Here is a 72089-nt window from a genome sequence, read left to right on the forward strand (position 1 = left end):
AAATATTGGGTTTGCAGAAGCTAATATCCCTAGATAGCATAACAATGAAAAACTGCTTGATTGTGACAGAACACAAAATCCTCACAGATTTAAAACCCGCCTCAGGCGTCTTATTTCCATTCTAATCAATTCCTTTGTGATGCTTAGGAGAGATAAGATAAGATCATACTTTATTGTCTGTTAGCACAGAAATGTGGTTTACATCCAAAATGCCCTCCCCCTTGCAACATACAACATTGTAACTCCTGTACATAATATTCACACAATCTGTGTGACAGCTTTCAAAATAGGATCTCAATTGCCATCTAATCTGTCACTTCTCTCTCCCTCCCTCTCTCTCTCTCGTAAGCCTGGACTTGAAATCCCCGGGTCTCTGAATCTCAGAAATACAGTATTTTCCTCATAAAATACTGTATGTCCATTTGCCGAAAAAATAACAGTGGCAGTATGAAGTTTGAAGCTGTTTTTCAGAATAATTTCCACTGGCCTTTAAAAAAAGCAGTGTTTTCTGCTAAAAAAAGAGCTGCTAGCTCTTTCATTGTGAAATAACCCTGAGCCACTCAACACCTGAGAGGCAGCAGGCCCACAGAGCTGTCTTCAGCCAAACACTGGTAAATTATTCACCGCAGAGCGAGTCTGCTGACTCTGTCCCTCTTTGTCCTCTTCAGCGGGAGCGGGATCAGTTGACTCAGAGGCTTTCCGCATCAGAAGAAAAGGGTCCGCTCAAATATCCGTGCGGCTCTCCCTTCCCGGGTCACCTTTTCACCACCAGTCTTTAAGATCTCAACACCCCCATGAAGGTTGCTTAACACCGTGCTCTGAAGGAAGATATTGTTATTTGCTGAAGTAAGGCAATCAGAAGAATTTGGCCGCACAATTTTGTAAAAAAGAATCTGTGAATTTCTCATTGAAATTCAAAGCGTGTTTGCCTGGAGCGTGACTTGTTTCGAATGCAGGGGGAAAGGAAAAAGGCATAACAATCCAAGCTTTTACTCACAATGAGGGGCATGCACTCAGTCAGCCACTCACTCAGTCAGTCTGCACACACAGTGCAGTCCATATGTGTTTGGACAGTTTTGGTTCTTTTGGCTCTGTAGTCCAGCACATTGGATCTGAAATCAAACAATAAATGTTAGGTTAATGTGCTGTCCTCCTTAATTTGAGAGTATTTAGATCAATACCAGGTGATGCATGTAGGAATCACAACCCAGTTTATACATAGCCCCCCCGATTTTAGGGGACCAAAAGTAATTGGACAGTTGGCTTCTCAGCTGTTTCTGAATAGTCAGGTGTTTTCAATCGCTTCCTTGGTGCAGATATAGGAAAGCTTTCAGTATCCAGTCTTGATTCTAGGCTTTTGATTGCCTTTGAAGTCACTTATTGGCTTCAAATTTGTGGCCCAGATTTGTGCCAATGACAGTCAAGAAGCCCATTGTGGGGCTGAGAAATATTAAAACTAGAGTGAAACAACCGCCTCTCGGTTGTATGCCTCCACCAACCAGTCAAGTCACAGTTTACATCCCTGTCTGTCCAGACTCATTGGTGTTACCCATAATGTAAATTAAAATGTAAATTAAATGTTTAATAAAATATTTTTTTCTCATTACAACCTGACTATTTAGTTGAAGGCAGAGTAGTGGAATAATAAGAACGAGAAAAATATTTGATTATTTTGTATTTTCTTGATAAAATTGCACATTTATGCATTGTATGAATATATTTGAATGTAATTTTTTTTTTTTCGTCAAACCAAAGTTAAGAATATTCAAACAAAAAGTGTTTGATACTAACTCTAAAATAGCAACTAATGATTACATCACCAATCAACAAAACAAAATAACCAAAGCTACAGTGTGGTACGCAAAACATTATGATGTCACAGTGAAGTTGTCCTTTCACCTTGTGGATTTAGTATATCATCACTTCATCATTTTACCCTATTTGTGCGAAATTATGTCATAATTAGTATATGAACTATTGAGGTATGGCCAAAAACGTCTTTTGCGAGGTCACAACAAACTTGACCACCAAATTCTAATCTAATCAGTTCATCCTTGAGTGGACGATTGTGCCAGATGTACTAAAATTCCCTCCAGGCATTCCTGAGATATCGCATTCACAAGGATGGGACAGCAGAACAACGGACGGACAACGGATGGACAGACAGACAACCCGAAAACATAATGCCTCCAGCCATGTCTGTCGCCGGCATGGGGGCATAAAAACAGTCAGAGACATAAGCTAAACAATAGGCTTTCCAAAATAAACCCCTTTGAAATCCTTTAGAAGAAAGACAGCACTGCTTAGCTCAATATTTGCAAAGAGTCTGATAGGCCAAGGAAGACCTCTGCAATCACCTTGATGAAGAAAAACCCCAAAACACTGATCTGATCAGAAACACTATTCAGGAGGCAGGTGTGGATGTGTAGACTAAACTCCACAAAATAATTCAAATATTACGTCAAATGTCTGTGCTAACAGACCCAAATATTATTGTGCGCTGAAATGGGGGTAATAAGTATAACCAGTTCCGTACTTTATACATTATGAAACCAAAATGTATAAAAATACCCTTCACGAAAAGCTTTTTTTTTTAAAAAGGACAGTTCGGATTAAACTTAATTTTGCCTGGATATTATGAATTTGGTTCTCTAGATGAGCGCTACTGAAATACACATCCTGCAGGCCACAGTGTCTGCAGGTATTTGCTCCTACCGTGCGCAACATCACCTGATTCCACTATTTATTTTACCTGCATAAGCTATATGTAATAAACTAATTCGTGGAATCAGGTTGTGTAGCACAGGGTAGGAGCAAATACCTGCATACACATACAGCTTTAAAAGTGGGAACCTGGTGATTGGTCCATGTGTGTATGTGAGGCTGGGAATGGTCAGAGAGTGAGTGGGGTTTTGTGCCCATTATGTGTGCATTTTGAACGAGAGCAAGAGCAATGTAATTCTCTTTGGTGCAATAAAGGAAGCAAATGCCTAAGGACTCATTTTTGCAGCAGAAACCAGCTAAGTTCTAAAGTTGGGTGTTACTTTGAGGTTGCTAATGAGTAAACGCTGCAGCTACAGCCAACTAGGGGTGCAACGAATAATGGACATAGTCAACTAAATTAATTGTTAATTAGTTGCCAACTAATTTAATTGTCGATTAGTTGGTGACATCATCGCATGTTTTTTTCGGAATGCTTTACCAAAAAATTCCCAGATTTTTAAATAAAAAAATAAACTGATGATAAAATGATGAGCATTATGTATAATGTTTATGTTCACTGGATGACGCAGGCGTGAAAAATAGCTGGCCAGAAATGTTACATCATACAGTCTGTCTGAAGTCTGTTCACAACACCACCAACCTCGATCAAAGAGATTGTATTGGTATTCTGTTTATGAAATACCCTGTATGTCCATTTTCCATAATATTTTACATATATTGAAAACTCTCCTGCTCTATGTATTGTAAATCTCTGAGGTCAAGAACTAATAGCGTTTGTCTGAATCAACTCACTGCTATTAGGTGACTTTATTCCCCTCTGTCAGTTACCTTAGGGCAGCCCCCCAAATGTCTGCAGGTATGCTTGTGCATTATGGCAGCTTCAAAGGTTAAACTCGCTATAGATATAGATGGCCTGTCAAATGCTAGCATTGCTGAATAAAGGCGTCTCTTTTGTCGCGTTTCAGTATAACAAGAAATGAGGTCATAATATTTACAAACCAGCATAGCTCAAATGGCCTATAATTCATATACATATATTCAATCACTCCATGATCTTTGTTCTGTTTGTCATGGTGCACTTGTTATTCTCTCCCCATTGCATAATATACTTGTTAAAATTATACAATGTATCTACATAATACACTCTGTGACAGTTATATTGCCTAACTACTTAGCTAACACCCTGAATCAAAGCAGAGCATGGGCTGTAAATGATAATATTTCAAAAGCATTTTCTCCATTTAGACAGCCGGATATTTTCTGAAGCAATACAGGATATGTGAGGTATAGCAACAGTGGTAATCACTTAAGAATATTCCTACCAAATTCATTTTATGAAGAGCACTGGGAGTCTTCATTTTAAGATTTAAGGCACAGCTCTTCAACCACAGACCAGTCCCAGGAACATTATGTCTTCTGGCAGGTAATCATGTGCCTTTGCCTATGTAAACAGCTGTATCCTGGTCATTGGACTTTTTATAAATAGAGACTGTCAGCTACTCCCTTCCCTTAGGCAAACTACAGCAGTCCAGCAGAGCTATGTGTTTGCATTTCCACGAGAAAGTTATTAGCACTATTTTATATCCTTAACTAAAAGCACATTTATTTAATTTGGACTTGACGTGCCAAGGATCAGTCTGACACCCGAACAACAAATAAAATAGCTGGTTAGGTTTTAGACAAGTGAGATCATACGGAGAAACAGAATATATAAAACAGTGTATGTTTTCAGACCTACAACTTCTTGCCGTTATACAACTTGGGTGTGCCCGAAGCCCTGCCCAGCATCCAGAGGGAACATGCAAATGGAGAAACAAAGGCGCCGGCTGCTTGAGTGTCAGGTTCAGGTCTGGGGGAGGGTGGCTACGCGGGCATAAATGATGCGCAAGCAGGATGAGCGATCTCAATTTGCAAGGATGCGAAGAGGACACTGGTGACGGGTGGTAACCCCTCCCACCCCAACTCATCCTGGACATGCCAGTGGCAGAGGACCTCCTGGGTGTCCGGTTTGATACGCAGATGTTGGCAAGGCTGGCTCTATCTGTAGCCGGCGTGCTGCTGGTGTCGTGGGCTTACCGGTTCTACAACTCCAGGAGGTGGCACCTACGACGAGATGGTCCAGGATCCCGTCAGCCCAACAGAACAGCAACCCTCTGGGAACCAGACACGGGCACATCCCCAGAGGCCTCTGCCGACAGCCCTGAGGAAGAACTGCTCCCACCAGATGAACTCTCACCCAGAGAAGCACAGTGCAAACCCTCACCTAGGGAACCTCAGAATATACCATCAACTGGAGAGATACAATTAGTGCAGCACATGCACTCACCTGCGGAACGACAGAATATACAGTCAGTTGGAGAAACAGTTTCAGATCAACAAGAGGACTCACCTGGGGAAGCTTACAATAAACCGGCACCTAGAGAAACATTTTCAGATCAATATGATGACTCACCTGCAGAACCACAGAATATACAGTCAGTTGGAGAAATGGTTTCAGATGAACATGAGGACTCACCTGCGGAACCACAGAATATACAATCAGTTGGAGGAACAGTTTCAGATCAACATGAGGAGTCACCTGGGGAAGCTCATAATATACTGTCATCTGGAGAAATGTTTTCAGATAAGAGCTCATCTGCTGAAGCTCAGAGGTCTTATCTGAGCAATGTCGAGCCTGATGTAGCAATCGTAAGAGGAGACGAAAACCTGAACCAGGATCCAAACCTGCCAACAGAGGAGAGCGTGGTGCAACACGATCCCCCCGGAATAAAACGGACACCAGAAGCACATGACAGCCGCTCCCAGGGAGCTCTCCACACCATCTGTGAGGAGGCAGAGGGACGGCTGGATGCTGACCTTGTTCAGGACTCTTCTCTGTCTCCCTCTCCCTTGGAAGACCCGGACCAGGCTGAGGTGAGTCCAACTGGGAGGCTTGAGCCGAGCATTAGCATGTGCCGGGAGCTGAGGCAGGATCTGGACCACCAGGGAAGCTCCACCAATTTCCTGCCCAAGAAAGATCTTGGGATAGAAGGTGAGGATTGTCTGCTGGAGAGGGATGGAGATGCACTAGTTGAGGAGCACGCGAGGATCTACGACTACCACATGGAGCCTTTGGTGATCCCTGACGAGAGTCAGCAGGCTGGCCCCTCCTTCCCAAATCCCATCTGTGAGCTTGACGATCCTGCTATGTCACATGACCCACAGGGGCTAAAGGAGCCAGAGGTGAGTGGCACTGAAGCTATCCACCAGGGAAACTCCTCCAATTTCCTGCCCAAGAAAGATCTTGGGATAGAAGGTGAAGATTTTCCACTGGAGAGGGATGGAGATGCACCAGTTGATGACCCACAGGGGCTAAAGGAGCCAGAGGTGAGTGGCACCGAAGCTATCCATCCATCCAACTCTTCCCTCACCCCGCCTCTCAGCCTACAGGAGCATACCGGCACAGACAGCCTCGACCCCCTTCCACCTGGGCGGCAGGGGCTTGTGCGAAAGGACAGCTACATGCAGATCGTGGAGAACGCTGACCTCCAAATTCCTTTCCACAACCCGAGGGCTTCTACACCACTGAGCACGCTCAGTTCTCGAACCCCATCTTCAGAAGATCTACACTCCAAGCCGTCTAGCCCTGTAAAAGATCCCGCAGCCTTCAGTGGGGACACGTCTGAAGGGATGGGACAGGAGGGTGTGGAGGGATTGAGCATTTCACAGGTACCCATTGAAGGAATCAGTTCTGAATTGGACAAACTGCAGGGAAGACTGGACCTGGGCAACTGTCTTCATGCTCTCAGCCTTGCCAGGAAAGAGGGACATGGCGGCTTGCAGCGTGCTGCTCTTAAAGTCATGGCTGATAACTACCTGCAGGTGCTACAGGACCCAGGGCTGTATGGGAGCCTGAAAGGAGGTGACAGGGATGAGATCAGAAAGCTGCGGACAAGGGGTAAGCGGTGCCTGGTGGTGGCTGACTTAGACCCACAGGACTGGTCGGGCTCAGAGTCTAGCCTCCCAAAGACATCGAGCAGTCTCTATTACTACGATGACCACAAAGATGCGTGGAACTTCTTGTGTCCCCTCCCTAAGGAGGTGGTGTCCAGGGGTTCGGCTATGTGCGCAATGGACAACTACCTCTTTGTCACCTTGGGCTGCCAGGGCTCGGGACGAGATGTGCAGCCATCAAAGAGGGCGTTCTGCTACAACCCGGCCACGTCCATCTGGAAGGAGATCAGCCCCATGAACGAGGCCCGGCCCCAGTGCAAGCTGGTGGCCCTGGGGGGATGCGTGTACGCCATCGGGGGGGAGTGCCTCAGCAGCGTGGAGCGCTATGACCCCCGGACAGGCCTCTGGACCTTTGTAGCCCCGATGCCCAACGACACCTTTGCGGTGGCCCACCGAGCCACCACCTGCAACGGGGAGCTGTTTGTCTCCGGGGGCACCCTGAGGTACACCTTGCTCCGCTACAACCCGGCCACCAACACTTGGAGGCGGAGCCAGATCGTGGGCACTAAGGAGAGGACCGTGGAGATGGTGGCAGTGAAGAACTTCCTGTATCGGTTCGATGTGGGCTCCACCGGGAAAGTCAGCGTGTACCGCTACCACGTGTCCGCCCGGCTCTGGTATGAGTGCTGCTCCCGGAAGCTGCCCCATTGCTCCGCCTTCCAATGCACGACCATGGATGATGTCATCTACTGCGTGAGCCGGCGGACCACCATGGGGTTCCGAGCAGACGACGTCTCCCCGGCCTTTCTCACCAAGGATCTGAGCGTTCTTACTGAGGCTAAGGGCATCCTTCTTCCATTCATTTTGGTGCTTCCCGAAATTGAGACTCTTCAGACCAGAGTCTGAATACTATAGGTGCTTGGAGAAAGTTAAAAAAACAAAGGGGTAAGAAAGCTTTGTTGTCAATGTAAATCTCATGTAAGGCCATTGCAGCAGATTGTAATGCAAAAGAAATTGGTTCTGTTGACAGAGCAGTACCACACGAGACAATGACAATGCAAATAAAAATGTTAGCTTCAGAAATGTGTTTTATGTTCAAATATTGATTTGCTATGATGGCTGTCATGAATGAGTAGTATGTAGAAAAAAAACTAAAAAACTTTTTTTTCATGAGTAATCAAAATCATGTGTTGACCTCCTTTGTGTGAAAGCAATGTAGAAACTGGTCTGCAAGTAATTCAGGCACGCATAAAGGTGTGGATTTCTGGGATTTATCATAATCTTATACTGCATAAATATTGTACATCATGTGAAGATTAGATTTTGTCCTTATATTTTGCTTCCTAAACATGGTCTGATGTGAATATCTGTCACTGTAACTTTATATTTATAGATTTATGGGCTTCAATTAAATAAATACATACATATATACGTGTGTTTGTGATGTGTCCCCTGTTAAGAGATGAACATTCCTGTCTACTGCATTTGAGTTGTTTGTGTCTTTAGTTAAAATAGCTTCTCAGGAGTCAATGTTCTTATTATTGTATGTGCTAGAAGCCAACAAGGCAGATTACAAACAGACAAATTAACCTGGAAACCAATCATTTAATTATATGTTCAGAAGTAGACATTATACAGTATTAGCTGGTTTGTATTGTGTGTATCTATGGTTCAAAATAAAATGTAGGCCTATGCTGTGATCCATGTTCTTACATATAAATCGGGAGGAATTTTCAGCTCAGAGATAGCTACTTCATTTTCAAACCAGATAAATATGCCAGTTCACACAGAACTGAATAATAATCTGAAATAGCATTCAGTAATACAATACATATGACAATACAGTTTGTCATATACACCAAAATGCAATATTGACCTGGCACCTGCATAATATGAATATATTCTTACATTTACAATATACAATGGTGACATGAATCTTCATAGCATTTGGCATTAGGCACTTTTGTTGATGCAATATCAAATAATTAGAAACCTTTTAGCTCATTTTGGCCACCTCGTAAAATGTAGTGCACACAGAAATGCATGTGAAAGTTTAGTCTGAATTCATTTGAAATGCAGACGCACGAAAGTATGGTAATTTGTCTCATTTTAATTTGGAATTTTCCTCTTTTTCAATCAAGGAAGGAAATACACCAAATGAACCAAAAACAAAAAAGCATTCTGGCTCGAGTATTCCAGCGTTATGGACATAGTGCCACCTTGTGGTTCAAAGCGTGCAGTCTTTTTGTTTTTGTCATCCCGGAAGAATGAAAATGTTGAAAATGACTGTGAGGGAGACAGACGGGGCATGGGAGACCGCAGGAGACAAGTGATGCAGATGGGTGACCGGCAAACAGAAGGATCTTTGATTCTCTGTAATTAAACACTTTGATTCCCTGCAATTAACCATCTAATGGAGACAGAGTCAAGTGAACCCACTGAGAATTGTGCTGAAGCAGCTCCGGTTCCAGTCATGCATGTGCACACAGGTCATTGTTGACATCCTGGAGGTCCTCACATACGCTGTTCTGCTGCTATATCAGCTGGGCTGCGCAGGAAACACAATGTTTTTGGGGGAAGATTAGGCTGTCGGCTGAAACATTCCCCACCTCTGTCTCGTGATACCATTATGAAACAGGAATAAAGAATCTGCCAAACCGACCGACCAACCAACCAATCATTTTATTAAGCAAAGAATGGCACGCAAGTGCACTTCAGCCAGGCCCCGGAGGATTAAATACTGCTGAATACATTCATTTATTTTGCAGTCACATTGACTTTTCCGTACTTCAGAGTTAAGTGAATTAAATGAGGGAGTTCCCGCCAGAGGCGCACTGGAGCCGGTCAGACTGCGCAGAGAGACGGGCAGCGGGTGCGCGTTTGGCTGGGCGGCGCTGAGACGGGGGGGAGCGGGCGGGCGGGGCGGTCCGGGACCTGCAGCAGAGCGCTGTGTCTCAGCCCCAGGTCCTTGTTGACGTTGTTGGCGGGGTGCAGGTGGCTGGACAGCGTGCGGGGTGTGCGGGCGCTGTGGGGCGGGCAGAAGGCCGAGGCGGGGTGCCTAGGGAACGCCGACATGTACACGCTGAGCATGTGACCACCGCCCTCAGCCTGCTTCCCAGAGTGAGCCCGCTGCCACTCCACCAGGCCGAAGTTCGTGGGCGGAGCTGTGGAAACAGGATGCATTGCACAGTCACTTCCATTGGTCTGGGCGGCCTGTAGTGTAGTGGTTACATGACTGGGACACGCAAGGTTGGTGGTTCAATCCCCAGTGTAGCCACAGTAAGATCCGTACAGCCATTGGGCCCTTGAGCAAGGCCCTTAACTCTGCATTGCTCCATGGGATGATTGTCTCCTGCTTAGTCTAATCAACTGTACGTCGCTCTCGATAATCTGCCCAATGCCATTAATGTAATGTCTGGGGTGGGAAAAACACACACCTTATGGGAGACATCTGCTGCATCATTTTTATTAATGAAATGAAGCGACTATAACTATTTTTTCACTCAAACAAAGCTATAATAATCAGCATCATCCTCACAATCACCCATATGATTTAGGCCTACATTATTATGGATTCTACCATATAATCTAATATTAGTATCCTTTATCTGTATTAGGCTTTCAAAAGATCAAAGTGCTTTTTAGGCATGATGAATACATTAAGAAAGGAGGATAAAATAATAATTACATTGAAATATGCAGAAGAAAAAGGACTGAATTAAAAATCAAACCCAGGGTAAGGCAGCGTTAAAAAAAAGATGGTTACATGAAAGCCAAGTGACATGGCTTTGAAGATTTTTGAGAAAAGAGGAAGTCTGAGGTGGGACACTGTGTGAGCGGAAAGCACCATCTGCCCCCGTGCTCAGCCCAGCAGAAGCCTCGTCTGTGGGCTTCAGACTCCATCACTCACTCACTCGTCTCATCCTCTACAAAATAACATTTGTGAAAGCTGAACTTGAGTAAAACAAAGTGAGCCACTCAGTTATCCCAGAATGGTCTCTCAGCAGTTTAGCATTATCGGACGTCTTCATGGCTGAACATCTGCAATGGCAATCTCAATCCATACAGTGCTGCAGGTCTGCTCGTATTGCTTTTTAGACTAATTCAGCGGGCAAGGATATTCTATTTCTTTCAATTAGTTAAATTCCAGTTTATGCTCATCTATCCATAAGACCCAAAGCATATAACAACAGTGCTCTCTGGACCACGAAACTCCAGGACTAAGAACTAACACCATTGGATGACAGTGATGTTTCCCTGGTCTCAGAACTGAGTAGTCTTCAGGTGTGGCAAAGTCCCTAATAAATATGATTTGGCATGTCAAGTTATGCCAAACAGCAGAAGCGGCTCAGAGCATTAATTAAAATTAAGTGTTCCCCAGCCCTGGTTCTCCTTGAGGTGGAGATCCTGAGGGAACGGGCATAGCCACCCACCTTTAGCAGGATGGTCAGACCGCTCTGGTACCCAGGCCAGCTTGTCGCGGTGCCAGGATCGACAGGTCGAAAGGGCGGAGGCACTCTGTCGGCCGTAGGTCTCATCGTAGTGAGAGACCAGGTAGTGGGAGCGAGGTAAGTTGTGGTGGTCCAGAAGAAGTCTTGTAGGCAGGCCCTATAGAAGAGGCATGGATACAGAAGCACATATACAAAGGTGCAAGCACACACAAACACAGATACATGCACACACACACTCACACACACACACACACACACACATTTATATTATAAAAGGAATCTCTTAGGACTCAGTACAAACCCATTTATCCAGAGAAAGCTATTTCTTTTCTAAAGCTGTACTCCTCATCTTGATCCTACACAGCAGACTGTGCTGTTTTCCAATCCCTATGACCTCCAGACTAATTAGGCTTGACTGCGGAGCTGAACACTGGTTAGGATTTGACATTTCAAGAAAGAAACACATTGTTTGTACTCAGGAAACAATGAAAGGTATTTTTTCAATTATTGTTTTGTTAATGGGTGCCCTTGATGTTCAAATCAATGATACGGATTAGTATTGAGCTAAATGAATTAGGATGAATTAGATGTTTAATTAATTAATTGTTTGAGAGCCTAATCACAAATAATTAATTTAGCAGCTAATTAGAAATAAGCATACTCAGCGGGATAGGAATACACTGCTGTAAAACACAGAGAAGCGCACACACATGCACACACGCATGCACACGCATGCGCACACACATACACACACACACATGCACACACACACGCATACAGACGCATACACACACACACATACACACACACACAAACACACGCATGCACACACACACACACACATACACACACACATACGCATGCCCACACCCACCAAATGTGCATTTTGATTTTGTTAGAGCATGAGAGCTTCTTGCATGCTATTGACTGACAGGTTGCTCCTTGGAAGGGCATATTGTTCAACACTCCTGAGTCAAGAGAAACCCTCACAATCTCAGCTGTGTTGATGACTAAACCCAATGAGAGGATGAACAAGACAAGGAATCAAAAACAGAGCCGCTTCAGGACATGAATATGCTAATGTGTTCAAGGGATAATATTTTTTCAAAAAACATAATTTTAATTATTTAAGTTTTAGCAAACATCAAATGGCCCAGATAAGTTTTGGGCAATGAGGCATATTTTAGATATTTAGAGAAGTTTCTGACAACCTGTCGGCTTTCCAGTGGCAGGAATACTGCCATATAGGGGTTTGTGGGCAAAAGCAACTATACCTTTAGGAGGGTCATTGGCCTTCAATTAGCACGTATGTGCGTGTGTGTGTGTTTGTTCCTGACCAGCTGATGATGTGTCATCCAGCCTCCACAGCAAAAAATCTTCATCAATGCTTGCACCACAATTTCATTTACTTCCATGATGGAATATCTCAGAAATATTATGTTTTTTCATGTGTGTTTACAAGTGAGATATTGGTCACTTACAAACATGGCTGTAAACGATCAATGCAGAAAGATTGGATCCAAGCACAAAATGGGAATTGAGCCTGAAGGCCTGTAACAAGCTTTTGCTAGTTTTGTTTGGCTGAGTAAGCTGTTTATTCATATATTTGCATGGTGCAGTATTTAAAAATAATAATAATAATAATAAATTAGAAAAATCCAATAATCAAATAGGCCCTAGTCCTTATCTTTGTTGTACTGTTAGCAGTTGAAATAGTACTTCCCTCTAGGGTCTTTCAGCGCACTTATCCCCGGTTATGGGTATGCACTTTGCACTTTGTTGTATGTCGCTCTGGATAAGAGCGTCGGCTAAATGCCATTAATGTAATGTAATATAATGTAATGCGCGTCTGTGTGTGCGTTTGCCCATCTCTGACCTCGGCTCTGCGCAGTGCCTCTCTCCTCACGAACACGTCTGGCCTGTGGTCCCGCTGCGGAAGGTAATCTGCGCAATGCGTGCTGGTGGACGTGCGGCAATCTCGGGTGAACTTCATCAAACACCAGACGGAGAGGAGCACTACATTACTGTCAAAGCCCCCTGACCCGTTTTACAAATACACTACCCGCAGTTACTAGGTACATGGAACATTTAAATAGAAATTGAGATTTTCAGAAGAAAACATTTGAAAATCAGCCCCAAGGAATATGTCACGTCACACAACCATGTTACATTTACGAATGTTGAAATTGTTCCCTTGCTTTAATTGTTCTGTTGTTTCCCCGCGAGCCTTCCTGGTTGCCTTCTGAGATTGATTACACAGAGCTGATTGCCTGGCTGTTCGCTGCTGCTAGTCAGACCTGCAGCCTGTCCTCATAGAGGTCAAATCCCCCATCAACCCTCTGTGACTCCGGCACACGTGCACAATCTATCAGCTTTCTTCACTTCCGTCTGAAAAAGTGCGCTACAGAACATCCCGGACAGCTATATGGAGGGAGTTACAGAGATGTACTGGCTAGAATCCCTCGCAAACTCAAGTGCCCTGAAGAAAAAAAGAACTTAATCACCCGCGGAGGATTTTATTTATTTATTTTTCGGGGACAGAACCTGATTAAATTTCATGAGGTGTAGATTATTTTCTACCATATATTAGCAACAGAAATAACATCGTGTCCAGATAAGAACCAAGTGTTCAATTCAGATAATCTAAACAGAGAAACAGATAAAAAAGGTAGTTTTTTCAGAAGCCTAGTCATTAGCACTACACAACGGAACAGTCGAAAGTGTCATAGCACGCCATCAGCATTTTCTCCACAACACAATTATTACTTTGTGATGGGTGTCATGAAGAAATTGGAACCATATACATTAACAAAAATACAAAACTAATAATTTACACCATTAAGTTTAGTTTGTTTATCATGTTATACTTTACCTCCATTTTCAATTGTACTTCTACCTTTTTTTAATGAGTAAAAACATACTTGGGCCTTCAGGTTATGGAGATCACTGCATAAAGTGAAAAAGACATTTTACAAGTTTAAATATAGAGTAAAGGGTGAAATGACCTTTAGAACAGCAGGAACTATGTATCTTTATAAAAGATTTGATCAATACATTCACCCTTTTCAGGCCATACAGGAAAGGGACGGCCACACAGCCCACCTGCAGCCTCTCCTCTGCCCAGTTTCCGATGAGGACTTTATCGCCGTACTTCTGCTCGATCCTCCAGCCCGGTTTCGCCCATTTCTCATCCATCGCCATCGCTGAAGCACCCTAGCTCAAAAAGGGGTCGGTCACATAGAGCGGGCTACACACTGCAGTGGGCTACGCACTGTTCTGTGCTCAGCGGGATAATGAGTACGAGGACGTCTGCAGTACGTTGCCGCAGGGAAAACATGGCGTCTGGTTGCCATGGACACAGCAAACATAACACTTGAGGGATTTGCCTTGTTATAGTTTCAGGTAGCAGTGCAGTGTTATGTATTGTTTATGGCCTCCAAAATAAAATTGTGTAAACACAATCAGTTTAGAATAGCAGATTGGCCTTTAATTTAATACTTAATATTTATTTTCCAAGACAAATATTTGATATGCACAATTCTGAGGCTTTGCATTTTTAATGGGGAACAGCTGTCAAAATTTAAAACAAACAGAAATCTCCCAATCATGAAGCATCACATTACAATGATCCCAAAGTACATCTAATATACTTAATATTGACACTAAATATTGAGTAATTCATTTTGTTGGTGATCAATTAACAATGGAGTATACTGCAATTTATTTGGGTTTTCTGAGAAGTCATGAACATTTACCAGAAAGTATTTCTATAGTCCCTCACTTAGTCTCCACGTGTATCTTTATTTCAGTAACACCTAACACAGGCCCTGCCCCCACCAAACCCTTCTCATTACATTACATTACATTACAGTTGATTAGACTAAGCAGGAGACAATCCTCTCCTGGAGCAATGCAGAGTTAAGGGCCTTGCTCAAGGGCCCAACGGCTGTGCGGATCTTATTGTGGCTACACCGGGATTAGAACCACCGACCTTGTCTGTCCCAGTCATTTACCTTAACCACTACGCTGCAGGCTGCCCTTCTCCCGCTCAGAGCGTCTCTACGAAGCGCACAACGCTGTCCATAGCGGGTCCAGCCGCAGGGAAGCTCAGCCAGCTGAGCCCATAGAAGCTGAGGAGCCCGTGGAAGCCGTCGGGGACGTGGTGCCAGGACACGGCCACGCCCAGGTCCTCCAGCCGCCTGCGGTACAGCAGCCCGTCGTCCCTCAGCACGTCGTACTCGCAGGTCAGGACGAAGGCCCGCGGCGTCCGACGGACCACCTCGTCCTCTCCGAGCAGGGGGGACATCTCCGGGTCCAGGCCGGTGCGGACGGCGTGGTACGCCTCGGCGTCGTAGGGCGGGGGCTCCACCCGCCCGCAGCCTCGCGCCAGGAACTGGGCCGGGAGGAGCTCCGGAGACAGCCACCTCCCGTACTCCAGCCGCAGGTCTGGGGGGACGTGGGCCCCCTCCAGCACGTCCTGGCACAGAGACACGTCCCCGTTGAGGTACTGCAGGTAGTAGAAGGCGGCCCGGCCGCGGAACAATAAGGGCACGGCGTGGTTCTGCTGGTACGAGGGCAGGCTGAAATCCGCCATCTGCAGGACAGGGTAGATTAGGACCTGGGCACAGGGAGAGGACAGATGGCCGTCCTGTTTCTTCGCCAGCCGCTGGCACAGAGCGGCCGCCAGGTTGGCACCGGCGCTGTCCCCACCCACCGCGACCCTGCGCGGGTCCACGCCGAACTCCGCCTCAGCCACCGACAGGAAGCCGCGGGTGGCGACCTCACAGTCATCGAGTGGGGCTGGGTATCTGTGCTCAGGAGCGAGCCGGTAACTAGGTAGGAAACACACAACATGGGAGGGGAGCAGGTCTTAGTCTCTGGTTAGACACTGCTGCTGCGCGTTTGGACAAACTACTTAACCTCAATTCTCTCATTAAGTATCCTGCTGTCTACAGCAAAGAGATTATGGAAAAAGTAGACTCTGTACATGACACCAGTTGTCTGGAAGGCTAATGCTAATAATAATAATAATAATAATAATAATAATAATAATAATACAAATATAATGCTTTACTTTATAAATCGAGTGACATATAAACCTACTGGCAATGGTGTCATTAAATTACGCAAGTATGAATCACTTCATAGTCAATTTTAAAAGTACAAGTTGACCCACCCAACTGACACAACTGTGGTTTCCGACTCCTTGGCAATGCACCTGCAGATCTCATCTGAGATGTCTGTGGAGAGGGAACAAAATGGTGAATGGTTGGCATTTATATAGCACCTTCATCCAAAACACTGTACAGTTGATGCCTCTCATTCAGCCACCAGCTCGTCAGAAGCAAATGGGGGTTAGGTGTCTTGCTCAGGGACACTACGACACAGCCCGGGCGGGGGATCGAACCGGCAACCCTCCGACTGCCAGACGACTGCTCTTACTGCCTGAGCCATGTCGCCCCCATAGAGAGCTACAGACTACCTCAAACAATTCAACTACCTAAAACAAACGACCTCATCAAATTTCTCTCTGGAACATTCTTAAACGCATAGGCCTCTAACTGCCCAGTGTCTCACCGATACTCCCTGTGACCCAGCCCCCACCGTGGAAGTACAACAGCCCCCTCCTTCCGCCTGCAGAGGGCGCCGTTGGCTGATAGACTCGGACCGGCACCCCTCCAAACGTCAGGTCTCTGATGTGCAGGCCGGGAGGGGCTGGCCTCCTGCAGACCAACAAGTTGCCGTAGGCCCAGAGGACCACGCTAATCTGGTGGCAGAGACCCAGTCGCTCCAGAATCCGGCCCTGATGGGGGAGGGTGGTGGAGAGGGAGTCATGACTTTAGTTATTGTTTTATTAAAATGGTTTTGCAACGTGACTGCCCATATACTGTCCATTGCAGTAGCTGTGTTTTGACATTACGGTATAATGGGCCTGCTCTGAGTAGAATAATTCAAAGTAAAAAATTCACATCACACTCATCATCATTATGTGGATCTGCGCACAGAAAAGTGAGCTAAAAAGGTGTCTAAGTGATTCAAAAGTGAATTAAGATGTTTAATGACACCCAAGAGGATAAGGGTTTGCTAAGGATGGTGGGGTTGGGTGGAGTGGGGGTTTGAGTGGGTTTAGGTTGGGGTGCACAGTTTCCTCTTACCGTCACACCACCACATCCTACCTGCAACAGATGCCATACCACCAGCCGTACGGACTACACCACCATGCCTCCAGCACCCACCCTCGGTCTGCACCCTTCTCATGTAAACTTACACAAGCTAAGCATCCATATCACCCTACCAAAGTTAAACGGGTGTCGGCTCAGTACCTGGGGAAATGTGCTGCTAGAAGAGGAGTGTGCAAGACAGTAGGGGGCACTCTTCCCTCAGAATTCAAAATAACATTCAACATCGCAATGGGTGCTGGAACAGGTGCTTTCCTTCAGAGGCTTTGCCCATATGACTAGTCATTAATGATCCCATGGCAGCTTTTGAAAATGTAAGGGTGTTAACCCCAGTGTAAGTTACCACTAATAGTGACTTTATATCTGGCTTCCTGTTAATCTTCGTTTTGTCCATGACATGAAAGTTTCAAATGACTGTGGTGAGTGACAAAGGTTGATGTATTCCAGCTTATTCATTCGTTTGATCAAAGGTTAATACAGGTAAAGGTAGCGATGGCCTGCCGATTATAAATTATGACAACATCAGAGTGCGCCACTTTTTTTTTTTTTTAATACAATTTCTCATGATCATCGAGTTATTAGTCAAAAAGTTTGTTATTTTTTAAGGTTTTTATGTAAGAATGTTTGACATTTAAAACGTTTAGTTTAATTTTCATCACTAGAAGCAATCATTTTGAATTCAGTAAACGAATAACCGCGGCGGGCTTTAGAAGCTTGTGTAACGAACGCAAACGTTTGTGAACAGACTACAGCCAAAGGCACTATGACCTTGTCTTTAAAACAAACACGTGCTGTTTATCTACAAGGTAGAACAATGTCAGCGAGCAGAAGACGGAGAATGGGTAAACGCACATGCATGTGCTCTTATGATCTTGTGCTACGAGGATTTCCCACAAACGCAAGTAAATGTTACAAACATAAAGTTGCTAGACTAACACTAGACAACACACATCATTATGATACCCACAAAAATGCACTGTTACTCACCACGACTGCAACTCCAACAAACAAGATATGAATGGCATGTAGCTTCCAACGACCAGTCACCCCACGAGGAATTTCCGAATTCATTAATTCAGCATACACAAGGCCAATTAAGAGCAGAAGAAATGCTGCAAATAGAGCAGCAAAGCCCATTATCAAAATTGCCAGACCTACACCCATTGTGCCTCCGAACCGACTGTGCGCAAAAATACAGAACACCTTTTTTTAATTACATACGCTACCTTCCGGTCGCCCTAGGATTAAAATTACAATGCACTCCGTGTTTACTTTTCTGATTGCCAACTTCCAGTCACCAAGCAAACTACCCTACAAATATGTCCAGCCAATTTGGGTATATGTATGCATATTAAGTCACTGTTGCTTTTAACCTGCTGACAAGCTACTCTTGACCAGCATTCCTTAAAAAGGCTTTGTCTAAACTGCTGGTTTGTCTTCTAAATAAGAACAATTACAGTGCTTTCAACTATACTGAAATATTTACATTTGAGGCACTTAGCTGACACTCATCCTGTGTGACATAGCATGACTGTGAACAAAGAAAAGCCAGAGATAATATGTTTGTAAATCATCAACATCAGAAGTAATGATTCAGTTAGAAGTGCAATGATTTAGGCATAACACCTTGGCAATAGGTAATAATTCGGGTAGATAGATCAGAATCAAAATCAGAATCAGAATCTCTTTATTCGCCATGTAGTTTTACGTACAAGGAATTTGCTGTGGTTTGTGGGTGCATGCAAACAACATAAAGAATGATACCAAAAAAATAGGAACATAGATATATAATAAGGTGGAATGTGATCTAGGTAAAAATAAGTAAATATATACAATACAACATAATGCTGAAGCGGGGTATATGAAGTATTGTTAAAGTGCTAAATATAAAATATATAAAATATAAAATATAAAGTTTATGAAGTTTATGGGGGAGGGATAAAAGTCTGTGACAATGGGGACCATTGGGCCTTGTTGATGAGGCCGGCTGCCGATGGGTAGAAGCTGTTTCTGTGGCGAGAGATGGAGAAGATGTGGAAGAGAGGAATAGTGATCATGGTGCAGATGTGTCTTCAGGTTCAGGGTAGTTAGAGATGGACTCTGTTGTTCCACCACTGGGGAGCCAGTAGGGAGAAGGGTTGAGGCGGAGTGGAGCAATGGCAAGGTTGTCGTAGGGGGGCAAGCAGAGCGCAGAGCAGGGACTGTGCTGTAAGGCTGGACCATAGCCTGGAGGAATGGGGGTGCAGCTCCTGTAGCAGCCTTCTACGCCAATACCAGAATTCTGAGTTCAATGTGGGAAGAGCCAGCAGGACGCAGCTGATGGAACACTAACATGGTTAAATTTGGGGTGGTTGAATAGCAGGCAGCTGCAGTGTTGTGGATGAGCTGAAGGGGCTGGAGAGAGTGCTCTGGAGGAGAGAGTGTGTGGTTGAGAGAGTGTGTGGAGGGAGATTCAGTAGCCCAGGTAGGATTTCGCTGCCCTGCCTACTCTTCTTTTTACTTTTTACTAAAGGCTGTAATTGCACAAGAAAAACTCATACTACTCATTGCCTTTGTATGTTATGGAGGACTGCTCCATAGTCCATCTGCATCAACATTTCTGCACAAACTGAAATATTACTTATTGTCAGTAGATGGCAGTGTCCCCCATGACTTCATTTTATAAATGGACTTCATGAAACACATGCTCTTTGTGACATTAAATGTGCACCTATCACAAAAACAATATCTGATGCCTGACTTCCATCCATCCATCCATTTTCACCCGCTTATCCGGAGTCGGGTCGCGGTGGCAGTAGGCTAAGCTGGGTATTCCAGGCGTCCCTCTCCCCAGCAACGCATTCTAGCTCCTCCTGGGGGATCCCGAGGCGTTCCCTGGCCAGGAGAGATATATAATCTCTCCAGCGGGTTCTGGGTCTACCTCGGGGTCTCCGCCCAGTTGGACGAGCCCGGAAAACCTCCAAAGGGAGGCGCCCGGGAGGCATCCTGATCAGATGCCCAAACCACCTCAATTGGCTCCTTTCGACGTGAAGGAGCAGCGGCTCTACTCCGAGCTCCCTCCGGATGTCCAAGCTCCTCACCCTATCTCTGAGGCTGAGCCCGGCCATCCTACAGAGGAAGCTCATTTCGGCCGCTTGTATACGCGATCTCGTTCTTTCGGTCACTAGCCAAAGCTTGTGACCATAGGTGATGGTTGGGACGTAGATCGACCGGTAAATCGAGAGCTTTGCCTTCCGACTCAGCTCCCTCTTCACCATGACGGTCTGGTGCAACGCCCACATTACTGCTGAAGCTACACCGATCCGCCTGTCGATCTCACGCTTCCTTCTACCCTCACTCGTGAAACCTGACTTCAGGAACATTCATTTTCAAGTTCGTATTTGATATGATATCAACGCAAGTTTAAAACTGTGACATTTCTTCATAAAGTGAGTATCAATGTTACTTAAGATATAAAGTAAAATCATTCCAATCTAGAAGGTGTGTAAACCCTGTGGTCCAACACTTTTATTGAAAAGAAAGAATCTAACTCTTTCCATTACCCTCTCAGCTCATGCTGCTGTTGGCAGAACAAAGGTTATCAGAGTAGCAAAGATAAGTATGGGATACATTTCACAGCCAACTTTTCACACATATAATTTTCCATGCCCACTCACCCTGGTCTCTCAGTCCAGAGGATCTGAGAGGTGCACAAAACGGCCATTGTGGGACTTTTTTACAGCCATTTCTGAGGCTCCAGACGGCCCTCAGCACAGCCACACAGAACTAACCAGGAACTGGGGCAAAAGCCACAGTCTGGATTTTACTTACCCCAAAAACATAGTATTTTTCTGGAGGAAAACATTTACAGTCAGTCCGGTTGTGTTTTTTCTAAGGAGGACCTATCTTTATATTATGTTGAATGAGGAATACATGGAAAATAAAGAATGTAAACATCAGACTTGAGATTCTGCCCAATGTCCAATCTGTCCAAGGAAACTCATATTTCAGCCCCAACTAATAAGAGGTGTCAGTCATCCCAATACAAATGGAACACTTTTGTTGAGCGGGTCTGGTGGATTATGTTAAAATGTTGACTGACATGCTGTTGCAACATTATATATCTCCAACAGCAAGATGGCACTTTATCACCAGTGTGTACTTTCATCTCAGTTCAACTGACATAATCAATTCCTTTTACTGTTGATGTCTTAACACAGTCACAGTGACTTTCACTTTGTTGTGAAGTCAACCAGTTTGATCTGTTTGATATCAGACTACTGCTGCCAGTTTCTCTTGCTTGATCCATGAGTAGTACCTGGGAGATGGAGAGAGACAAATATTGGCACAAATGTACTGGCACAAATAGTACGCATAAATATGTATAAAAAGCAATCGCATATTGCCAATGTATCATGCTTTCCAAAACTACAAGCACTGAATTGCAGTAATGTCACGCTTTTGGAAGTGATTTATTTTGTTTATTATGTCACCAGCATGCAAAATGTTGCATGTCACCTGCACTCGATTACTGTCATTCCCCTCCACCTGCCCACATAAACACACGCACGCACGAGGGCACGCACGTACACACGCGCACACAGATAAGCAACAGAAGCACTTTCAAAGCTGAAATATGAACTGTCCTTAATCAAGGCACGATTGTTTAGCCGGAATCTTCTGCGAAAGAAATTGCTTAGCAAACCTGTCTCTTAGTATGTTAGGAGGATTGGCTTTTTGTTCGGGTTTATTTTTCAAAGCGATTACTGCTTGGTCAGGAATTTAAATGAAGCGTGCCCTTTCTACGGCGAAGGCGATTGACTGTCATTGCGGTCTGTTGCAATGCTTCTGGGGGTGGAGAAACGAGGAGCTCAAAATACCCACCCACAAACGGCACAGTAGTGCAGTATTCTCAAACAGTAAACTGTCAATCAGGATCAATGTTCTTTAAAAGCTCTAACCAGGCCCCAAACCAACACTCCCTACAGAAATGTGGAAATACTGACGAGCAGCAACCCGTGAGAAGCCGCAAGGTCGCTGGACAAGGACCACGAACCCCTCTGTATCGGTGATTACACCTTGGTGGTGCACAACGGCAGAAGAAATAGCTGACGGTTATGAAACTAAGCACGCAAGCTAAAAGCAAATGACAGTGACATTGGTTATTTTGTTAAATTGTCAAATATTCAAACTTGACCTGGAAACGCGCATATTTTAAGGTACTCCTTCAGATGTCTTCTGGGCATGAGCGAGGCACTAAATGGACTAGTTTAAAATAGTTTTCCGTGTAAAGTGTGTCTTTCAGTGGTGAAATATTTACCATAGCAAAAACGGGAACAGAATTGTCTGAAAGTGCCTAACAAGCAAAAGCACTTGGACGTTTTACACCGATGTCGAGAAGCTTTCAGGCTTTTAGCCCGTGTTCTCCGAATTACGCATACAGTTACGCGTAGCATATCACGGAAGATGGAATGGAAACTGCTGAGCTCCACGCTGTTTTTTCCTGTCCAACTTATATTCTGCATAGTCAAGGCGTGCGTATGCATGCTGCTCCCAAACAAACGGAGGGATCTGGGGGGAGAGGTAGTCCTGATCACCGGAGGAGGAAGAGGTATTGGCCGTCATCTGGCCAGGGAGTTTGCTGTCCAGGGGGCAAAGAAGGTAAACATACATTTATATAATTTATATGCACAGGCTGTATGAATGAAGGAAAATCAACATTTCGGAGCAGCATAAAATCACGATATGTTGTTCATTGTATTTTAAAACGTATATAACGGTCCCATTCCTTAAACAGTTATCTAGATACATTTAAAGTGCTATGGTAATTCAGTACGCTAGTCAATTCGTGTGGAACTTTCTATAATTTTGAAGCGTAAAAATAGGCAAACTTGTATTTAATATAAATGTCAAATCGTTAAAACAGTGATAACTTGTAGCTGTTATAGCTGTATGCAATTATTAAATAAAGAATCGTGTTGGGCAGCTATTCAGTCTGGTCATCATTATTGGTATTCCGCGATGACAGGACTTCCAACGCACTGTGATAACGGTTATTGTATCTCTAACCTTAAGGTCGATATAGTATTATATTAAATTAGCAGATGGCCTTATCGAGAGGGACTTAAAATTGCAGAGAACTTAAAGTCCTTTGAGAAATAGTGAGTTGGTGACACATGACGGTGTTCCGGCTTAACGACCTTTGTGCACTCGAATATAACCAATCAATGAACAGGCCCTGGAAACCACTTGAAATTGCAGAAATATTTAATAACGAATCATAGTTTTTTCAAGTTCTCATCCATCACGAATGCATATTTCCGCAGTTATTTGCCACAATGAGAGGGAGCCCACGCCGGCTTGGAGCCTAGTATATCACCGTGTTCCTGAGCCCGCGCCAAGGAGACTGTAAAACTGCTAATTAGTCTACAATTGATTGCGAAAGTGCTGTCGGTCACATTAGACAACTTATACAGATTCAATTCTTGAAAGGCTAGTCCTTATTCGAAAAGGCACGAAGTCACACCATGATACGAGGTCGAGATGGGTGTTTAAAAATAGAAATGTATACTGTTTCTGAAACTGCAGCTGTTATGCAATATTTAAGCTATTTTATTATTGCTTGTGATAATAGCAATAATAGTGTTATTAATAGAAGTTGGCCATACGTTTTTGCAGTATTGTAGCATTGTTGCATGAATCTTATTAAAACTGTCAACAGGTGGGTATATCGTTTTTGCTGTAGTATTATAAACAACTCCAGTCATTGCTACTGTCCCACTTTACTTGTAGGATGTGTAACCACTTGCCCCTTTCTCAGATCATGGTTGTGATATAGCTGCAATGTTCATACAATGGTATGGGATGTAGGAAAGCATTGTAGCAAGCTTGCAAGAGGCAATAAAGACCATAGAGTGAGGATGAATTTGATTAAATATATGGTGGGATTAGTCTGCCACTGTATCTTCTCTGTTTATCTACTTCTGCCAGAAGATAATTACTTCAATTTCAAAGACTCCACGCATATTCTAACAATATTCACTTACATGTCCTCAGAATATTGAGCTGCTTTATTATAGTCACCAAGCGTCTATTCAATCAACATCTGTCTAACCTTTGACTTCCAAGTAAATGCAAACATTACACCTTTTCCTTACAAACTAATTTTTGATTAGCTTGTTTTACTAATTGCTGAAGTCGTCCTACTGTGTTCTGGCTTTTAATTGTTAGTTAAAGATAAGGACGGACATTGGCTGTGTTTGAAACTGCGTGATTGGCATACTACTTGTACTATATTTCAATAAAAAACAGGCTCAAATTTAGTATGAATAGTATGCTAGTATGTGATTTGGAACACAGCCATTGAATGAATCCCAACCACTGTCAATAATATATAACACACTCTGTAAAGGACCATCACATTTTAGCAAGATTGGTTGACCTATATTTCTTTTCTTTTCTCTCATTTTGTGAAAACACAATCTTGGGAGCAGTACCTGGGGACACCAGCCAATATGACATGAGCCACCACAACTCCCTCATTTCAGGTTCAAATTGAAAAACAAACAGGGTCAACCAGAGGGCAGATCTCAGGCAAGAATAGGGCCCTTTTCGATCATGTGACCACCGATGCGATAAAGTGGAGTGTGTGTTACGTTCTGGCCGGGCCCTGACAAAGGGCCCCGGGGCCGCGCACCGAAAGCCAGGCGTGAATGGGCTTCATCATTCAACACACAAGACACAATGCAGGCAAACAATGTCTTTCACCGACAGAAGCCTTTGTCAAGCAAAGTATTTGTGTCCTACAACAGGTGTTGGATGGTTTTACTTTGAGAGTTCAGAAGTTCACCAAGTTCCCCTGTTTTGAATTGAGAAAACCGCCTCCCCCTAGATGTCAGTTTTCTTTTTTTTCAGTCCTACTTTGAATCAGTCTCAACAGTATATAGGGATATTTTTTACAACATATTGGTAGACAAAATACAAATATTCTTTATTTAAAAAAATAAATAAAATTCTTTACTCCAATGGCTAGTTCTATGAAAAGGAACATTCACAAAGAGTGATGGCATATAATGCACAAATGGCAATTATTAACACACTCAGCCTACTGTAATTTCATACACGCTTGCATACATCAGTATGTACATGTAGTATAGCGATACGCGTCATGAGATCACGCTTCTCGAGAGGCGGTTTCTTGAGACGTATACATCATCATTGCCCGTTCTCGAACTCTGCTGCTGGCGAATGAGGTGTCGTCCATTGTTGTGGAACAGTATAGTATGGCTCCTATAACTCCACCAAGCACCCCTCTCCTCCAAGGCCCTGTGTAGTTATGAGAGAAAGCTGGAAGGGTGGGGGGAGAATTTCAGCACCGTGATCCCATGAAGCGGGAGTTTGTGTAGGCCTGGCTCCATACAGCTCTGACCTAAGCGCTTATACATACACTCGGAGGCACCGGCGCCAGTAAATATTTGCAGAAGGCTGAGTAAATTTAGCGCCACCGCCTCGCGGGGGGAGGAGGGGGGAAAGGGGTTGGGAGGGAGGGCTGCCAGTCTGTTAGCTTGTCTCTCTCCCCCTCCTGGAACGTATGAACGGGTGATGTCAGAGCCTAGGAGAGGACGTTCACATCACACACAGCAGGTCAGAGGAGATGAGTGGCAGGGTAGGAGGGGGCAGAGTGTGGAGAATGAGGGATAGAGAGGGAAGGGGAAAAATGAATGGTAGAGGGAAAGGGGGACAGAAATAAGAAGGATGAGAGAGGGAGGAAGGAGGAAACTACAAGCTCCTCTACTCTCTCATTCTCTCTATGTCCTTCTTCATAAGACTCAACGCAGACAGTTACAAGAGCCCATTTGTGCCATAACACTTGTCACATCTTAATCACTGAAGGAAACATTCATGGTCAGAGAAAAATATGACATTTGAAACCAGGCTCTATGTTCGGTTTAATAGTTAAAATTACAAGATTGCTGCTTATTACACATTATGCATGGATCAACTGCATTGAGTTAAAGTGTTGAGCTGGACTGGAAATTAATCTGTCTTAATAAGTGTTTTTGTCTTGTAATGAGACTTAAAATCTTAGTAGTAGTAGAAAATACTAGCTCATTTAAAGTCATTGATTGACAAGTGATATTTTGTTACTTCATTGGCAAACCTTGAAATAAGTCCAACTGTCTCATATTTCTGTATTTTTAACAAAAAATCTATATACATAAGATTTTAAGTCTAAAATATAAGACAGCAATACTTATTAAGGATGACAGCGTGAATCCACAGAGCTAAAATAGTGTAGCATGCAGTAGACTTATTTTGGAAGCAGGCTAGGAGATGACAAAAATCTGAGAGTTCCTTCGATATATGGTTGATTTCACATGGTTAATTCGGAGCTTCATTTACAATGACCTTTCAAGCAAAATACATGGTACTGAAGATTGATAGTACTGAAACCTGGCTATTTTCAAAGGAAGGTCCATCCTCTGTAAACTACCATAGCCAGAAAGTGTCTTTAACAGTGCTTTTCCCCAGCTTAGTACCATAGTCTTACATCTAGACTGTTCACACTAAATAATATTTTGCCTCCCATTTTCTGTAACTGAATTGAATACAGTCAGCATCACTGGAAATGTAACAACTGTAACTGTTGTTTCAGTCTCTCACAAATGAAAATAAGGAAAGCAAAAGATTCAGAATTTCATCAGGGAAGAGGTTTAACAAAGTAACACATGATTAACTTATCTCTTCAAATTCAACACTCATTAAGCACTGTGTTTGTGATTGCCACATGTAGAGGAGTTGTCACTGATGACTTATCAGGGGTAACAGATGCAGCAATCAGTTGTGGTCTCAATGGCTGTGACTGGCTATCAGTGAAAGGTGACAGGGCAGTGGGCAAAAGACAAAAGTTTGTTTGCTGGTAGTCTTGCGCATAACAAGCTCCTTTGCTCTCACTGCATGTGTGTATTGACATGCTAAGCTGCTCTTGACATTGGATAAGAGTAGATGGCATAAGCTGGTTTGTAAATTGAAAATGACAGGTTTGATTGTGGAGTCACCATCCTGCTGTTAAATACACTGAATGAAGTTTGAGTTTAAATTACTGTGATCTGATTTGATTACAGTGATGAGCTGAATTCAAATCCCTGCAAAACAGGTTCTGTTTTTTCTTGCTTTGTGGATTTCCTTATTCGAAGGAAGGAACCTGCCGTTACATGTCCAGCTTAACTGGCCTGCATATTGACACAAAACTTTAGAGGAGATCACTTTAGACCACAAATGCTACAACTGCAAAGGATATTTAAAGTTCCTGTGAGGTCTTTTCCATCTTTACCATACCAGGGGATTTGAAAACCTGTCTGGAGTGGTTTTGTCCATTATTTTGTCACCATGTTTAAAATAACTTGAGTACCTTCACCTCAGCTTTGGCTGTAAGTCTCCAAGGGTCCTAGGTGTTTTTCCATAAAACCCAAGTAAGCTATGTGACCTACACAAAGCCAACTTGCAAGACAGAGCAAATCACATTATGTTTTCAAGCCCAAACACAACCCACAAGACTAACATTGCCAATAAATAGTCTGTGGCATGTCAAAGTTGAAGTTAGAATTTCCAACGGATAAAACCCATTTTTTTAAATTCGGCTTTTATTTTATACATGAGTGATCAATACAGGAAATACAGGTCAGTGTGCTGCTGTACACATTAGTTTGGTGAACAAATTCTGGTGAAGATCATTCACTTCTGTTTGCACACTTCTCTTTTTAATCTCACCTTTGACCTCTCTCCATTGTTAGGTGATCCTGTGGGGTCGCACAGAGAAGTGTCTGAAGGAGACCAGCGATGAGATCTCACAGATGGGGACCGAATGCCACTATTTTCTGTGTGACGTGGGCAACAGGGAGGAGGTCTACCAGCAGGCCAAGGTTGTCAGGGAGAAGGTCTGTATCTCGAGACGTGGAAAGATTTTAGTCAAATTACACCCTTATCGAGTGATGCACAGCATGCGTTTTTGACCAGAAATCTCATCAGACATCAATTGAGAGGGAGAGGGGAGATGTATGTAGCCAAATAAAATGGGGATGATGAGATGTCCAGATTAACAGAGCCAGAATGGGAATGTGGCTGGGCATAACACCAGCAAAACATCCTACCTTTTGCAATAGCCACCTTTTGATTGATGACCACAGCATGTTAGGACCATTTTAACACCTCATATTTCTGTATCTATGACTGCCAGGTGGGAGACGTCACTATCCTTGTGAACAATGCAGCAGTGGTGCATGGGAAGAGTCTAATGGACAGTGATGATGATGCCCTTCTGAAATCGCAAAATATTAACACACTGGGACAATTCTGGGTAAGTTTCCCAACCCTGGTCATGGGGGAACATTGCGTGAAATGGTTTCCATCAGTTGTGTGCAGTAAATTCACAGTGATCAGGAACTGCACTGCTGTTGTGGAAAAGTCCTGACGGAGGTATTAATACAAACCTTTCTTCCCACAACCGGCCGCTCCCAGACCACAAAGGCCTTTCTGCCGAGGATGCTGGAGCTCCAGCATGGCCACGTGGTCTGCATCAACTCCATTCTCTCGCTCTCCTCCATCCCTGGGGCCATCGACTACTGCTCCTCCAAGGCCTCTTCCTTTGCCTTCATGGAGAGCCTGACCCTGGGTCTGCTGGACTGCCCCGGCGTTGGCTGCACCACTGTGCTGCCCTTCCACACCAGCACCGAGATGTTCCAGGGCATGAGGGTCCGGTAAGAGTGGGGAGATGGGAAAGAGAGGGGAGGGGTAGAGAGTGAGCTGTAACTGGTGAAGAGAGACCTAGGCACTGCTGCAGAGTTGTACCCTGTGACAATGGCAGAGTTTTGGCGGTGACCTCTCGTGACTGCTGCCTCCCAGGTTCCCCCAGCTCTTCCCACCCCTGAGGCCCGAGTACGTGGCTCTGCGGACGGTGGACGCGGTCAGAACGAACACGGCCTTCGTGTACCTGCCGTGGACCATGCGTGCCCTCATCGTGCTCAAAAGGTGAGCTGTCCTGAGGGGGGGCAGGGGTTATTCACTATGGTATGAATGGAGTACATCCTTTTCAGATGATTAGTTGAAGGAACTTGAAGAATAGAGCTGTATTCTTTGTAGAACATTGATTTTCAGCGTCTGATTTGTGTTTTATGAACCACGGTGGTTCTTAGTCATTATTATGTTGCAAGTAGTATAAGTAGATTTAGTAGTATTGTCAGTGAAAAAGGGGGCCACTCTAAGCTGAACTGACCAACTTGTTCTCTTGATAGCTTCCTGCCACAGTATGCCTTAGAGGAAATCCACAAGTTCACAGGATCCTACTCTTGCATGAACACGTTCAAAGGACGGATATGAGGGATTCCAGCAGTGACTCTGGTGGACTCTGGGAAGAGACGGGAGAGCCTTCATCTTACTGGACTTGAACAGCATGGGGGCAGAGCAGGACTTTGTGGTCCTAGTGTCTTCTGGGAGTGGGGATTCTTGGAGGCCACCACGTCTCAAAAAGTGGTGCTGTTGTACATGCCTCATGACACCATTGCACCTCAAAGGACTTTTTTGTAGCTAGGCATGGGCCTGTATGAGATTTCAATGGTATGAAAACCATGGCCAGAAATGTAACAGTATTGCTCTCCTCTAAAATGTGATATTGTAAAATGGTTGTACTGTAGATGGGGAAAAAAACCTAGCCAAAATAAAATAAAATATATTTATTTAGAATTATTTATATACGGCGGAAATATCTTTGAATACAAAGTAGTGTGCTGAATATGTAATTTCTCCTAGTAAATCTTCATGTGTAGTCAGTTTTCATAAAAACGTTTTATGTCAGAACAGCGGAAAGGTTTTTAAACCACACATTTTTGAAGACTAGAAACTAGGCCATTTCTGTTTGTAGAGTGAGGTAACTCACTTCCCACCTTTCCTTGCATAGTTCCTTCCACATCACTTGAGCTTTGAGAACCTGAGGCAGTGATGTAATCAGGAACCTTGGGGACATAGGAAGTGATCCTTGGGTAAAGAGGAAGTAATCTTCACACGGTGTGTGCTCTCTGACTGTCTACAGAGCCATATCTGTTTATTTGGTGTGCTTTAAAATAGAGCAAATGTATTTTTATGACTTTTTTTTAAACTTTTGTAACCTTCACAATGGCAACTGAATGAAATGCAGACTGTCCTTTTTGTGTTGATTTAATATTTGTCATGATGTTTTGGAAGATGACTATGGTTATGGTAAATATGAAGTTTTCCATACGGAAATGCTCTTTTTTTATCATCTCCAAATTTGAAACAGAATGCTTGTGTACATTTAATGTTTGGTGTGGTGTAATCGGTTGAAGTTGCTCAGAAGCCAGTGTGTTATATTTTTCCCCTCATGTGGAATTGCTGTGTGACACTGACTGCATACTTCTCCGGTTATGGTATGTTCAGCTGAGGCGATCAAGAGCTTTCCCAGCCTCTCGATAAACAGATGCCCTACACACTGTCTTCATACCAACTACATTTCAGACTTAAGAAGGTGCTTAACTGAGAAGTCAATAAATAATTTCATTCACTGCATAATATCATTAAAAACAAGTTAAGCAGTACAGTCAGGCTTATTACACATGTGCCTTTAACATTTAGTGGATGCCAAACATTAAATGGTAAAAATGGTTAAAAAGAGCTCACCTAAATCGAAGGAAACTTTAAAGAAAAATATGGATAGCTGGATAAAATATTGAAGATATATACTTTAATAGTATGAAACCTGATGTTGATAAAGTAGATAACTGAATCCCTATGTTCTTTGACATTGGAGGAAATGGAGACATACTGGTGAACAAACAATATATGGGCCTTTCATGCATAAAAGAACCCGTTTGTGAGCTGCAGTCTTAATTTTGTATGTTTCTCCATGCCAGGCCTCAAAATGTTTGTCTGAAACCTGTCACGTGTACAAAAATGACTCCAATCATACAAAAAAGGCATCTGGTATTGCACAGCATTCTCCTGAATGTCATGAAAGACAAGCACGGGCCACTCCAACCGAAATAATAAACAAGGACTGCAACTACAGACCTTTGACCTCTGGCTGTGAGAAGTGTCACGAGGCTCACAAACATTGAATCTGCATGGTGTAGAAAAAGTGGGTAATGTGTGAGAAGGTAGCAGCACCTGTCTATGTGCTTCTCTCTTAGGCCCATGGAGGACCGACAGAAACAGTCTCACAGAAGCAACCCCCTTTCAGGGATCCTTTTCTCAGTGGAAGTTGGGGGGATACGGGCGCGGGGAGGGTTAAAAGGGGCCGTTAAGCGTGTGATGGTTGATCTGGGACGTGGGGGCAGAACAGAGCCTTATGCGTGCGTGTACCAGAACAGCACGGCTCAGATCTCAGGGGTGGGGAGGGAGGGAGGGAGGAGGAGGGGGGCGGGGGAGTTCAGAGCTGGGTTAGCCAAACAGCGGATGATTCACAAGGGGCCCGTCGGATAGACAGCTCACCCAGCGATGAACCCTCCGTCCGGGGGCCGCGTGCCGCCCCGTGGGCCTGGAGCAGGTGGAGGGGAGGGGGGGGGGAGAGGGGGGGAGAGCGTGTGGTAAAGGCTTCAGACAAATGAGCACCTGTAAGGAGCAGGGCTGCGTGTCCGCTCCTTTCTCAAACACGTCCTCAGAGGGACCCGTGAAGGGAAGAGCAGCCTGATACACGGTGTACTGAGGAACACTGCCGGGCAAGGAGATGTGAGTGATGAAAGTGTCTGCTAAATGGCTGCTTTTAGTACCAAAGATGCAATCTAGAGTGTGACAGTATGGCACAGACATCAGGGTAACGTGATTTTAAATACGATACAGTGAGTTCTTATTATTCCTACAAGTTCTTCTCAGTGCTAATCAGGTGCACATTACAGGCTAAGGGTTAAAGTCTAAATCAGAAACTAAGACTAGATGCACAAGAGCAGGTAAATCCTAATGGCTTATGTAAAAAAAGCATTGCTGGGATCTTAGCCCAGGTGAGGCGCTGGTGTTTTACCTTTAAGCAGAGTTATGTAAATGCGTAAACAATATATTCTGTATAATCCTAACTTTGTGGAGGGTTTCTGATAAGCAAATGTGCCATAATAATTTTGCTGCGAATATGACTAGTTCACAGTTTTATTCAATAACCCATCAGATACATCAGATGCAAAGCCACTGGCTCATTTTGGCAGTTTTTCTGAAGCATGCCCTGAATAATCTTCTCACACTAAGAACCTCTGATGCCCAGTTTCTGAGTCACAGAGTCCCCACAAACCAAGGAGGAGGGGGCTGAACTCCAAACACACAGCAGAGACGCTGCATATGTGGGGCAGTAGGGAGTTACATGTCTATGCTTGTCCCCACGGTCAGGTTTACACATATTCAGAAAGGCAGGCTACCTTCTGGGCAGGGAAAGACTATTGAAAATCTATGACCAAACCCATACTATCTCTCATACTGATAATGAACACACAAGGGATTGAATCACTGGAATGTCCGTTTTAAACAATGGCTCTGGACAGGAATGAGTCTTGCCACTTTTAACGACCGCATTCAAAGCATTTAATGAGCTACGCAGAGACGTTAGCCTACCTCTCTGAGATCTCTGTGATGAGCTTTGATTCACAGGAGTGCGTCCTACTATTGCCGGCTCTCTGTTTCTCGGCCGTCTCTTGTTTGTTTTACCGATGCTGGTTTCGGGCTGGAACAGCGTATCAGTCTGACCGATCTGAGCAGGGATAATAACAGCCCGATGTGGAGCAGGGCCTGCGGGAGGTTATGTAACGCCCACGCACGTGAGAACTGGACGGTCCTCCAGCTCTTGTGCAGAATGAAGTGCTCCGGAGTGTTTGTTTCAAAGTGAGCATTTCCTGGCTTTTGACCGTTGACCGACCGCAAGCACATCGGACGCCCAGGAATACATCGATGGAAATGTCTAACGAGGTTCGCTGACAATACAGAAAAGAGTCAGCTCAAAAGGTCATTTGTTTTCAAATACTCCTCTGAATACATACACACACACACACACAGCTGCAAACATACTGGTGTAGACATAGAAGCACATTTCTTTTATAAGAAACAACTCAGTCCAAAACCCATGAATCCAGAAGGAGGTATTGCTATTGAAGGTTGGGCGGTGGGTGGGAGGTGGGGTGTTGGTATAGGACAGGCAGAAACAGAGCGAGGTAAACGTTGGACATGTTGCTCTCTCCTGGAGTGGTATAGGAGCCATTGGAACATGTGGTCCTCTTCTGAGAGATATGAATTATTTACAGCTGTACAGCCGTCTCCTTACATAACTGGACCACAGTCCAGCCTGAAGCAAACGATAATATATTCATGACAAAGCATGAGCCACTGGCAAGATACAACTTGTTAGTGTTTGGGATAGGGGCCTGGGTTGATGAAATTCCGCTCAGCTAGTGGGGGACAATTTTTAATCCTACATGCATTCACAACCGTGCAAATCTGTGTCATCAAATCTGCTACTGAACCAAACTCCTGCCGCCTCGGCCCTTTTAAATTATTCATCTAATTACAGCCCATTAAAAAAACATTAATTGGCCTAAAACGGCTATTTTAAAGATATGTGAAACTACCGCAGGTTTAAAATTACTAAGGAAGGCAGTTAAAGTGTGTTGAATAATGTATAAAAATACACAGCCAAACGGCATAATTACCCCTTTGCCCTCTCCTTATGGAAATGAAATATACTGAAAATATTTTGAAATTAAATATATTATCAAGATATTAATGTTTGCGGCTTTCGGATATTGCTATATATATGTATATAGTGAAATATGTATCATATTATTATTGTAATGTTTTCAAAAATGATATATTTTCAAAATTGACATGTATTGAACAATATATTTCAAAGTCTGCATATGTTCACAAATATTTTACAGTATATTTTTAAATATAACTGACAATATACTGTTTGTTGCCATTTAAAGGCACTCTTCGCAAAGGAACATCTTCTATTTGCTAGATCACCCATTTTCTGCTCTATTTCCAGAAATGAATCTCTCTGAGCTTAACCAAGGGTTAAGCCTTGAGCAAGAACAATGAACAAGAAAAACATCTAAAACCACACGCATAATAACACGTTTTTTGTTTGAATGTGGGTTTTTTCTAATTATAAATTATAAAGTAACGGGTTGTTCTGTCCCATTCCTAGGTCACACCAAAACATAATTGCAAACACACTGGAATATTCTGTACCAACTGATTTGGAGAATGTGGTGAGAATGTCCAACACAAGAACAACGTGTGACATGAGGAGAACATTCCGTGTGGTAGTACTTCATGTTAGCCAGGGATTTTTGTTTAGTGCCATTGTTTGTAACTGTACACAAATCCCATTGTGCACAGCTTGACTGTTCCCTATCACTAAAGCACAGGCCTTAATGAGGAGCGAGCGCTTCAAAGGCCAGTCTGCAACCACTCAGAGAAGAGAGGCCTTCTGGGACTGTGACGTTTTACTCTCTGAGGAAAGGGTGCTAAGGGCACCCTGGGCCTCACCTTCTCTGATGCCTGAAACAGCAGTTTTCCATACAGCTCTAACTGAATGTGTACATTAATGTAACTGTGGGAGGTAGGTACTGATCTGAGTGGTAATGCTACACTGGGACAGTCAGTCCCAGCCCCTGTGAACTCTGTCAGCCTGTAGCATAGTGGTTAAGGTACATGACTGGGACACGCAAGTTGGTGGTTCGATCCCCGGTGTAGCCACAATAAGATCCGCACAGCCGTTGGGCCCTTAAGCAGGGCCCTTAACCCTGCATTGCTCCAGGGGAGGATTGTCTCCTGCTTAGTCTAATCAACTGTACGTCGCTCTGGATAAGAGCGTCTGCGGAATGCCATTAATGTAATGTAACTGTGCATATGTTTTGTTGGGATAATTTGTTTATTTTTGCTTATTACATGGCTAACATCTTTCAAACTGTCCAAAGTGAACGATTCAGGGCAAGGCACACCACTCAGTGGCACAGCAGCAGTGCCCTACCTGCGATCCGGACCTCTTCGCTCTCAGACCCCAGCGCAGGTCCTTAAAGGAATATTTCCCTTTGGTATAATACAAGTAATTTTGTAGAGCTTACCCCATTGTATTTGCATCGCGTGAATACTGGTAACGTAAGCTGTCCCTGCAGACCGTTAACAGCATTACTGTTCCTCTTGGTTGTTCTGTAGGCCTGTGTCATAACATCAAAATAATTCAAACTATGGCTTGTATTTCTATGCAGTATCCTGAAAATAGTTCCTCTATTTATAACTAATCTTAACCTTAAAACAGCTTTTCCGCTGTTACTTTTTGACATTAGTACTCTCTTTTAACCGCCTATTATCATCCATAGTTCGTTTGTGCTGTAAAACTATTACTTTGTCCCGAAAATGAAAGAGAGTGAATTGGGAGCCTGACAACCAGGAGGAACAGCAATGCCATTAACAATCACCAGGGACAGCTGATGTGGCTAGTGTTCACACATATTATATCACATATAGTATGCAAATACAATGTGGTAAGCTCCACAAAATTACTTTATGTAATAGCCCTTTGACCAGCACCATGCTGAAAGTTGGCTGACGTAGACTGAAATGCGCTGGCCAGCACCAGGAGACCAGAAGAATGCTGATGAGATGAGACTTTAAGATCAAACTGCAATAACGACAAGAGTACAAACTGAGCAGACCATTTCTTGACCAGTGCAGCCCTGAGCTAAAGACATACAGTGAAACGTGCAGGACAGACTCTCACACACACACACACACACCCACACATGCACACACACATACACACACTCGCACACACGCACATACTCACATGCACACACACAGAAACTCACAGTCACACTCACACACACACATGCACTCACACGCACTCACACACACTCACACGCACACACACACCAGCAGTGCTCACAGCGGCAGTCTACACACAGAAGCAGGGAAGATTAATTGGCCACTTTACGCCTGGGAGGTTAAAGTTGAGGCGCAGAGGTAGGGGGCCTCCTTCAGTGGATTAATTAGCCCAGGAGGTGGTGAATGAGCTCCCTCCAGGAGATGAAGGAGAGTGAGTCAGCATCCTCAGCTGCCTTCAACCACACCAACCGTACCTCACACCAAATATCCCTCACCCCTCCCCTTTCCTCCACACCAACCATACCTCACACCAAATATCCCTACACCCCTCCCCTTTCCTCCACAGCAACCGTACCTCACACCAAACATCCCCTTATTCCTCCCTGTTCCGCCACACCAACCGTACCACACACCAAACATCCCCTCACCTCGGCTACTGCCATACCACTCTCCTATTCTGCCAGTGTATGGAGACAGAATGGGAGGACATGTCCGTATGAGACTGCCCTGTCTGCCTTTTCATTCAGTTGTTTTCTTCCTGCTTTGATGCAAGAGCAGAGAGATATGATTGTGTGTGTGTTTGTGTGTGTGTGTTTTTATGTGTGCCCGTGTGCATGTGTGTGTATGCCTGTGTGTGTGTGTGTGTGTGAGTGTGTGAGTGTGTGTGTGTGCATGCATGTGTGTGAGTGTGTGTGTGTGTGTGTGTATGCCTGTGTGTGTGCATTTGTGCGTGTGTGTGTGTATGCCTGTGTGTGTGTGTGCATGCGTGCATGTGTGTGTGCGTGCATGTGTGTATGTGTGTGTGTATGCCTGCGTGTTTGTGTGTACGTGCATGTGCGCGTGTGTGTGCGTGCGTGTGTGGGTATTTGGGATCGGCTGTGCCCTCTTTCAGGCTGAACTCTGGCTGAACTCCTGGTCGGTCTCTGACTGCCTTCCTTTTCTGACCTGGCTTGTGACAGCAGAGTTCACAGGGAGGTCTTACACCCCACACACATCTCTCACTACCACTGCTGTCCCCCCCATCCTCCCTCTCTCTCCCTCTCTCTCTCTGTCTCTCTCTCTCCCTCTCTCTCTCTGCTCCTCCGCATTTAAGAAAACAACATTCTAAGCTTTCTAAATTCTACCTGACCTTGTTAATGCGCAAAGCCTCTTTTCAAATGCCTCTCCATCCCCTTTGTGACAAAGTAAATACTAGGAAAACTAATGAAGAAGCTGCAATCTTATGCAAACAGAATATATTATTAACCAAAACAGAACTGCCCCCTACACCCCACCCCACCCCACCCCACCTCTCTATCATCCTATAGGACGGCTGTCGGGCCTGGAAACCACCTAAAAGTTATTATTTTACTCTCCTCTTACTGAGGGTCCAGCAGCTGGAGCTCACACACAGGAAAGTAACAAACTGATTTCAGATTCCTGTCTCTCTCAGGAGCACAGTCCTGCAGCCTAAGTTTTTGTTAAAGAGTACAGTGTGTTCTGTGGTTTTACACCCACGGTGGAGGTGAAGAGCAAAGCTCGGGACAGTTTTGAGCAGTGTGTGTGTGTGTGTGTGTGTGTGTATGTATGTGAATCGAGCCCAGTTCTTCAGCTCCGATTACACTCATAAGCATGGCTCGTGGTCTTTGAGGCCTGACCTACCGTCTCGAGCCACCTGACACCAGGACACACTGCAAAATAATTCACTGAAAACAAAGACCGAGGGAAAATATTGAAAACACAAAGGCCTGTTTACGGAATCTGATCTAAGATCATTCAGAATGTATTTTCTTTAAAATGAGCTCCGGGCTGTTCACTAATTTCCCACTTCATGATGACTTTTATTTAAAGACTTTGCATGCAGCGGCTCAAAGGTATAGACTGTGTTCCTGGAAACACTGAAGTAAAGACCTGCACTTTCCAGAGCAGTTAAACTGAGAGCTGAGTACCAAAGAACTCACAGAGGACCAAAGCATCCAGGGTAATGTCACGCATGTTGACCTGCTAATAAGTCACAGAGTGGTCAAGCGCTCAGTCAATGTCAAAAACACCTTCAGGACTCCAAGTACAAAAGAAATCCTGTCATTACACAATATCTGTGTATAATAGTGGTGATAAACAGTGGAACACTTTGGTATGGCTACAGGCTGACCTAATATTTCAAACCCCAGACCTTCTGTCACGTGAGAGACAGCTCGCATCTCGGTCCGCTCTAAGATGGAATATACTTCTCACAGGAGCAAAAGGAATCCCAGTTCTCACGTGCTGAAGGGAAAAATTTTGAGCTTGGCCGGCACACCTGGCAAGGCGTTGCGTGAAAATAAATTTTATTTCATGCGGTGTTGTCATGATAGCATGCCAGCTCAAGTAGCAGACTTGAGTCCCTGGTGATATCAGACACCAGGCTTTACACAGTGTTGGACAGTCAAAACGATTAGACTGGTTGGGCTGAATGCCGTGTTCTAGATGGACTGCACTCTGAACGCCCTCTTCCTGTTATCAAGCATTCTTAGGTTCTTATATCTTTGCATTCCACTGCAATACATGGCTTTCAGAGAATTCTGCAGCCTCCAGAATGTTCCTGACAGGGTGGTGTATGTCAAGTTAAACGTATTTAGGGGGGAAAAAAAACACTTGAGCCGCTCCAGTGTAATCACACAGAATGTTTAACTATGAGGACATTGTAAGATAAGTAACTGCTTTATCAGGCACGCTGACCTCTGTGGAGTCTCCCACAGTTGGCCTGAACACCAGTAGGATACTCAACTACACATCTATCTGTGATACTCCATGACACACCTCTCAGTGATACTCCACAACACATCTCTCAGTGTTACTGAACTACACATCTCTCAGAGACATTCAACTACACATCACTCTGTGTTACTCAACTACACACCTATCTGTGTTACTCAAATACACACCTCTCAGTAATACTTAACTGTACACCTCTCTGTGATACTCCATGACACACCTCTCAGTGATACTCCACAACACATCTCTCAGTTTTACTGAAATACACATCTTTCAGAGACATTCAACTACACATCACTCTGTGTTACTCAAATACACACCTCTCAGTGATACTTAACTGTACACCTCTCTGTGATACTCATCTACACTCTCTGTAAATCAATGATACATCTATGTAGTTGCTAAATCCATATGCAAATCCACTATTACAGCTCCATGGTTGCTTTCTGTTAAACCTCTGTATAACACATGTCTCTGAAGTACTTCATTAACACTCCTCTGTGTAGTATCCTACTCACACCCTTCTGCAGTTCTCCACCACTGGCCTCACCCTGCTAGTCTTCTCCTGGTCTGCACACTCCGTGAGAGATAGGCTTGAACTTGGAATAACCCCAGTCAGCGAAGTCTCTGTTGGGTTCATTTGAAGGCCAGCTCCAGTTCTTCCCTCATAATTCTTTCTCTCGAGATCAGTATTCCAGACCAGAAAACCAGGCATGACATAATTCCTCCCACACTGCACCTCCCCAAAGTGAACCAGCACCCCCCCCCTTCCCAAAAAAAAAGGAAAGAAAAAGGAAAGTGAATTTCAGCCTGCTCCTACACACGCACACACATACCCACTAGGATTGCCAGTGTTCCGTTTACCCACTGATATTCAGTGCACAACACCGTACATCATGTCTACACTATCAATTTTATTGTATTTTGTCACAATAAATAAATAAATAAGCCAAAGGCTAAGGCAAGAATCAGAGTCGAATAGGCCAAACATAAGATCAAAAGGGGCTAGGTAAGAATCAAAAGTCAAAACAAAATATGGTCAAACAGGCAAACATCCACAATCCACACGCAAAGTTTCAAAGAGCTAGTCTCCACTGGTGAATGCCTAAGGTGGCCTTTTCAAACAGAGGAACCAGGAAGGAAGCTGGAAGGAAAGGAAAGATTGTCATGCAAGCAGCAATGATACTCAAATTTAAAGACAAAAGTATGCAGTGGAGGTCGTAACAGACGGCTGATGTCACAAACAGCTTTGGTTTCTCCTCAGTCTTGCCTATGTGGAAGAATAGTGTACAGTATATAGTTCTCTCTTTATAGTACCAATGAATCGGCTTGAACTCCCTGAAAACTTCAGTGCAAAAGAAGTTATAAGACTGGATATAGGCCAGGGGCTGAGAACCCTGGATCCTGGAGAGCCGCAGGGCGTGATGGTTTTTTCCGTGATCAATGAAAGCAGTTGATTACAGTTAACTAACCTCACTTTATTTCTTGGGTCCAAAAACCAAAGCCAGCACACACTGCGGCTCTTCAGGACCACAGTCACCCCGGTGTAGACCGTATTGGAAAACAAAGACTTGGCACCCCCTTGTGGTACAAAAAGTTAAAAAAAATGATCTGAGAAAAACTGCAATATATCTGCAATAATATAGTAATTAAATGTGTAAAAAGTGTCCTGAATTTATCTCAATCCTTAGACGAATGGATAATCCAAGACAAATATATTATGGATAAACTAGGCTCCCTAAGATAAAGGTTTTTATCAGCAACAGCCACACATGCAATAACAATACTCCACAGTTAATCTGAGATAAGGACCTGTGAATTACACATTCTGTGAATCTCAGGCTAGCTCTTCATACAGCAATCCACAGCTTTGCCAACCTTCTCCCACACTGATACAGGGCATTGCGGTGATGGACCTGGTCTACAATTAAGAAAAAGTAGGTTGCAATAAATAAATAAATACCTAGATATCAAACAGTTTTTTTCCCATTCGAACCCTTGTGCAACAGAGGCATTTGAAGAATATTTATAGTATTCAAATAAACCTGGACAATTAGCACTACCTGCTGGTCAGTAATCAATTAAATCAATTTAAATTGTAGACGGACATAGATTTGAATAACATTCCTAGATTACTTCTGTCAGGGTTGGGAGGTAGTACCAGTCGGGGCTTTATTATTTTCACCTGGCCCTCATTAGTGCCAAGGGTACCTACCTCCTGAAGGTGTATATAAAGCACTCGCGGACAATCAGTGGACGCTTTGGTGTCCTCTGTTCGCTCTGGCGCAAAGCTGGTAAAAGCACACGGTAGACGCGGTACTTATATGAGTCAGGTATCGTGCTGGTTGGGTTTCTTTACTCTGTTTAAAGAAAAAGGTAAGAAGGGTGCTCAGTTCGTTAGTGCAGTGTGCACAGCTGACGCCCTTCTCAAGGTTCTTTGTTTCTACTTTTATTTTCGTGCTCGTGTGAGCTCTTGGGTGAGGGACGTTGTCCACGGTATATGTATTTTGGTTTGCGTTTTTTCCTGAGCTGCGTCTCATGGTTATTTATTTTCGTGCCTGGCGTTTTTGCTAGGTTGTACTTTTATTTTGTTTCCCCGTACTGGGGTGTTCAGTGCTCGCATTACAGCATTTATTTCTGTTGGGTTGTTCGCCCTGTTCTTGAAGGGTCGCTTTATTTTCTTATAGCCGTTTTGGGCGTTTCTTTTGATTTGATCGGAGAGTGTCTCCGTATTCGTTTCTGTTCCTTTCCCGGTTCCCTTATCTCCCGGGATTTTGTGGTATTAATATTATTAATACTTATAAGGTATCACTCTTGGTCGCCCCTGGCTCTCCGACAACTTCAACACAACAACTTCATTGAAATTATTTTTTGTTATTGTCCTTTATACTAGCAATAAAACAAAATAATATTAAGTAACTCCAATGAAACGTGTACAGCAATGTTATGTTTTCAGAGCTTGTGTACATAGGTTGCACACATTCCATACCTAATTATTCTTCAAAAAACTTTAATTTTACATTCAGTTGGAGTCATTTCCTATGGCATTAACTTACATTACATTTATTTGGCAGACACTTTTATCCAAAGCAACGTACAATAAGTGCATGCCAATGATCATTAGAACAACTACAGCAAACAGGTCAGGTAAGGTACAATTCAGATAAAGTATCAGTTATCCACAGTCATGAACATCAAGTATGATACATCTTGGCTAAATCAGTAAAGTTATGGCATGTAAAACTAGAAGTGAGGCATGATTACAAGAGATGTTTAATTAAGAACATATAAGACCATGGCAGTCTATTAACAGACTAATCCCAGCACAATATAAAAACCATTTATCTTTATATTTGTGAGTAAACACTGCATAATCAAGGTTTTTGGCTTCTGGAAACACAACATCACTATACATGCTGTTTTTGAGTTACATTAAAAGTATTTTCTTGTTTCCGAGCACAAATCAATGTCATATGTTTGCCACTAAAGCCAGCAGGTCATAAGAAACCTAAATCATTCATTCCACAAAAACAAAAACTGAAAAAATATCAAAAAGAACATGCAAACTATCTCTTTAAAGGTCAGGTCTCAAAGAGAAATCCTGGAGGGCCGATGTGTGCTGGTTTTTGATGTGTTCCTGCACTTAAATACATCATTTACATCACTGACTGGCAAAAGAGACTGCACACCTTGTTTCCAAGGCCTACATGAGCTGCTAATTCAAAGAAAATCACAAAAACCAGCAGAGCTTCCAGGACTGGAGGTTAAGCTTTAAGATATGTATCTTGAACACTAGAGGGCGATATAATACTACAAGAGCTACACTATAGACAAGTGATTCACAACCCTTGTTCAGTACATCCCATCTGCTGTTTTGTTCAAACCAATCACTTGATTAATTGAGAATGAGGTTGTCCGGCATTTAAAATGCATTTAAGTTCATAATTTTATGGTTAAATAGATTAAATATAACATGACCATGGGTCATGACCAATTACTTAATCCTTGAACTCATCATTTGACACAGATGGTTTAGTTTCAATGCCCAGGTGTTTATATTCAGTATTTAGGACTTAATTGATTAAAGCTGTCGATCCATCCATTAATCATGAATTGCAACCTCTTTGAATATGAATCATTACCACAGCACATTAAATAAGAAAAGTGTTGCTTAAGAACTCAGAGACTGAATAAAAATGCCTACATTAATTCACCCTTCATAATTCATAAGATCTGCTTCTGACATATGTTGCATTAAGAGTTGCATTAAAATAACTGCTCCCACTAATATTCAGATATTCCAGCATTTCTTAAATTATTGTCTTGCATTGAATATTTAGGTATAAGGTTATTCTGAAATATTCAAGAACAGTGACACAATGTTTTTCTCAGATTAGAAATATAATATTAAGATATTCACATTTAGTGTTCTACGGGCAAATTATTTCAAAAGTGTAATTATAATTATATTCTTGTAGCCTTGTGGTTTAATTCCTCTGACACACTCTTCCAGGCAAAGCACATTTCTCTCCTAAATGTGTATTTGATCAAAAGAAAACAAAATTCTGACCTTGAAAAATGATGTCAGTGATGTAATTTACCGATGGAAAATTGGATGAAACCTGGATGATATTTCAATCTGTGGAAAGAACCTACCATAGCATTTAGAGTTTTACTATGAAACCAGTCCTGCACTGCTCTGTAGCTAGGTGCCAGTCAGGTAATTGCCGTTAATTCACTCTAACAGCCATTTTGTATCCAAGGAGATGGGTTGGTGGAAAGCCTGCAGGCTTCAGGAAACTTGATGTAATTTAAAGATGTCTTGGTAGAGGATTGGGCCATGGAGTGTAATCTGACCCTGGCGAGCCCCCAGCCTTCCAAATAAAGCAAAGGCACAATTGACTTTCTCTCAAGATGGATGGCCTTCAGGGCCCTTCCTTAGCATGAATTCATTTGCTCTAAAAATGACTTAACAGGAACTTTATTTAGCGTAGTGGGTCTCAGAGAGACCAAATTTAATCCTCAGCTCCTACCTGAAGGCCGAGTCCTTCATCTTATTCTCAGATACTCTACAGGGACGGCCTGTAGCATAGTGGTTAAGGTATGTGACTGGAACCTGCAAAGTCTGTGGTTCAATCCCCCACAATAAGATCCACATAGTCATTGGGCCCTTGAGCAAGGCCCTTAAGCCTGCATTGTTCCAGGGGAGGATTGTCTCCTGCTTAGTCTAATCAACTGTACATCACTGTGGATAAGAGTGTCTGCCAAATCCCATTAATGTAAAAGAAGAACAACAGGCATGAATAATCAAGAGAAGCTGAAACTACTTTTAAGTTTACAGGAAATAACATTTTATGTATTTTTCTACTCTGGTGCCAGCTTTTGAATAAAGATTATTTATTATCTTCCTATAATGAATTTCATAATTGTAAAATAATTATTAAAAGAGTGAATATACAGTAAGAAGTCTTCCCTTCTGATAGATGGTTATCAGTGTCATCTTGTCTGAGAGAAAATTATGCATAATTATAGAATTATAGGTCACAGAAAGTAATTGATGTGGAATTTCAATACATTTTCTGCCAGGAAACCTCCCAGGCACTCAGTCTCCAGCACAGACGACAGCTCAACAGATTCCTGTCTTCCTAGCACTATTCCCATGATAGAGTGAACGCCTCTCTTCCCATATGTGTGTGCGATACGGGAAAAAGCTAAACAAATAAAAAGCAGAAGCAAGCAAAAATGTGTGCATACAGAAACAATAAGGAATTGAGAGGTTCTTCTGCCACATCTTACCCACTCCTTTCTCCCAGGTCTCCCCTACCCTCTTCCCACACTTTTTCTCTTGTGTGTTTCTGGTTTCTGCTGTGCGGGCGGCCTGTAGCGTAGTGGTTAAGATACATGATGGGGGTCCGCAAGGGAGATTGGTCGATCCCCGGTGTAGCCACAATATGATCTGCACAGGCCCTTAACCTTGCATTGCTCCAGGGGAGGATTGTCTCCTGCTTAGTCTAATCAACTGTATGTCATTCTGGATCTGTGTATCTGCCAAATGCTGTAAATGTAATGTAATAGGTCACTGTCCTCTCTGCAGTTCCTTCTTCATATCCCATGCTAACCTCAGATAGCTAATCCGTTTGTCTTTGTACCATTCTCTTTGACTGATTTAATGCTTTTGGCTGATGAGCTGCTGAAGCAGAGGGACACTATTTGTGCCTTTGGTCACCAGTGTATCATACTTTTTTGAAAAAAGTTAATTTTCATGTTATATAAAAATGCTCCACCTCGCCCAGACATATATATAGCTTTCAGCTTTGGATGTAAACCCACAACATCTGTATCCGCATTAACGTACTTGCTTCCATTTCCATTTGCATTGTTAGTTATGTCTTATTTGGCATGACATGTTGCATAAGAAGTCAACCTTCATGAAGCATGACATTTGCTTATGTATGATTTCTGAAGCCATTATGCCATGTTCATGAATGCAATATATACAGTATGCTATATAAAGCTTTTATGAGATAAACCTAGTTTGTGTGTGTGACAGCATCCTCAGTCAGAAAAGCCCACACACCTGTCTAAGGATGCCAGATGCTGTATTTAATGAGATGCATCAGTATGCAGTCACTAATGGTCTATTGTTCTCCTTCAGAGGGCACGCTTGCCGTGTTGGATGAGTAGACATCCTGCCAATGAATCTCCAGTACCACAGCTAGGTGGAGCTGTGGTACTGGAGATTCATTGACACTTCTCACAGAATCGCACCCAATCCCCCTTATGAAAATGATACGCTATCAAATGTTTAATTGTAATATTATGCATATATTCTGTGTAATCATGAAATATGTGTTATTCTACTATCTGCACATAAACAACCGATTACATAATTCATACAACTCACTTCCAGTAAGGCGTGTGGTCCAATTTTTACTTACTGTATATGACTTTGTTATTTTTGTTTTTGTTTTCAACGTATGTGAAGAATGTTAAGCTGATGGGTCAGTGTCTCATGTCCCTCCTATCCAGGTTCACAGTATTACATCTGACACTGTAATCCTGTCTAATCTCAGTATCGAACTCCTCACATCCCTGCTGCATGTCTGGGATCTCTCCATCCTCCCCGGAGACCAGTTATCCTCCTCAAAGCTCCTCTGGACAAAGGAAATCTGGCGGAAAGCTTTTTGATGGATGGAGAAGAGAATCAGGAGTCAATACCGGACACGGTCTGACTGAGTGCCTTTGAACCGAATGTGCACGCGCAAAATTAAAGTAAATACAGCCTATATAGCGTGACAAGCTTTTGCGGAATTTCAGAGAATATAGGATGTGTGGGACAGGGGCGTTTACGATCAAAGAACACGTGGACCCTGTGCCATCTTCCACTGATGCAGGGATTCCTGGGGATTTTAAGCTTCAGAGTGATTATGCCTTTCAGCCCCCTGACACCACAGTCAGACACAGGGTTTACACTCTGGGACCGGGAGACCCAGAGAACACTGCTTCTGTTGTTTCAGCTGAGCTGAATTAACCAGTCTTCATTCCGCTCACACCTTCAAGGGCATATTTCCTCCAATGCATGGCTGTTAGGTGATGAAAGATCCAGACCAGTACTGTGTTGACAGCTCAAGTGATTCTGATTAATTGAGGAATCACAAGGGTGAAGCCTACTCTGGACCCCTACCATCCTGTGTCTCTCCTTTCTTTTCTATCCAAATCACTTGAACGAGCTGCCTCTAACCAACTCTCTTCTTTCTTTTCACAGGATAACCCCCACCAGTCCAGCTTCAGACCTGGCCACTTGACAGAGACCGCACTCCTCTCCGTCAATTAATCCCTTCTGGCTGCACAGGCAGCCTCCCTCTCCTCTGTCCTGATCCTTCTAGATCTCTCTGTGGCCTTTGACACAGTCAACCACTCCGTCCTCCTATCCTCCCTGGCACCTACAGGGATCTATGGCACAGAGTTCCCCAGGGCTCAGTCCTCGGCCCCTCCTCTTCTTCATCTACACAAGATCCCTTGACCCTGTTATCTCTGCTCATGGTATGTCATACCACTGTTATGCTGATGACACCCAACTCTTCCTCTCCTTCCCCCCATCAGACACACAGGTCTTGACCCATATCTCCACCTGCCCGAGAGCCATCCAGAGCCGGATGGACAACCGCCATCTAAAGCTCAACCCAGGTAAGATGGAGCTAATCTTCATCCCTGCTCTAACTTCATGTGATTTTTCCTTTTCACTAGGGGATACCACTGTGACCTCATCCCCCGGTGGAAGAAACCTCAGAGTTGTGATGGACAACAGGCTGTCCCTCTCAGAGAACCTCGCGGCAGTGACCGAGGCAGGCATTCTTCCCGTACAACATTCAGAGAATCCGCCCCTTCCACAACACCTACTCCACTCCGCTCCTTGTCCTTCACACCTGCTAGACCTCACCGCTCCGCTACCTCTGGACACCTGGCACCTCCACCTCTTCGCACCTGCTATTCTCGGTCACGACTGATGTCTGTTATGGCCCCACGGCGGTGGAATGACCTTCCAGTGGACGTCAGCAGTCTTTGACCACTTTTAAGAGAAGACTGAAAACTCACCTTTTCAGGCTGCACCTTTCCCCCCTACCTTACTGTAATAATTAGCTATGTATGCTATGTGTATGCGATAATAATTGCACTTGTGTTTAATTATTTTTGCATTCTGGGAATTCTAGCTTCCAACCATGGTATTGCTACTTGGAAAGTTATCTAATTATTCTACAAGGGTTCAAGTTTGTACCTACATGATCACTCTCAGACTTGGAACCGTACTTCCTTCTAGGGTCTTCAGCACACTTCACACATCCACAGCACACGTCCCTAGTTCTGATTTGCACTTTGTTGTACGTCGCTCTGGATGAGAGCATCTAGTAAATGACCATAATGTAATGTAATGTGGAGAGTATTCCAGAAGACCATGTCTGTGACATGTTGCTCATCACTTTCATGTCAACCTCCGGATAAACTAACAGGTAGATTATTTTCTGAGAGTTACCCATAAGCAATGTATTACTTAATATTATTATTTCCCCATGTATGTGTCCCTATTCACACGATTAATGTTCATGATGATCATACACATTCATATTCATGAGAGTCCTGCTTTTGCTGGTTCATTTTATATAGTCTAATTGTTTACCAATACATAATTCCAAGTATTGTAAGTATTCAAAAAAAAGTATTAAAAAATGGTGATGATTTAGAAATTAATATCATGAAGCTCAACTGGGAATAACAGATGCCATGTCAAGGACAGAGCAGGCCCTGGCATGGCACCCGGACAGGATTTATGGCTAATTGTTAACTCTGCTGCATTGGGTTACTGTGCCCCTGCTCACTAATTTAACATCAACACCCAGAAACAGGGTTAGTCCCAGCTACAGTTACCCACAATTAATGAACAACCTGAACTGCAGAGCTGTGCTTTTCCTTAATCCAGAAGGGAATCACATTGGTTATTTGCATGTTGTTAATGAGCCAGCCAATTAAGACCCCGGTTAGCTGCAAACATTGATTTTGTTCTCTCTACGGCAGTGCTCCAGCTCTGCGCGTCTGCCCCCTGGGCCTCAGCATTCAAGATTCTGACATTACACCCAGCTGCAGCACCCCGCTGAATTCCCAACACGCTTTTGCCCCGCATCCATAATCAACATTCCCTTCACGACCTCACCCTGGGGCTCAACGTCCCGCAATCCGTCAGGCCGAGGCGCCCTGGGTGTCCTGGCCCCGTGCAGGCCCCATCCGTGCGCGGCAGCCCGGCCATGTCAGGCCTTTACACACCGCTCCTCGGTCTCTCCTGCCCCGGACGCTCCTCCAGACCTGGCGACCGCCGGCCGGAACGTTCCGGAGCATCACACAAAGCAGCCTGACCCAGCATACCAGCGCATATTTAGGTTACAGCATTGCGTCATGTTTACCCCAATCCTCTATTCCTGGCATGCTGTTTTGGTTAAGAGGCTTTTGATGAATAGGTAATTAATGGGGCTCATTAAGATGTGATAACTCATGCGGAGTGCCCCCCCAGGGGCTGCTTCTTTCTGTCTGTTTGCTTTTCATCCCTTTTTCCTCCTCCCCCCTCCCTCCTGCCCTCCTCCTGTGGCTGCCCTCTTTTCCCTCCACACACTGAACACATTTCTCTGGACTGGACTTGTGTGCAGCCAGAGTAAAACGCCATGAAACTCTAATGGTGCCGGTGGACTGCATCTCTGTTGCGTAGTTGTTACGGTACATGACTGGGACCCGCCAGGTCGGTGGTTTGATCCCCGGTGTAGCCGCAATAAGATCCACACAGTCCATCAGTAAGGCCCTTAACCCTGCATTGCTCCAGGGAAGGATTGTCTCCTGCTTAGTCTAATCAACAGTACGTCGCTCTGGATAAGAGCGTCTGCCAAATGCCAAAAATGTTGTCATTTAGTTAATGAGGAACATGCAACTGAAATTTCATTTCAGTTGTGGAATAATGCAGCAATGAGAACATCCCCCAAAGAGTCATTATTATTCCGAGAAGTCTGTCATGGTCATGGTGACATATTTTAGTGGCATACATACTTATTAATATGCCCTGACAGCAGTCATTTATCCCTGAAAAACATAATTGAGGGAACCTGTCGGTAATGTTTTGATTCCCATTATTGAGTATATTTCCAAGTAAAAAAAAGACCAAAACACACTTCAACACCTATTAAACTGAAATAAAGTATAGTCAAGTTCTAAGACCATTCCTCCGATGTTCCAATACATTCATTGTCACTTAAAAATACAGGTACATCCAAGTAACTGGACAAATGCAACATTTACCCTGATGTTCTGGAAAATAAAAGCTCTGCTATTTATCATTTTTGCACATAACAGGATTTTAGAAATTAATTTTATTGTCTATTCATACATGTAATGCCCCTGTTCTTTGAAATTAAGATGCATCTAACAGACGGAAATCCATCCATCCATCCATCCATTATCTGAACCCGCTTATCCTGAACAGGGTCGCAGGGGGGCTGGAGCCTATCCCAGCATACATTGGGCGAAAGGCAGGAATACACCCTGGACAGGTCGCCAGTCCATCGCAGGGCACACACACCATTCACTCACACACTCATACCTACGGGCAATTTAGACTCTCCAATCAGCCTAACCTGCATGTCTTTGGACTGTGGGAGGAAACTGGAGTACCCAGAGGAAACCCACGCAGACACGGGGAGAACATGCAAACTCCGCACAGAGAGGTAAGAAAAGAGAGATAGAGGGAGAGAGGGAGAGAGAGAGGGAGAGAGAGATATAGAGAATCCCCGTCGGCCGGGGATTCCAACCCAGGACCTCCTTGCTGTGAGGCGGCAGTGCTACCCACTGCGCCATCCGTGCCGCCCAGACGGAAATGGCATCATAAAATGTAATGTACAGGGCATTTAACCAAATCATGATGTCATCTGAAATGGCGCTAAGCTGTCGGCAGTGCAGTGAACTGAGCTAGGAGTATTCCTGTATGTTATTACAGAGCGCCATTGCAGTGCACGTGGCAGCAGCCATGATGTGGAATTACATGCACACTGCCCATTTAGACGTCAGTGTCAGAAACTCATCCGCGCATTACAGAAAGGGCAGGCCACGGAGCTTTGTACAGGGACGACGCTGTGGTCTGATGTCACTGGACAGGCGAGCTGCTTGGATTGGTCAGCGAGCTGCTTGGATTGGTGGCACATGGAGGGGGTGGGGGGGGGTAAGATCTCTCTGTGTCTCTGCCTCACAAACAGTGAGCAGGCTCTGACAGACGGGGTTTGTGAAGAGGAGAGACAGCCATCTCTCTGGGGGCAGCGGGCGAGCGGTCGGGGGGCTGCGGGCCTTGGGCGCCTGTCACTCTGAAGCCTTTGCTCTGTTCCGCTCTGATTGGCTCAGACTGAGGAATCCAGGAGCAGCTATCTGTGTCCTCTCTCTCTCTCTCTCCTTCTCTCTCTCACTCTCTTTCTCTCTGTCTCTCTCTCCCCCTATCTCCCTCTCTCTCTCTGTCTCTTCCTCTCTCTCTCTGTCTCTCTCTCCCTCTCTCCCTCTCTCTCACGCTCTCTCTCTGTCTCTCCCTCTCACTCTTTCTGTCTGTCTCTCTCCCTCTGTCTCTGTCTCTCTCACTCTCTATATCTCTCTCTCCCTCTCTCCCTCTATCTCTCTTTCTGTCTCCCTCTCTCTCTGTGCCTCTCTCTCACACACACTCTCTTGCACTCTCTCTCCCTCTCTCCCTCATTTATACACATGGACACAAAAACACATATGCAGTTCTTATTTTCTCTGGGTCTCATCATCCCTCTCATCTGTCTCAACCACATACTGAAAGGAAAATATTTGCTTACACCCTCGACCCAGCAACTGGCTGATAGTTTGAGAGCTGACAGAGGAAGACAGTCTCTCTCCATCGCGGTGGTCTGTGCTGAACAAGCACAACAGCAGTCATCAGAGAAAATAGCACAGTCCATTTTGTAAATGGGGCATTCAGAAAAAGATGCTCCAGATCCTATACTTATACCTGCACTACACTCAAATCTTCCCCTGAATCAGGACAAAGTCCTCATAGATTAAAATACAATTGTAGAGCGATTCTGCATGTAACTGGAATAAAATTGGAAAACTGTAATTATATCATATAAGGTAGTGTGCAAAATATGGTCAAAAAGGCTTTTACAATTAATATCTAAATGAACAGAAGAGAACCTGACCTCTGAATGGTACAACGGTAAATATGACACATTTCTTCAAATTTTAAAGCAAGATTACTTTTTAATGTTTTACAGTTTCAAAATAATAAAAAAAGGCAGAAGGCCCTGTGTAAAAGTTTAGAAACCCTGTCAGTTAGTACTTTGTAAATCCTCCTTGGGCAGATCACCTCTAGCTCTGAATATTATTCGGCCTCCTTGCCTGTACGGCATGTTTGAGATCTCTCCACAGATTTTCAATAGTACTCAAGTACGGGGACTGTGGTGGCCATTCTAGAATCTTCATCCGTCTTTCCTGGAGATACTGCAGGGTGTATTTATGACCAATACAACCCAAGCTTGCAGATCATAACGTCTGCAGACAAACGTCATGTAAATTGCAACAAGTTTGATAGGGTCTGTATTTTTTCTGCTGAGCTTTTCAAAATGCTCGCTAATAAACGACCATAGCAAGACCACATTTCAAGGCGTTAAAAATTCTAAACTCTTAAAAACCCAGAGAGGACTTGTGAATTACGACCTGCTAAAATGTCCCGACTGGGATCCAAGCCCATTGCAAAGCATTTGACGTGGTTTGACTGAGTGCTGAATGCCTCGGTGCCAAAATGAGGAGATCAATGTTATTGATGGGAGTACAGAGATCAGCAAAGGGAGCCAAGAACCCAGCTTGTGAAAATAGACCCTGCTGCCAGGACCCCAGAAATCACATCGCAGCGCGAATGCAAAACCAGGTCACGAGGTTGAACACTGAGCACAGAACCTTCATCATTCACTTAACAAGCCGTGTATTTATCATCTACATGAGGTGAACAGCAGGGACAGATGGAATAAAACTCACACAGCCTCACGATTAACACTGCTGAGCTTCAGTGAGATACTTTAGAGTAGGTGCTTTACCAGTGACAGTGACCTGACCGCGTGGTACCACAGTATCACTTCAGGAATAGAAACAAAATTTTAGAAACAAGAAAAGGAAGAGAAATTGTTGATGGTCTCAGATTGTATTTCTCACTCATAGATGAGAGAGGTTGTCACATGCCGTGATACACCCCTGGGAGGGCGGAAGAGCAGGACACAGGGGGATACGGAAATTCCGGATTGCACCGGCGTTTTATTAAGTGTTCGCGGAGCGGGGAGCGAGAGAGAGCGAGGACGTTCGCTTAAAAATAAACACAAAGTCTTTGCCTTTCCCCCTCATGGGATCTGGGTAAAAATAATAAAGGCAAAATAACAAAGAAAAAATAAATCAAACCAAACTGTTGCTTTTCAGCTCCGTAGCTTTCAGATATAAGTCTCACAAACACAGCTCTCTCTCTCTTTTACCCACGGTGGTTCCCAGCCCTCTACTGTGGGAAGAAGGACACTTTTAACTCTGATTTGTAACGCTGTCCTGGTGTGTGCCTGCTTAACCAGTAGGGTGTGGTCCTCAGATTGCCTTGCTTTCTTCCCACTCACTGAGCCCACATCTGCATGCTTTTATGCATTTAGTTGCTGCCACATGATTGGCTGATGAAGTATTTGCATTAACAAGCTGGTGTACAGGTCTACCTAATAAATTGCCCACTGAGTGTATAGGCAATTCATGCTGACCAGCCAATATACACTCAGTGATCACTTTATTACAGTAGGTACATAAAAGCAGATGTGATCAAGAGGTTCAGCTGTTTTTCAGACTGTGGGGAAGAAATGTGATCTAAGTGACTTTAACCATGGAATGACTGTTGGTGCTAGACAGGGTGGTTTCAGTGTCTCAGAAACTGCTGATCTCCTGGTATTTTCACAAATGAAAAACTTCCAGTGAGCAGCACTTCTGTGAGCAGAAACGCATTGTTAATGATAGAGGCCAGAGGAGAAGGGTCAGACTGGTCAAAGCTGACAGGAAGGTATCAGTAACGCAAACCACACATTATAACAGTCATGTCTCTGAACACATAATCTGTCAAACCTCTAAGTCAGGGGTGTCAAAAATATCAGTATATGCTGGTATTTGTGGTTTCCTTTCAATCAGCAGCCAATTAAGGCCTTGAGAACAAGGTGTGTGGACTCTTTACCCAATGAAATTCATCTCCCTTGCTGAAACACCAGTAGACACTGCGACCCTCCAGGACTGGAGTTTGACACCCCTGCTCTAAGTGGATAGTCTACAGTAGCAGGCCACTTTACCTAATAAAGTGTTTACTTTGTTCTTTGTTCTTTGTCCTTCAGAGCCTGCCAGGTCTATGTGGCCAAGTTTCGTTCTGAATTAAATTGATCTCGGACTTGGGCCAAAGGGGTCAGTAGTCCGAGTAGACAGCAGTCAAACTTGACAGGGCTCCTGTTGCAATGCAACCTGACATCCCACCCCTAACTACACCAGATTCCTGTGTGAGTCCTTGTGTAATTATTCATACCTTTCCATGGGGTGTAGCGTTACTTACTGTCTTCTTCACAACTTCCTCCCAGGTGTGGATTGCATTACTCCTGCACTGAAAAAATACAGTAAAACTATACTTACGCAAACAAGTCATGGACATGTCATGCGTACTTTAACATGCTTAACATGTGTAATGCAACACGCATAATTCCTTTCAAAACAATGGGTGGTATTCAATTAACTGCACTCTTTCAGGGAATATGCAATTCAAACGAACCAAAATAAAGTATATTACATTAATCTGACACCATATCACAATAGAATATTTTGTATTCTTTGTTTGCTATATACAGAGCCAGAAGGAAGAGGTATTTTGCTTTGTTTATATTGATAAAAAATGTATATTGTGAGTTGCATCTGGTTGGACCTATGGGTTGGATAGGCAGCGGTATGCTAAGCCGCATTTTTGATGCTAAGTGTGTCTGGACTTTTTGCCCGTGTTCTATGGCCTGGTCTGCACATTTTTTTGCAATGTTTCTCATTCAGTTCCACAGCATGGGGAAATTAGACAGTTCCTACCTCAAACTTACAGCCATTCTGGCAATACAATATAAAGACAAGACACTGCCAAAAGCTATTCAATTTTTTTAATGGACATAACAGCTGTTCAATGTCAATGGCATAATGACAAAAAATGTTGCTGCTTGTGTCCTATTGAGTTCAATTTTGACCAACCTTTGATGGGAACAGGTAGCAACTAGTCACAATTTAACGCAACGTAATGCACATTCAGAATCAATGTAATCAGTATCTAGTATAGTATCTCATGCCCCAGGCCAGGCTACACCTTTCTTTCTTGAATTCTCAGTCTTTTTAAGCGAAAAGGCCAATTTTTTAATAGGCGACCGACAGTGCCAGTGCTTTGTGATTTGAGGTGCATGGTTGTGTCTGAATTAGATGAAGCTCTAACCATTGCATTTCTAGTAGCATCTGAGCCCAGCAGATGATCAAATTGATATATTTAGCAATGCACTCAGATGCCTTTAAGTCTAACTTGTCAGCTCGGCCATTTCTGCACACAATGTTCTTTTTAGGCCTGGAACTGTAGCATGTTTTGTGTGTTTGATTCTACTCTCTCTCTCTCTCTCTCTCTCTCTCTCTCATTCTCTCTCTCTCTCTCTCTCTCTCTCTCTCTCTCTCTCTCCTCTTGTGCATGTGTGAGAGAGAGAGAGAGAGAGAGAGAAAGAGAGAGAGAGAGCAAGAGCGAGAGAGAGATACACAGTGAGAGGAAGACGGGGGTGAGGAGTCATGGCTTAATGACAGGTTAATCTGACTGGACAAGCCAGGCTGCTCTAATTACATTGTGTGGGGTTACAGCTGATTAAAAATAGATAAAAAATAAAGTGTTTTTTTATGGTCCTGGCAGAATTTGAATGTTTATATGACCAATAGGAGGCAATAAGAGAGGCTTCTGAAACAGCAGGAGAGGGAGGAGGGGAATCATGATGCTATGGGCTCCACATGGTTTCTCTTTCGCCTTTTCTCTTTGCGTTGCAGCGTGTCAGCCCCCCGGTCGTGTAACCATGGCAACCACACAAAGTAAATGGATGGCATGCATCATCATTTTCTGCCAACACACCCCCCCTGCCCCCCCCCCCCCCCCCCCCCCACTCTCCCCCAATATTTGACTTTGTTACCATTTTGAGGATGATGACGAGGCAAAATGTGGAAAACGCTATAATTGCGCCTCTCACACCCACCCAACACACTTACAATGTGATTATTATACTATGTGCGGTGACTGCCAAAGGAGGGGTTCCCCTGCCTCATCTCTGCCTTATCTCCGGACATTGAAACTGTGCTGGTATTCGCCACAGCGATGTAACTGCGTGCTGCCTTTCACAGTGGTGTCTACTCCTGGTTCACACCTCTCACTTAGTTAATAATTCAAAGTGGATTCTATCATTTTTTAAATATTAAATAGCAAACAAACGTATAAGCTCCTTTCACTGGGTGGCTGCAGATGGACTTTGCATTATGGATACATACAAAAGTGCAAAGAGCAGTGATCGTCGTACAAACAGATCCTGATGACATCCCCATCACTCAGCACTCCCTGTGTACCATTTCAAAAAACTACATACAAAAGTGTCTCACTACATTGTGATACACCAATATAAGTACTACCAATATAAAGCAGTTTGAGGCCAGTTAGAGGAGATTTCTCACCACCCTCGAGTAAGAAGCAGCAGGGAAGAAAGAGGTCATGGGTGACTTGCAAAAATCATGCATTTAGGTGCCCTGCTAACAATAGACAGGGATTTGCTTTCCCTCCCTGTGAAAATAGACTTTGTATTTGCATACCCACTGCAAGATAATGCCACTGTGCAAGACAGGGGTGCAGACTGAAACTGCCAGTTCTTGCCATAGCTTGAACCTTTCCCATCAGTGAACATTCAGTCTTCCTCTTCATTCTTATTGGTGTATTACTGGTGAATTATGGTGAGTGTCATTTTCTTCATGTAATAAAGCTTTGACGGTTGTTGTGTAATTCTTTGTCTCCATGGTAACTGCTGGCTCTGCAGCAGGTCTATTTTTGCGTGATGCTGGGGTTTGGCCCGGTGTTGGTTGTAGGGCAATAAGCTACTCTGCATTACTTGAGTTGGCTACCTGCTCTCCCTCTGTCCTCAGCTTGTGGTACATTCGGCAGCATGTGTCCCATGTGGGACTCTACCATTATATAATATCACAGAGTGGAAGAGGGGTGGTCATGCCTGTGAAGTGACTCAGCCAGAAGAAATATAAAGATATATTGTCTGTTCCATCAACATCTGTTCTCAATTTTTTTTTATGTTTGGACATGTAACTGTAAGCATTGTGCTTTTTATTCACACACTAAGTTTGTTGTGTAGGAGACCATTCATGCAGTGTCCTCTAGTAAGTAAGTAAATAAATAAATAAAAAGTTCATGCATGTTCAAATAGTAAGGGGGGATTCAGCCTCCACAGGCCGCTTGGCACCTCCCCCTCTCTGAACCTCCACCTCACGCTCACGACTACTGTCTGTTCTGGCTCCACGGTGGTGGAACGAATTCCCCGTTGAGGTCAGAACTGTAGAATCTCTCCCCACCTTCAAGCGCAAACCGAAGACGCACCTCTTCAAGCAGCACCTTTCCCCGTCCCTCCCTACCTCCCTGTGAACCTTAATTGTTGTCTTTCTGTGATTTACTTTTTTGTGTATCGGTATTTTTAGTGGGCTAGGTAAGCAGTGTTTGGCTAGTTAAGTTTGGTCACTTTTGCTTTGTTGTTTGTTGGTTTGTTTGTTTGTTTGTTTATTTGTTTGTTAAAAAAAAAAAAATTCAAATAGGCCCTGGTCCTTATCTTTGTTGTACAGGTAGCAGTTGAAATTGTACTTCCCTCTAGGGTCTTTCAGCACACTTATCCCTGGTTATGGACATGCACTTTGTTGTACATCGCTCTGGATAAGAGCGTCTGCCAAATGCCATTAGTGTAATGTAATGTAATGATTAACTGCCACCAAAATTAAATACAAACCAACAGTAAATGTCAGACATTGAAAACAAAATTTTGTAGCCTTAATTGTTATAATTATTAATTAATTCATTAAGTTCCTTGAAAACGTAGTGACTAAACAGCTTTTTAATGTTTTGGAATTGCATAACATCAGCATTGCACTGAAACAGCCCTTCTCAAAGTTTATAATGGCATCGTAATGCAGGCAGATGCTGGTGAATGCTCTGTTCTGTTCTCAGTGCTGCCTTCTAAACCATTGAACATAGCGTGCTGCTTGAGAGGCTTGGGCAACAGGCTGGCATTGCTGGGACTGCCCTGTGTACCTCATACAGTACCTAACACAGGGGTGTCCAGTCCTGGAGGGCTGCAGTGTCTGCTGGTATTTGTGGTTTCCTTTCAATGAGCAGCCAATTAAGGCCTTGAGAACAAGATGTGTGGACTCTTCAGCCGATGAAAGACTTTGAAATGTATCTCTTGTGCCGAAACACATCAAAGACCAGCAGACACTGCGACCCTCCAGGACTGGAACAGATAGGACTGACCTAACAGATAGGTTTTTCAGTATCTGTTGTTAAATACATGTCGTCATTAGGCGTGGTGTGCCCCATGGCTTTGTACTGGGTCCTATTCTATTCTCTTTATATATTCTTCCTCAAGGGCAGATTATTTGTCAATTTACAGGCATTTCTTACCAATGTTATGCAGATGATATGAAATTGTACTGCTTGTTCAAGTTGGAGCAGTTGATTAAATTGGGTGTTTTATTGTATTGTTGAAGTTCTGGTTATTGGCTCTGACAGTATGATTTATAAGGCTAAGCTAAGACTTGGTCTACTTTTTACACCCATCAGGTCCAGCAAAATTAGCAGAAATTAGGCATCATTTTCGACCAGTCCATGAATTTTGACCAGCACTTTGGGACATTGATTCATCTTGTTTTTTCCAGCTGAGGAGAATTGCTAGACTCTGTCAAGACTACTCTACTGCTCTCCAGGCTACTTTTGCCTGGATGAGATTCAGAATGCAGCCTCCAGGCTATTAACAAGATCCAATAGATGGTGACAGATTACTGCCATTTTTAGCTCCCATCAAATTCGCGATAGATTGAAAATATTTGTCATTACATTGGCAGTGCATGGTCAGGCATTGACCTACATCAGCAAGCTTCTTCGCACTTATTCCACCAGCAGGTCCCTTAGGACTGCTGGCAATCCCCTGATCTAAAAACAAATAGAGACTGGGTTTTTACCACAGTAGCTCCCAAACTGTAGAATGGCTACCCTTGAGACTTGTGTGGACCCTTTCAGTGGAAGGATTCGCCTGTATAGACTGACTTTCACTCGCTGCTTACTCTTTCTTTTGTGGCTCTGTCTATGTCTATTATTAATTCTTATACCTCTCTAAAGCACTTCGTGAACTTGTTCAAGGTGCAATATAATTAAATTTGCTTGCCTCTCAAACACACTTGGACTAGATGTACAGCTCTGTGAATAGTGGTGCTGACAAAGCAGATTCTTGTTCAAATAGTGAAGAGTGTTGATAGAAAATAAAACAGACCACAGAGTACATTTAAAGTATCACCTGCGCTCAATGAACGCATGCTCGCCACTCCATTAATGCAGTCTCACACTTTGGGATATGAACAGGAGACCAAAACAGAGAGAGGCAGGAGAGTTTGGAAAATGCAATAATATCATAAAGGATCACCCTATTTCATTTATTCAATAAAAAATATACATATGAATCTGGAAGTAGAATTAAAAATAACAGTTACATGTGAAGAATCATCATCTTCTAATGCAGTCATCAATACTGTTGTGAGTGTGACCATTTCAATGGTGGATGAAGCATTGTTGCACTTCAGTAGGTATGTCAGGTTGCTCCCTCCACATTCAGACCAAACAGCATAGGGCAGGACACGGGAGGAATTCAAAACACAGGCATGGTAATTTCACTGCAACTACACAGTAGTTGGATAACCTCTATAGCAGTGGTGTCCACTGGTGATGCATGGGCTTCTTTTCTGTCTGAAAATGAAAACCTTGCTTTTTTAAAAATGGCCGTAATAGATTCAGTGGAACAGGATTCACTAATGGCCGATTTCAATCTCTTGTTGTTCACAGTAAGAAAATAAACTCTCTTTCTGCTGAGGACTGCGGAACTCCAGAATCAGGAGTGGACACCACTGTCCTACAGAACAACACTGCATAAATGCTTTACAACAGGAAACATATTAAAGACCTATGCACTCATATGACAGGAACTACTAACAGTGCAGCCAGTACGGTAGGTTATGGTTATGGTTGTTATTCATGTAATTATGGCACAGCTCTACCTGGATTTTGATGTTTTGCGGTTCCACTATGAAATGACAGATAAGGGATAGCTTTGTAGACAGGCAACAGCTGTTCACAATCCAAGAAAGTCAAGCAAGATACTGGTTCATGCCAGAACTGAAGCTCCAGACAGCACTATACCACAATAGGCACAAAACAAAATTGGTTGTACAGTGGATGAGAATATGGGATCCATGTTATCACTGATGTATTTAAGCCAGTCATCTGTTTCATAGGTTTAGTATCGGCAATTACATTATATTCAATACATTGCATCATCTACCCAAAAACCCTGAGGCCTGGATTTATTTCGTACATTGTGATAAAACAGTGGGGAAATAATCAAACACCTGTGTTTCATTATATTACATAAATGTTTCACACATGTGCACAATTTGCTCGCTCAGCTGAATGACATGAAATTAATGAAGTTACAATAACAACTCCATGTTAAATAGACAGACCAGGCTGCCCCTTGTCATGAGGCCATAAGTTACTAGTTTGGCTCTGCTAAACACCTGGCTCTGCTTCTCTGTTAAATGACCAATTATATGAACTGTCAAAGGAAAAACATTCTCAACAGGACTAAGAGTAACCAAGTCATGCACTGACATTTACTGAGGCTTGAACCATGGCTTTAGCATGATGCTGGGAGCTGTTTCATTCAGTGAGAACCGTGCTGATTACTCTTTCTAATGGAAATGAGAAGCAACACTTCTAGAACATTTCAAGTACATGACAACAAACATGACACAGAACAGTACATATTAGTAACCCATAATAAGATTTTTAACCAGTAGAGCTTTAGGCGTTTATTTAAAGTGCTAATGAGATATTATTTTATGAATCAATATCAAAATCCTGTAAATAAACGCATATCATAGCAGGTTTACATTATTTTTCATTAGCTGTTTTTTGCACTGAAAACACTGCTTTTTTTAACAGAAAATACATGTTGTTTTAAAATGACTTATCAAAGAATAGGAATATTATATAATCCATCTCTTTTAGGAAATCATTGTATGCTGCTCTTGTATGCGGCTCTTGTAAGTTATTTTATTAGATACATCTTCAAAACGAATAGTACTTGGTGAATTGATAATACATATTTCTTATATAAAGAATATGGCTTTTGTATATTATTAATTTTATATTAATGTTAGTATTTATTTGGGTTTTATTGTTGAAACACTGGGGCTAGTTCTGTATCACTCTCCCTTGTCTTAAGAAAATACCAGTCACCTCAAATTTATATTCAGAGAGAACTACTATTATTACACTATTATATAACTACATGACAAAAAGCCCTTTAAAGCATTAAAAACATGAACATTCAAGGACAGGACCACTGTAACTCAACAGTAAACAGGGAAAGCAGACATTAGACAAACCACTGAGCATAAACATGTAGTTTAGAAACCACTCAACAATGTAAATCTTTGCGTGCTCTTTGGAAATCAAGCTTACTATGCTGTCCCAGTGTAACAGGTGTCGCGCGATAACCTGCTACCAGCCTTCACTTTCACTGCACTTCACCATGCTTACTAGCGAACTAGCTGAGCTAACCATGATACTATGCGGAGCACTATGTGGAAGGGGTGGAGCCAATCATTCACTATGCCAGCCCATTTGGGTTAAAAAACTAAACAGGTAAAGTTTAAATATATCACTTTGGACCAACAAACTGACAGAAGTACTGTGGGTATGGGATTGAATTATAGTTACACAGAGCAATGCATCCATTGTGTCTGTATTGGTAAAGTGAGCGAGCGGGCTATAACAACCCAACATATGGCAGAGTCCTCTCCACCTTGACCGTCGCTGGTCAGAAATACTCCGCTACCCTCTCACCTCCTCCTGTCTGCAGATGCCATACAGCAGCTGCCGGTGAAGACTGCCAGCGGAAGTGGAGGTCACGACATGTTTATTCAAAGGCCTCTCCAAAATGGCCATCGCCCACTGTGGAGAGGTTCCTTTCAGAGAGACAGCAGCCTTTCTGAGTGCAATTTTAAAATTACGCATTCATGACCTTTCCTGGAAGGTGAACATGTACTGCCCAACATCAGCTTCTGTATTTAGAAAATATGCTGTTTATGTATATTGAAGAAAAGTTTTAAAAATGCAAAGTACTGTCACAATTAGGCAATACCATTTGTCGATGGCATCGGGATATACACATGCATCTATCTGAGACAGCTCATTCTTGACTATAGCATTGCCCTATATGAAATGAGGAACTATGGGTATTTCACTACCAGGAACGGAGGGGTTTGGGCCTGGGAACTGAACCCATGCACTGCACGATCCAGATGATCGGCAGTTAAACGTTCAGGTCAGAAACGCACATAATGTTAGGTAAAATCCCCGAAATAAACCCTATAAAAACCCAGGGAATGTCTCAATTAGTCCCGTCTACTAATGCAAAGCTATCAAAATCCATTAAAAACGCTTTTGGTCCAACACTGTGTAAATGTAGGTAGAGGAGGCTTGAGAAATTTGGCATTCATTCAATGAATTATTCAGATATCCTTCCGTACTTGTACGCAAAGGGCACTCACAGCAGCTGTCTGAAAAATGATCAGTAGTTTCCCTTACAGTTATCATTTACCATGCACGCCTAATTGGATCTTGAACTAAATTTTTAATGCATCCTGAAAAAGTAAATGTTTGAAAATGAACTCCAGAGAAAGGGCTTCATTGGACATACCATGCATAAACTGAGTAAAATAAGCCAGGAAAGACTAATTCATCCTGAAAATATTTGATACTTCCCAGCATAAAACTTTCTTTTTTATCCTGATGTCCTTTCCCAAAGTGCCTATTAAGTCTGTGTTGGCTGAGAGAAAACTCTGTGTGTGTCTGTATGACATCACTTTAGAACAGATGAAAGACACTTTCATCCTCTGCATTCAGGTGGCAAAGACTTCTCGTGTACAGTATACATTTTTCTTCCCACAAGATATATGGCATATCAAGGGTAAGACCCGTTTTGGAAAATAGTTGCTGAAAATGTACTGTGTTAACATCTCTTATGTTCCAATACAATTTAGACTTTGTAAAGCAATTGAATATGCATAAATACTTTAACTACTTTCTAAAAAGCACATGCCTTTGTCAGAGGCTGACATGCTAGATGGTATGCTGTGAGACATGGAGGAATGTTGCTCTGATATACTGTGCAACACGTCTTCCAGAACGTTCTACAGCTGTTCTACAAAACATTCCCCCAGCAGGACCTCACCTTATATGCTCATCTTCTGCAGGCTTGATAACTATCAGCTAATTCCTACAAAATAGGTGCATTGAGAACTGTGGTACCCAGGCTCCTCCCTGTTCTCATTTGAAGCGTGAATGACTAAACCTTCCATCATGTCACCTACTCCAATAAAATACACAGCAAGTCTGCACAGATTCTAATCAAATCTTTGTGCACTTTGAAGTACATTGGGAAATATTGCTCTAGTCTAATAACAAAACTTTATTTTTATGTATTGGCAAGGGAAATTTCCTACTTTAAAATTGTGCCTAGCAATTTGTTTGACTATATTTGATTTGGATCCAATCTTAAATCTAAAGCTGAATTTAATTTAAAAGACTGTTTGCAGGTCCGTGTATAAATGAAGCAATCACTGAATTTTCTGCTGCGTATGTCGTTCTCGGTGCTTTCATTCACCCCACCCATTTGCGATGATTGTTTTTACTCATTTGCATCTTACTAACGGGCACGGGAAAAGCTCTCCTGTGTAATTCTGGCACATCTCAGAAACATCAACACTTTGATTTGGATTTCTGTGTAAACTGAACTTTTTACCTGGTAGCTGTAATGAACTGCTGAATGGAGAATCAGTCCGTAAGGTAAGACACATATTTACCACTGCTATGCTGGAACGACCCTTGTAAAGGGCATGACATTGAGGAACTTCTTCAGACTTTCAAACCCTGGCTCCAAAGCTATGTACTACTACCAGCATGAAGCAGTAATGAAAAAACAAACATTCGCAAACCTGGCCTCAAATTTCGGCCTTATGACTTTCCATATTCACACCTGTAGGCGATGTTTACTGTGACACAGAGCGAGTGCAGTTACCCTAAAACACGGACGGACGCACAGGAAGAGGTGCAGTTAAGAGCACTGTCTGTCACTCCCAGGGCCACAGGGGCGGGCCTCACTCCTCCTTTACTCCTCGTTCTCCTCCTCTTCGCCCTTCACTCCCTTGCTCCAGCGCTGGAAGCAGTGAACGGTGGAGGCCAGGAAGAAGCTGGCCATGATGGCGGCCACCGACACGGAGATGCCCGAGAAGATGATGATGAGGAAGTCCGTCAGGGTGAGGGTGACCTGGCACTCCCGGAAACTGTCCTCGGAGAGCTGGCTCAGAGCCACCATCCGCCCGTCCGTGGGGAGGGAGCACTCCATATCCTCCACACCTGCTGGGACACAAACAACCGGCTTGTTACTGGGCCTGAGACTGGCTATATTACTAAACACAGTCCACTAAAATACTTCATAAAACGCTGATGCCAGTGGAAAATAAACTCTTGGGTACAGCATCATCTTGCACATTATAATTAACTGAAGCACAACACAATATAGGCTGTAATACATCATCTTCCATTTACAATATACTGTATATTTTATGCTAGGTGGCTGTTTAGAATGCAGACAGCAGACCAGATTAATCACTTTTTATTGTGGTCTTTCCACACCAGTGGGATTTTGAATCAACTGGAGTGAGGGGTATAGTGGATGAAATTATTCACAATATTTAGGTTGTACGTCCCAGGTTTGGTGTCTAAATCCTGTAGCTGTAGTTGTTTGTAGCAGTCTCCATATTAGTAATTTATGTAGCTGCATACTATTGAGCTTACATCCCTTATTTCAGGGATCAAAAGCAGGGTCTCGCTGAGAATCTCAGCCTTCAACGTCTGTTTACTCTGTTCCAAAAGCATTTATAAAAAACTACTTCTACCAATAAACATGGAAAAACCTGATAAAGTCCAAGTCATAGGATAAATTATTACACAGAAAGATTTTAACCAGGATTCAACACTTGCCCATAACTATCAAATGAACTTCTTTTCTTCACAAATACAGTTTGAATGAATGCATTCATTCAAGTTCCTGAACTGTTCGCAAGGAAAGCAAAAAAAAAAACCTGCCACATGCTTTTAATTGTGAGTCAGGTAAGGACAAATGTTGACTCAATTCAAGCCTCCCTTTCAAAGCTGAGGATCAGACTGGTGAGTGTCATTTCCACCCACAACGCCATGTTTATCACACTCAGCAATACACTTTCAATGTTCAATTTCAAACCCCCATTTATAGGACAGTGTCTGAAGGAAATCAGCCTAATGAGAGAAACCAGCCAAGCAATTCATGGCTGTTTATTAATGACTATGTCTGCCAACAGTTTGACCTTCTTAGAGCTTATGGCTGTGATAAATCTGTTTGCTGTGCTAAGGAATTATTAGTTTTGTCAAAATAATAAACTGAAATAATGTATGGCAGCTTTTCAACACATAATAATTCTTCAATTGGCAGTTTACATGCTGCACGTCAACAGCAATAAAAAACTTTAGTGCAGTTTACAGGAAGATTAAAGGGAAGTCAAGGTTAAAACTTGATTGTGATTTTCCTGTCCCTGAATGAACCATGGATTTTTTTTTGTTCATGGTTTGAGGAAAAGCCTTTGTGCCAGTCATGTCTCCAGTTCTGTAATGCTAGAAGAAACAACCATGCAGAAGAAGAATAAATGATTTTCTTATGATAAGTTCAGGGCGGCCTGTAGCATAGTGGTTAAGGTACATGACTGGGACGCGCAAGGTTAGTGGTTCCAATCCCGGTGTTGCCACAATAAGATCCGCACAGCCGTTGGGCCCTTGAGCAAGGCCCTTAACCCTGCATTGCTCCAGGGGAGGATTGTCTCCTGCTTAGTCTAATCAAATGTATGTCGCTCTGGATGAGAGCATCCGGCAAATGCCAATAATGTAATATGTAATGTATGGAAAACAGTCACAATATGTGGCCATTACATTTAGAAGAGATCGTGACTAGATTAAACTTTACACTAAGTAAATAACTTTGATTCTAGAGACCTTTTCTGCATATACAGATTCATTTCTGACTAGCAACATTACAGTCAACAGTAATTATGTTGTCATTACACCTCTAGTGCTGCCAGACTTGCAGTTGCGGCCCAATTTATCACATTCATTTATCACATCAATTTGTGTATCAAATCAATGCTGGTGCACACTATATAACAATAGTTATTTAACACGTACGTACAGTAGGTGGTCCTCATTTAATGAACAGCATTGACTTTTGGGTCATTACCCTCAGTTTTTTCCTAGTGTTAAGAGCTGTGTGACAGATTCATTACACAGGGAATCATTACTTCCCTTGCTGACAACCCATTATTTACAAGAAAATTATAAATCACGTTAAATCTTTCAAGGCACTGACAGAGAAAGTTTCCCTTTCTCCCTCCAACATTGACTGGGCTGTCAAGGCCCCCATTATCCCTCCGAACATTATTGGTTCTGCAGGACATATTAAACTCGCACCCGGCGTATCTGGATTTATATGAGAGGGTAAAAATACCACAGATTTGACAGAAAAGACATTAGTGAAGAAAGTGTGAGCATTTCAGTGTACATTTTCATCAACTACTGTTATGCAAATATTCAAAATGACATAATCAAAAGAGGGCCAGAAGAAGGTCCCCATCACATCATCATGTATTTAAAGGAGCACTGTCACGCTTGTTTCAGTTGAGCTTATTTGGATTAAATGCGTAAATTATGTATGTAGGCATTTTGAAAATCACCTTCAGCCATTTCCTAAATATGGGGCAAAGCTTCTCAAAGCAAACATGTCCAGTGAAGCTCACAGGAAACAGTGCGGTGACATCGAAGGTGACAGTAACGCAAATAACCACGCATTACAACAGTGGTATGCAGAAGAGCATCTCTGAACACACAACGCATCAAAACCTCTAACTGTATAGGCTACAGCAGCAGAAGAAAAAGAAAAAAAAAGAAAAAAAAAAGAAGTCTGATAAATACCTAATAAAGTGCTCACTGAGTGTATATGCATGTGGTATGCATATTCCTCACATCCTCTGCAGAGCTGTCTGAGGCACACCCCCACACTGAACCAAGCACCTGTTCTAACACAGCAGTCTTCAGTTACTGGTTACAAACATAGCTCCACATAGCTGAGAACAAGCCCTGCTGTTGACAGATGCGTTTATGTGCAGGCCATACCCGTGATGAAGGACAGCTGACATGCTCATCACCACAGCGCTGATGAAACAAACTGTCCGACTGTCTCCAGCTTTTAATCTGACAGAGGTGACCCCTCCCTCTCTGAGATTGTGCAGATTGGAAAACACATACACACACACACACACACACACACACACACTCACACACAAATCACTTGAACAAACACAAAACAAACAGACAAATAGTTCCATTATATCAACATTAAACAACCCAAGGATTTTGTTTTTCTCTTTGGCAGAGAAATTCCCCTGATGGACTTAGTAGGTACATAAAATACTGTCTAAGTTTCGCAATGGGTTATTCAAGCTTGGGGATAAGATATTATGACATGTTGCATTCATTATAATGTATTTATCCCTTGATTTCTGCTTTATGCAGGTTTTAACTTAATGCACAACATACACAACTACTCCTCACAATAGGGTTGCCACATTTGATTTGTGAAAAACCGGGACATTTGGTGCGCCATTATCCATTCAGAAAAGTGTTTTTTTTTGACAGTCGTATATATAGATTTTTTTTTTTTTTTTTGCTGCAGGTTGCTTGTCTGATTTTGTTATCTCTGTCCGTCTCTCCCCCCATTTCATAAAACAGACGAAATAAAATTTAAAAAAATCAGAAGTATTAGGTGATTACCTCTAGGCTAGTAGCTAGCTGAACTTTCCCATGGTGGGGTCATTGAAGTGAATGCACGCACCAGACTGACAGCCCATGCAGCAGTTGCTAGGTGATAACTTTGGTATTTCTGCTACCAATTAAAAATAAGTATACGCATATGTCCAATCGTCGCTGTGTTTTACTCATTTTTACCTGTTTACAGACACGGGATTGGGTGTCTAAACATAAAGAGGAAAAAACAGAATAGCAGTAGAAGAATCTGGTTTTATTTGGAACTCTGACATTTAGAAGTACAAAAAAGAGAAAGAATAATCATTTTCCGGGGCAATCCCGGGAAAACCAGAACGTGTGGCAGCCCTACTCACAATCTGGCACAAATGAATGTCTGCATTGTGACTTGAAAGTACATAATCATTGGACTGCCCCACATAATGGCAGGGAGGCTACTGAATTGTCAACACATCAGTTCCCAGATGAGTTGTGCTGAGCGTGAGGAACTCTGAAGTGATCAGCATCAACCAGCCTACAGAGAAGGGAAATACGCATGAGCATCAAACGTTCACGAGCAGGTTGCAGGAGTCTCACGCCGTTTCCCCCACGTCTCCTCACACAAATCAGCTGACAGTGCTGCCTCTAGCTCAACCACGACATGTCATTTCATTTCATTTGGCTGGTGCTTTTAGCCAAAGCAACTCACAATTGATTAGACTAAGCAGGAGACAATCCTCCCCTGGAGCGAAGCAGGGTTAAGGGCCTTGCTCAAGGGTCCAATGGCTGTGTGGATCTTATTGTGGCCATCTTATAACCCTTAACGGGGATCAAACCACCGACCTTGCGGGTCCCAGTCATGTCCATTCATCTTGAGAAAGTAACACACTCAGGTCTACATATGAACTGGTTGACATACAGGTTGTTATGCATCACGCACTATGTAGAATATAATTCATTTAAAACTATTATAAGAAAAAATATTTAGAAGAAATATATATTTGGAAGAATATTGGTGAGAAAGGGCCGCTAATATAGTTTTGCAGATAATATACCATCGCATGAACCCACACCATAAGGTAGTTTGGAGAAAGCGTGTGTTTCCACACTACGATGGCTGTGTATCTAGACCATGTGTGTATATGATTAATGCTTTCTATATATATTCGCGCTGCACTGTTTCAGCAGGAAACTCATCCCCCAGTGGCCTTCCGTTCGCCTGGACGAGGTGAGCAGTCTGGCTACTTGCATGCGTCTCATACAGCAGGGTGATTTATGTGTCTGGGAAAAGTTTGCCTGGTTAACACCTGACTCGTGGCTCAGTTCCCCAACTCCCCTCCGCTGTGTTGGGACCCAATAGGCACATCCACAGTCCCACAGCGCTGAATACATCAGCCTCCTCCCCGGACACGAGGGAAGATAAATGCCTTCCCTCGTGGATTATGACCTGGTTTTAGCCGTACACCCCGGTGATTCATCACAGCTACAAAGCACGTTGAAAAGTGAAGGCCCTTGGGATAGAGAGAGCAATGAAAACAGAGGAATGAAGCAAACGGAAAAACAAAAAAGGAGGACACCAACTAAGCAAATCCTCCACTGGGGTAAAAAGGGAGACGAATGAGGGAGCGAAAGAGGAGGATAGCCAATAACAGGTGTGATTTCAGCAATACTGCAGTGTGGAGAGAAAATAATAGCCACACAAGGCCCATGTGCTTTGAGTGCGGTGACTCAGTAGCTGGTGGAGCTAAAGGATGGACCTCAGTTCCTATGTTTTCAGCTCAACACATTATTTAAATTCAAATTCAGCAGAAGTATTTGGCTACCACCAACTCATAGATCATAGATCAATCAGAATAGGAACTCGGGAAATATACATGAGCTTTATTCTGTCTTTAAAGTAACGGTAAAGCTAACTCCATGAAAGGATTCAGACTACACTGAGAAATCAAACGATTGGAATATTGACTTACACTCAGTGATCACTTTATTAGGTAGACCTGTACTCCAGCTTTTTAATGCAAGTATTTAATCAGCCAATCATGTGGCAGCAATTATATGTATAAAAGCATGCAGACATGTTCAAGAGGTTCAGCTGTTTTTCAGACTAAATGCCAGAATGGGGGAGAAATGTGATATAAGTGACTTTGACCGTGGAATCATTGTTGGTGCCAGAGAATATGGTTTGAATACCTCAGAAACTAGAGTTTTAGTTGACTATGTTGGCAAGAGTATGTTGAGGAGGGTAGGTGAAGCAGTCCAGACCACACCTATGCAATCCTTACATTGTTTACAATACAGATTTTATGTTGGAATTGATTTATTATTGTGTTATTATAGTTATTTACATTACTTTGAATAGATATTGGATACATCCCTCTGTGAATGGTCGTATGGTCATCAACTATTTCCAGCTGTTTTACAGTCACTCTAAGGAACTGATCTGGGTCAGTAATCTTGCTGTCATCCTAAGGCTAGCTCAATTAACAGGGTGTCCAACCAGGTTCAGAGTTCTATTTTCAGTAGGCCACTCATTGCACGATGCATTCCCCAGAGCTGACACAGCAAGGGTTGGATGACGGTGATGGTCTTGCTTCAAAGGAAAAACAACTTCACTGTCTCTGCTTCTTCCAATTAAATCCAAATCAATGAATGCATGCCATGCCAGAAGTTTACAAAACATATTTGAATTATAACAGGAAAACAGCTACAGAAAAGAATCATCAAAAAAATAAAACAATTGAATTGAACTTGGTACAGTAAGCATAAGTATGAATTTAAGTTTAGGGTTATTACATTCCCGCAGGACAAGATTACTCTCTAATTAAAACCACTGCCACAGCTCAACACTAAACAGACCATTTAAAGTCTAATGAAATCGCCATCAATCCAGCCAGCAGCTTAAACACAACAGTCCAGGAAGGGCAATCGCATTCTCATCCATCCTGACTACACTGAACACGATAGTCAGAATGAATTTATCTGTTCAACAAACTGACAAAACAATGAAACACAAGGAGTGATGGGACATTGAGTTCAATATCCTGCCTCTTCAGATTGAGTGCAATACAGTCTTATATCGAATCCTGACATACAACTGGCTCTAGAGATCAGTTGCACTGCACAGTACAATCTGCTGTAAAATGCATGTGCCAGAATTAATCAACAAATATGCACTATATGATGCGTGATGCAAGCAAGGGTTTTTTAAACCAAGCAAATAGCATATACTTCTTCAATGTGGGTATAAACAAGGTGGGAATTTGGGAAACCCAGGTTCTACAAAGCACTGAGATCACTACCATCAAGTAAAGTGCACTGGCACAGGTGAAGTCAACCTGCCTTTCCCTTCATTACAGGACTATGTGGATCAGCTGTTGATCAGTGTCTTGGAGACTGGCAGTTAATTGGTCATTGCGAGCAGCTGATGATGCCTTTTCTATTAGCAGTTAAAAGAGGCTGGAAATGGTGGCTTCTGGTTCATTTTCTTATGATATTGTCTCTTACAATGGGCCTCATGGCAGCAGCCTTACTTTAACTTGGACTTTTGCTGGTGTTTTAGGACATTGTTTGAGATTTCCATTGTTTTACAGTCATCTGACATATGAAGGAAAAGGTTGTGAGGGATCTGGGAAGCTTAACCATGTCCTTTAAAAACAGAACAGAACTGTTTGTTCACCTGTATGGTGACTTGTTTGTTGTATTAAAGTTAAGTTCTGAAACCCTCATCCTAACCACACAATTAATTTATCTGGTGCTCAATGGAAAATATAATAAATGAATTTTATGATACATGATCAATATTATACAGTATATATATATTATTTTGCATTTCATAGTTTTTGCATACATTTTATCAAATGAGATGATGTCTTCCCAGCACAAATGTTCTGCAAAATACTTATCATTCAACCCTGCCAGAAGACTGGAGTCAGGACACTCCAATTGTGCTCTCGGAGGCAAACTCCTTTCATTTCTTCCTTGGAAACGGTTCCAGTGTTCACAAAAGGAATTTAATCTGTGGTTATTTATGGGTGCAGTTGTGAGTCCCAACTGCCAGATTTCAAAATGGACCAGCTTACAAATAGTTCAGTGCTGTTCCTAGATGCAATATTTTGTTCATGATTTTGAGAGATGATGAAAATAAACAGCACATGCAATGGGAGACACACCAAACTGAAAATAACACGGGTGAGAATAACCTCCTTAACAGAAAAAGGTCTAGTGTTGTCTTTGGTCACATTTTGAGACCTTAGAATTATACTAAGGTTCTAATTGATATTTTTGACAAAAGAGTAACCTACTTTTGGCAAATACATTTAGCTAAAGCTTTTGCTTTCTGAGACCGGGTTAAATGTGATTGGCCAAACACAG

The 72089-nt window shown here is 43.1% G+C and overlaps 5 protein-coding genes across 7 annotated transcripts in view; 2 read left to right on the top strand and 3 right to left on the bottom strand.

Moving 5' to 3' along the window:
- Window positions 1-4334: 4334 nt before the first annotated feature.
- On the top strand, window positions 4335-8084 carry LOC133110401 (kelch repeat and BTB domain-containing protein 11-like). Its single transcript, XM_061220473.1, has one exon. The coding sequence runs from the start codon at window positions 4699-4701 to the stop codon at window positions 7561-7563; it is 2865 nt and encodes a 954-aa protein (XP_061076457.1). The 5' UTR covers window positions 4335-4698; the 3' UTR covers window positions 7564-8084.
- Window positions 8085-9501: 1417 nt separating this feature from the next.
- cfap107 (cilia and flagella associated protein 107) lies at window positions 9502-14317 on the bottom strand. The gene is made up of 4 exons (XM_061218770.1): window positions 14211-14317; window positions 12985-13095; window positions 11091-11265; window positions 9502-9821 (listed from the first exon to the last, which is right to left on the bottom strand). Exons 1-4 carry the CDS (start codon window positions 14307-14309, stop codon window positions 9502-9504), a joined length of 705 nt encoding a protein of 234 aa, XP_061074754.1. The 5' UTR covers window positions 14310-14317.
- A 329-nt stretch (window positions 14318-14646) lies between these two features.
- Window positions 14647-18690, bottom strand: aadacl4 (arylacetamide deacetylase-like 4). Of its 2 annotated transcripts, XM_061219742.1 has the most exons (5): window positions 18514-18690; window positions 18275-18399; window positions 16686-16911; window positions 16285-16348; window positions 14647-15940 (listed from the first exon to the last, which is right to left on the bottom strand). In XM_061219742.1, exons 2-5 carry the CDS (start codon window positions 18356-18358, stop codon window positions 15157-15159), a joined length of 1158 nt encoding a protein of 385 aa, XP_061075726.1. In that variant the 5' UTR covers window positions 18359-18399; window positions 18514-18690; the 3' UTR covers window positions 14647-15156. The 2 variants fall into 2 exon arrangements, with proteins under 2 accessions (XP_061075726.1, XP_061075724.1); XM_061219740.1 differs by lacking the exon at window positions 18514-18690 and having other exon boundaries at window positions 18275-18487.
- Window positions 17544-30344, top strand: dhrs3b (dehydrogenase/reductase (SDR family) member 3b). Of its 2 annotated transcripts, none has more exons than XM_061219744.1 (6): window positions 17544-17706; window positions 28060-28203; window positions 28503-28622; window positions 28784-29022; window positions 29168-29293; window positions 29557-30344. In XM_061219744.1, the coding sequence occupies exons 1-6, from the start codon at window positions 17698-17700 to the stop codon at window positions 29639-29641; spliced, it is 723 nt and encodes a 240-aa protein (XP_061075728.1). In that variant the 5' UTR covers window positions 17544-17697; the 3' UTR covers window positions 29642-30344. The 2 variants fall into 2 exon arrangements, with proteins under 2 accessions (XP_061075728.1, XP_061075727.1); XM_061219743.1 differs by lacking the exon at window positions 17544-17706 and adding an exon at window positions 22199-22927.
- A 33658-nt stretch (window positions 30345-64002) lies between these two features.
- lrrc38b (leucine rich repeat containing 38b) overlaps window positions 64003-72089 on the bottom strand; it is a 16053-nt gene continuing 7966 nt past the window's right edge. Inside the window, exon 2 of the mRNA XM_061218622.1 lies at window positions 64003-64250. Coding sequence (XP_061074606.1) covers window positions 64003-64250 — 248 coding nt within the window. The remainder of the gene's footprint in view (window positions 64251-72089) is intronic.

The sequence above is a fragment of the Conger conger genome, chromosome 14, assembly GCF_963514075.1.
Source record: "Conger conger chromosome 14, fConCon1.1, whole genome shotgun sequence".
In the NCBI taxonomy this organism is placed as follows: domain Eukaryota; kingdom Metazoa; phylum Chordata; class Actinopteri; order Anguilliformes; family Congridae; genus Conger; species Conger conger.

Coding starts and splice junctions, on each gene's coding strand:
- cfap107 (XM_061218770.1), bottom strand. CDS start 14,309: ATGGCGATGGATGAGAAATGGGCGAAACCGGGCTGGAGGATCGAGCAG. Junction 13,096..14,210: donor GGGCAGAGGAGAGGCTGCAG/GTGGGCTGTGTG, acceptor TGTTTGATGAAG/TTCACCCGAGATTGCCGCAC. Junction 11,266..12,984: donor AGGCACTGCGCAGAGCCGAG/GTCAGAGATGGG, acceptor CCTCTTCTATAG/GGCCTGCCTACAAGACTTCT.
- LOC133110401 (XM_061220473.1), top strand. CDS start 4,699: ATGCCAGTGGCAGAGGACCTCCTGGGTGTCCGGTTTGATACGCAGATG.
- dhrs3b (XM_061219743.1), top strand. CDS start 22,733: ATGGAATGGAAACTGCTGAGCTCCACGCTGTTTTTTCCTGTCCAACTT. Junction 22,928..28,059: donor CTGTCCAGGGGGCAAAGAAG/GTAAACATACAT, acceptor CTCCATTGTTAG/GTGATCCTGTGGGGTCGCAC. Junction 28,204..28,502: donor CCAAGGTTGTCAGGGAGAAG/GTCTGTATCTCG, acceptor TATGACTGCCAG/GTGGGAGACGTCACTATCCT.
- aadacl4 (XM_061219740.1), bottom strand. CDS start 18,451: ATGGGTGTAGGTCTGGCAATTTTGATAATGGGCTTTGCTGCTCTATTT. Junction 16,349..16,685: donor CTGGGTCACAGGGAGTATCG/GTGAGACACTGG, acceptor CCCTCTCCACAG/ACATCTCAGATGAGATCTGC. Junction 15,941..16,284: donor ACCACAGTTGTGTCAGTTGG/GTGGGTCAACTT, acceptor TTTCCTACCTAG/TTACCGGCTCGCTCCTGAGC.